Source organism: Bufo gargarizans, chromosome 9, assembly GCF_014858855.1.
Source record: "Bufo gargarizans isolate SCDJY-AF-19 chromosome 9, ASM1485885v1, whole genome shotgun sequence".
NCBI classification, from domain to species: Eukaryota; Metazoa; Chordata; class Amphibia; order Anura; family Bufonidae; genus Bufo; species Bufo gargarizans.
The window spans coordinates 147,389,615-147,461,301 of NC_058088.1; the positions used below are offsets into that span (position 1 = coordinate 147,389,615).

General features: G+C 43.5%; 1 protein-coding gene across 1 annotated transcript; it reads right to left on the reverse strand.

The window, feature by feature from the left end:
* Window positions 1–22,432: 22,432 nt before the first annotated feature.
* Window positions 22,433–60,254, reverse strand: LOC122919559 (cbp/p300-interacting transactivator 1-like). The gene is made up of 2 exons (XM_044268647.1): window positions 60,033–60,254; window positions 22,433–24,263 (listed from the first exon to the last, which is right to left on the reverse strand). Exons 1-2 carry the CDS (start codon window positions 60,118–60,120, stop codon window positions 23,815–23,817), a joined length of 537 nt encoding a protein of 178 aa, XP_044124582.1. The 5' UTR covers window positions 60,121–60,254; the 3' UTR covers window positions 22,433–23,814.
* Window positions 60,255–71,687: the final 11,433 nt, after the last annotated feature.

The following is a 71,687-nucleotide window of genomic DNA, read 5'->3' on the forward strand; positions in this document are numbered from 1 at the left end:
GGCCTGCGGTTTGCTGCGCTTTTTGCAGTTTCGGATCAGAAACTTTAGTGTCCCTCAAACATAGATTTTGCACCCCCTGCATGATTTTTTTGCCGGCGGGTGGTGCAGGGGGAGAGTTGTGGGCGGTGGGGTGGTGCGAGCAGTGCGGCAGGCGGGATCGCGATCCCCCGCCCGCCTCCCCTTGAAAATTTGTTGGTGGACAGTGGGTATACCAGGGTGCCAGCACATTGCTGACACCCTGGTATAAACGGCTGACATCAGTGATGTGATGCCAGCCGTTTAACCCTTTCCATACTGCTGTATGGAAAAAGTTAACAGTAAGAGGGAGCTCCCTCCCTCTCCCATCGGGGGGCTACAGTGCCTTTGCAGCCCCCCCGATGGAGAGGGAGAGAGCCCCCCTCAGCCCTGTGCTTACCCTTCCCCGTCTGCGAAGTTGTGGCAGACCGGGAAGGTTCCCATGGCAACAGGGCGCTCAGGCGTCCTGCTGTCCATGGTGCTGAACAGATCTATGCTAAAAGCATAGATCTGTTCAGTGTAAGTAAAATACAGTACAGAACCCAGTATATGGTGTACTGTATTGTATTATACAGACATCAGACCCACTGGATCTTCAAGAACCAAGTGGGTCTGGGTCAAAAAAAAAGTGAAAAAAATGTAAAAATCAAAAAACACATTTATCACTGATTAAAAATGAAAAAAATAAAATTCCCTACATATGTTTGGTATCACCGCGTCCGTAACGACCTGATCTATAAAACGGTCATGTTACTTTCCCCGCACGGTGAACGCCATAAAAATAAAAAAATTAAAACTATTAGGAAATTGAAATTTTGCCCACCTTAGTTCCCAAAAAAGGTATTAAAAGTAATCAAAAAAGTCGCATGTACGCCAAAATAGTACCAATCAAACCGTCATCTCATCCCGCAAAAATCATACCCTACCCAAGATAATCGCCCAAAAACTGAAAAAACTATGGCTCTCAGACTATGGAAACACTAAAACATGATTTTTTTTGTTTCAAAAATGAAATCGTGTAAAACTTAAATAAATAAAAAAAGTATACATATTAGGTATCGCTGCGACCGTATCGACCGGCTCTATAAAAATATCACATGACCTAACCCCTCAGATGACCACCGTAAAAAACTAAAAATAAAAACGGTGTAAAAAAAAGCAATTTTTTGTCATCTTATGTCACAATAAAGTGTAATAGCAAGCGATCAAAAAGTCATATGCACCCCAAAATAGTGCCAATCAAACCGTCATCTCATCCTGCAAAAAATGAGACCCTAATTAAGATAATCGCCCAAAAACTGAAAAAAAACTATGGCTCTTAGACTATGGAGACACAAACATTTTTTTTGTTTGAAAAATGAAATCATTGTGTAAAACTTACATAAATAAAAAAAATTGTATACATATTAGGTATCGCCGCGTCCGTGACAACCTGCTCTATAAAATTACCACATGATATAACCTGTCAGATGAATGTTGTAAATAACAAAAAAAGTGCCAAAAAATCTATTTCTTGTTACCTTGCCGCACAAAAAAGTGTAATATAGAGCAACCAAAAATCATATGTACCCTAAACTAGTACCAACAAAACTGCCACCCTATCCCGTAGTTTCTAAAATGGGGTCACTTTTTTGGAGTTTCTACTCTGGGGGTGCATCAGGGGGGGGTTCAAATGGGACATGGTGTCAAAAAAACCAGTCCAGCAAAATCTGCCTTCCAAAAAACCGTATGGCATTCCTTTCCTTCTGCGCCTTGCCTTGTGCCCGTACAGCGGTTTACGACCACATATGGGGTGTTTCTGTAAACTACAGAATCAGGGCCATAAATAATGAGTTTTGTTTGGCTGTTAACCCTTGTTTTGTAATTGGAAAAAAAATATTAAAATGGAAAATCTGCCAAAAAAGTGAAATTTTTAAATTGTATCTCTATTTTCCATTAAATCTTGTGCAACACCTAAAGGGTTAACAAAGTTTGTAAAATCAGTTTTGAATACCTTGAGGGGTGTAGTTTCTTAGATTGGGTCACTTTTATGGAGTTTCTACTCTAGGGGTGCATCAGGGGGGCTTCAAATGGGACATGGTGTCAAAAAACCAGTCCAGCAAAATCTGGCTTCCAAAAACCATATGGCGCACCTTTCACTCTTCGCCCCGCTGTGTGGCCGTACAGTAGTTTACGGCCACATATGGGGTGTTTCTGTAAACGGCAGAGTCAGGGCAATAAAGATACAGTCTTGTTTGGCTGTTAACCCTTGCTTTGTTGGTGGGAAAAAATGGGTTAAAATGGAAAATTAGGCAAAAAAATTAAATTCTCAAATTTCATCCCCATTTGCCAATAACTCTTGTGCAACACCTAAAGGGTTAACGAAGTTTGTAAAATCAGTTTTGAATTCCTTGAGGGGTGTAGTTTATAGAATGGGGTCATTTTTGGGCGGTTTCTATTATGTAAGCCTCACAAAGTGACTTCAGACCTGTAGTGGTCCCTAAAAATTGGGTTTTTGTAAATTTCAGAAAAATTTCAAGATTTGCTTCTAAACTTCTAAGCCTTGTAACATCCCCAAAAAATAAAATATCATTCCCAAAAGGCTACAAACATGAAGTAGACATATGGGGAATGTAAAGTCGTCACAATTTTTTGGGGTATTACTATGTATTACAGAAGTAGAGAAACTGAAACTTTAACTTTGAAATTTGCAAATTTTTCAAACTTTTTGGTAAATATGGTATTTTTTTATGTAAAAAAATAACTTTTTTGACCCAATTTTAGCAGTGCCATGAAGTACAATATGTGACGAAAAAACAAAGCGTTTTAAAGTTATCAGCACTTACTCAGTATCGCCGTACTCAGAAGAAGTAGGGCAATGTGTTTTGGGGTGTCTTTTTACATATACCCATGCTGGGTGAGATAAATATCTCTCTAAAAGACAACTTTTCCCATTTTGTTTTATGCAAAGTTGTCATTTTAGAGAGATTTTACATATACCCATGCTGGGTGAGAGAAATAAGACACCCCAAAACACATTGCCCTACTTCTTCTGAGTACGGAAATACCACATGTGTGACACTTTTTTGCAGCCTAGGTGCGCAAAGGGGCCCAAATTCCAATGAGAATCTTTTAGGAGGGCATTTTTAGGCATTTGGATTCTCACGCTTTAGGGCCCCTAAAATGCCAGGGCAGTGTAAATACACCACATGTGACCCCATTTAGGAAAGAAGACACCCCAAGGTATTCAGTGAGGGGCATGGCGAGTTCATAGAAGTTTTTTGTTTTTTTTTTGGCACAAGTTAGCGGAAATTGTTTTTTTTTTTTCCTCACAAAGCCTCCCTTTCCGCTAACTTGTGACAAAAAGTTAAATCTTTTATGGACTCAATATGCCCCTCAGCGAATACCTTGGGGTGTCTACTTTCCGAAATTGGGTCATTTGTGGGGTGTGTTTACTGTTCTGGCATTTTGGGCGGGGCTAAATTGTGAGCAACCCTGTAAAGCCTAAAGGTACTCGTTGGACTTTCGGCCCCTTTACGCACCTAGGCTGCAAAAAAGTGTCACACATGTGGTATCGCTGTACTCAGAAGAAGTAGGGCAATGTGTTTTGCGGTGTATTTTTACATATACCCATGCTGGGTGAGAGAAATATCTCTGTCAAGTGACAACTTTGTATAAAAAAAATGGTAAAAGTTGTCTTTTAGAGAAATATTTCTCTCACCCAGCATGGGTATATGTAAAAAGACACCCCAAAACACATTGCCCTACTTCTTCTGAGTACGACGATACCACATGTGTGACACTTTTCTGCAGCCAAGATGCTCGCTTCCTCAGCACTTCCTCAGTGCGCCTGCGCCGATGACGTCACCTCTAAACCCGAAAGAGAAGCCGTCATCGGCGTAGGCGCACTGAGGAAGCGAGCGCCCTTCTCTCAGGGTGCCTGCGCCGAATGAAGACACGTAAGGTGCAGGCGCAGGATTTGAATTGCAGACAGGGCCAGCCGGAGGAGGAGAGCGCTCGCTGGCCCTGTCAATCAACAGGAGGAGGGGGCGTTTTTTTTAAAGGAGGATGTGGCGGGACTGGCTCTGGGTGACACTGGGTATGATTAAGGGGGGCAGAGGACTGGGCAAAGATGACAGGTTATGATTAAGGGGTGCAGGAGACTGGCTATAGGTGACACTGGGTATGGTTGTACTTGTTTGCACTTGCACTTAAATTATCTGTAATAAAAAAAAAAAACTGTTTGTTACAAATATTGGCGCCTAAACACCTAAGGTCAGCCCTGGATGAAAATTGGGATGCTGTGAATGCAGCTGAAAGTGAAAATAAAAGCAGATTTTACACGAGATTATTCCTGACTCGATTTATAACAGTGATTACTCCTCTGTTGCTTAGACTTTAGCTGTCATTTTGTGGAATGTCAGCTTTCAAACAAGACCGGTTGCATGTTTCTAGCTGCTACCATTCAGGAGATAGCAGCATCTGCTGTCACCTGTACCATTACTACTCCCATCCCTCTGCTGTCACTTGTGTCACTACTACTCCCTTCCCTCTGCTGTCACCTGTACCACTACAACTTCTATCCCTCTGATGTCACCTGTGTCACTACTACTCACATTCCTCTGCTGTCAACTATGTCAATACTACTCCGAATCTCTAGCTCACCTTTACCACTACTACTCGCATCCCTCTGCTGTCAGCTGTGTCACTACTACTCGCATCCCTCTGCTGTCAGCTGTGTCACTACTACTCCCATCCCCTTGCTGTCACCTGTACCACTACTACTCCCATCCCTCTGCTGTCACCTGTACCACTACTACTCCCATCCCTCTGCCAATATTACTCCTATACCATTACCTGAGTCACTGCTGCTCCCATTCCATGAACTGTGTTACTACTACTCCCATGCTATCATGTTTCACTACTACTTTCACACCCTACTGTCACCTGAGTCACTACTACTCCCATCCCATCATGTTTCACTACTACTTCTACACCCTACTGTCACCTGAGTCACTACTACTCTTATCCCTCTACTGTCATCTGCACCAATACTACTCCCATCCCACCATCTGTCACTACTACTCCCATCCCTCTGCAGCCACTTGTGCCACACTACTCCCACCCCCCTGCAGTCACCTGTACCACTACTACTCCCATCCCTCTGCTGTCACCTGTGTCACTACTACTCCCATCCTGGGAGGGAGAAATGGAAGGAGGGACTAGAACAGTTCAGAAGGAAAGGTGTAGGGTAAAAAATATATATAAATCTCTTAATTGTCTGTATACTAATGCCAGAAGCCTGACTAATAAAACTGGTGAACTGGAATTAGTGATGTGTGAGGAGGACTATGACATAGTGGGAATATCTCAAACATGGCTGAATGATAGCTATGACTGGGCAGTTAATGTACAAGGTTACAGTCTGTTTAGAAAGGATCGTCAAAACCAGAGAGGGGGAGGGGTCTGCCTTTATGCAAAGCCCACAGACCGAGAAGATATAAGTGAGGGACATGAAGATGTGGAGTCACTGTGGGTAGAAATACATGGAGGCAAAAATAATAATAAATTACTAATAGGAGTTTATTATAAACCACTTAATATACCAGAGTCCACAGAAAATCTACTACTAAACTAGATAGACAAGGCGGCAAATCATAATGAGGTGCTTATTATGGGGGACTTCAACTACCCAGATATAGACTGGGAAACTGAAAGCTGTACATCTCATAAAGGAAACAGGTTCTTGGCATTAACAAAAGACAATTACCTTTCCCAACTGGTTCAGGACCCGACTAGAGGGACGTCCATACTGGACTTAGTATTAACCAATAGACCTGACAGAACAACAGACGTGCAGGTTGGGGGACACCTGGGAAATAGTGACCATAAAGTAATAACCTTCCAATTATCCTTCAAACGAGCGTTTCTACAGGGAGGAACAAAAATACCTAACTTCAAAAAAGCAAACTTTAGCCAACTAAGAGAGGCCATAAAATTGGATATTTTTTAAAGCCTCCTAAAATCTAATTGTGAGAGGTACATAACTTATGGGAATAAAAGGTTAAGGAACAAGAAGAAACCAATGTGGATAAATAGAACTGTAAAGGTAGCAATAAATTACAAAAAGAAAGCATTTAAATCACTAAAACAGGAGGGTGGCGAGAAAGCATTGAAAAAATAGAATATGTAAAAAACTAATAAAAGCCGCCAAACTAGAGACCGAGAGATTAATTGCCAAAGAGAGCAAAACTAACCCTAAAATGTTCTTCAATTATATAAATGGTAAAAAGTATAAATCTGTGTCTGCACACTACAGAGCAACAAGGAGAAAGCAAGGCTATAAAAAAAAAATTCTCCACTGTATTCACTGAGGCCCTGTCTGACCCAGAAAGAAGTACAACAGCGTCTTAAAATAGACAAATTGCCAGGGCCAGATGGCATACACCCCCGTATCCTAAGAGAATTAAGAAATGTCATAGCTAGACCTTTATTTCTGATATTTACAGACTCTATACTGACAGGTAGTGTTCCACAGGATTGGCGCATAGCAAATGTGGTGCCAATATTTAAAAAGGGTGCAAAAACAGACCCCGGAAACTATAGGCCGGTAAGTTTAACATCTGTTGTGGGTAAACTGTTTGAAGGTTTTCTAAGAGATGCTATCTTGGAGGATCTCAATGAAAACAAGCAAATAATGCCATATCAGCATGGCTTCGTGAGGGATCGGTCATGTCAAACTAATTTAATCAGTTTCTATGAAGAGTTAAGTTCTAGACTTGACAGCGGAGAATCAATGGATGTCGTCTATCTGGACTTCTCCAAAGCATTTGACACTGTACCGCATAAAAGGTTAGTATATAAAATGAGAATGCTCGGACTGGGAGAAAACGTCTGTATGTGGGTAAGTAACTGGCTCAATGATAGAAAACAGAGGGTGGTTATTAACGGTACACACTCAGATTGGGTCACTGTCACTAGCGGAGTACCTCAGGGGTCAGTATTGGGCCCTATTAAATATAATATATTTATTAATGATCTTGTAGACGGCTTGCACAGTAAAATATCATTTTTTGCAGATGACACTAAACTGTGTAAAGTAATTAACACTGAAGATGGATCTGGATAGATTAGAGGCTTGGGCAGAAAAGTGGCAGATGAGGTTTAACACTGACAAATGTAAGGTTATGCACATGGGAAGGAATAATGCAAATCACCCGTACATACTAAATGGTAAAACACTGGGTAACACTGACATGGAAAAGGACCTAGGAATTTTAATAAACAGCAAACTAAGCAGTAAAAACCATTGTCAGGCGGCTGCTGCCAAGACCAATAAGATAATGGGTTGCATCAAAAGGGGCATAGATGCCCGTGATGAGAACATAGTCCTACCACTTTACAAATCACTAGTCAGACCACACATGGAGTACTGTGTACAGTTCCGGGCTCCTGTGAATAAGGCAGACATAGCAGAGCTAGAGAGGGTTCAGAGGAGGGCAACTAAAGTAATAACTGGAATGGGGCAACTACAGTAGCCTGAAAGATTATCAAAATTAGGGTTATTCACTTTAGAAAAAAGACGACTGAGGGGAGACCTAATTACTATGTATAAATATATCAGGGGTCATTACAGAGATCTTTCCCATCATCTATTTATCCCCAGGACTGTGACGAGGGGACATCCTCTGCGTCTGGAGGAAAGAAGGTTTGTACACAAACATAGAAAAGGATTATTTACGGTAAGAGCAGTGAGACTATGGAACGCTCTGCCTGAGGAGGTGGTGATGGTGAGTACAATAAAAGAATTCAAGAGGGGCCTGGATGTATTTCTGGAGTGTAATAATATTACAGGCTATAGCTTCTAGAGAGGGGTTGTTGATCCAGGGAGTTATTCTGATTGCCTGATTGGAGTCGGGAAGGAATTTTTCCCCCCTTAAGTGGGGAAAATTGGCTTGTACCTCACAGTTTTATTTTGCCCTTCTCTGGATCAACTTGCAGGATAACAGGCCGAACTGGATGGACAAATGTCTTTTTTCGGCCTTATGTACTATGTTACTATCCCTCTGCTTTTACCTGTGCCACAACTACTCCCATCCCTTTGCTGTCACCTGTGTCACTACTACTCCCATCCCTCTACTGTCACCTGTGTCACTACTCCTCCCATCCCTCTGCTGCCAACTGTGTCACTACTACTCCCATTCCTCTGCTGTCAGCTGTGTCACTACTACTCCCATTCCTCTGCTGTCAGCTGTGTCACTACTACTCCCATTCTCTTGCTGTCACCTGTACCACTACTACTCCCACCCCTCTGATGTCACCTGTGTCACTACTACTTGCATCCCTCTGCTGTCCGCTGTGTCACTACTACTCCCATCCCCTTGCTGTCACCTGCACCACTACTACTCCCATCCCTCTGCTGTCACCTGCACCACTACTACTCCCATGCCTCTGCTGTCACCTGTGTCAGTACTACTCCCATTACTCTGCTGTCACCTGTACCACTACTACTCCCATTCCTGTGCTGTCACCTCTACCACTACTACTCCCCTCTCTCTGATGTCACCTGTGTCACTACTACTCCCATCATTCTGCTGTCACCTGTACCACTACTACTCCCATCCTCCTGCTGTCACCTGATAAGTCTGCCTGAAAATATGTGTTTTTAAGGCACGTTTGAATGTGGAGAAGTTAGGAATAAACCTAGTATTCCAGGGCAGAGTATTCCAGAGAGTAGGTGCAGTTTGAGAAAAGTTTTGAAGACTGGATTGAGAGGTACGTATTATGGAGGTTATTAATCTTAGGTTGCTAACAGAACGGAGAGCACGAGTTGGGTGGTAGATGGAGATGAAGGAGGAGATGTATGGAGGTGCAGTACTGTGGAGAGCTTTGTGGGTGTGGGTGAGAAGTTTGAACTGTATTCTGTGGTGGATGGGTAACCAGTCAAGTGACTGGCACCGACTAGTAGCATCAGTGTAGTGGTTGGATGGATAGATGAGCCTGGCTGCAGCATTTATACAAGGAACACATTAGCTTGAGGTGGGAGGTCCAAGCCTTGGAAAGTTACATTAAACAGGGGATCGTTCCCCGCGGGCTTCGTATATCCCTTAGTCCAGCTAATCGGATCAAGAATCCAGAACTGCTAAAGAAGTGGGAGACGGAGGCCACTAGCAGTTCTTTGCGATTCATGCAACTACTGTTAGAAGAAGAAAGGGGGCTACTAACGAGAGTAGAGAGCATCCTAGCTGATCAAATCGAGACCACTAAAAAGTTCCAGCTAGAACCAGATTTCAGTACCAAAGAAAAACAGTTGCAGAATACCATTGAAAGGTACCAGTACCATCTGAAGGAACGGAAGCACAGACAGTTCGCCAGGGACTCTCAGGATTTTAAGGAGAACAAAGCCTATTTGTTCCTTACTAATCCTGAGAGTTCCCAAAGAACGGACGTGTCCTCAACTGATACAGACGTCTCTGATAGCGAGAGGGACAGATATCCCAGGACTAGGGGACGCGGGCGTAACACTTTTAGATCTAGACGCCGGGGCGGTCGCTATAATACATACCAGCCAAACGATCAAGCACAATGCGCGCCCCTCAGTCAACAATCATCTGCCCCACAGTCATCATAATCTGCCTCTTTTTTTAGAACAAACCATACACTATCCACTACGGAGTCGCAACATCAACCCTCCGCCCATCTAGCGGAGCCTACAGATGACAAACTGGTCATTAATCTCTCATCACGTACACTAACAGAAGTAGAGATTACGGTACTGAGACGAGGCCTATCCTTCGTCCCCACCACCCAATTTGATCTCTTTCGCTGGACTAAGGATCTCCACCTGTTCGCCTGCAAGCTTAAGGGGCACAAACACTTTAGGCTCAAAGATAAGAAAGAGAGCCGCGAGCTGGGCGTGCCGGTGGAGATCCTTAGTGATGTACACTTCCTATTCAATCTGTATAGTATACCGGAATGTCCAGATGGTACAGGCCCCTTCACTGACCTAATAAATAGGAGCACTAAAATGCCTCCAGTGGGTGACATCTCATGTGTTGATGTCTTTCTCAAACAGACCTTTATCGAACTCTCCGAGATAATTCCCAACCACAAGAGATCCAATTGCAGCTGGAAGGAGAGACAAGCAATCAAAGAGCTGTCAAAGGATAGTAGCATCACGATCAAGCCCTCTGACAAAGGGGGCAATGTGGTCATCTTAGACACCTTAGCCTTTCAAGACATATGCCTCACGCTACTGGGTGATAAACAAGGCTATGAGGTACTACCTTTTGACCCAACCCCCAGACTCCAGCAGGAATTGAGGGAGATCTTGTCAAAGGCCAAAACAGAAAAACTCGTCAGCGGTGAGGAATTTGAATTCCTGTACCCAGCGCACCCCATAATGGAAACATTTTACTGCCTACCCAAGGTCCATAAGGGTACCCTGCCCCTTCGGGGCCGGCCGATTGTATCAGGGGTAGGCAGTTTACCGCAAAACTGCGGGATATATGTGGATCGCATATTGGGCCCGTTTGTGCAGTCCCTTCCATCGTACGTGAGAGACACAGGCGACCTTCTCTTAAAACTTGAGCACCTCAACCTAGAGCCCAGCTGGTTCTTGGCATCAATTGATGTTGAGGCCCTGTACTCGTCTATCCCCCGCGACAAGGGTTTAACAGCCACCGCACACTACCTGAGGGCCAGGGGAATACAGTTCTCATCGCACAACGAGCTGGTTCTCCGCCTTCTGCGTTTCGTACTTACCAGCAATTGCTTCTTCTTTGACGGTCGTATATACCACCAGCTCAGGAGCACCGCGATGGGCAGCTCCTGCGCACCATCGTACGCTAACCTGCTCCTGGGTGGTGGGAAGAGACCATTGTTTTTGGCGATGTGCCCGGTTGGGACAAGGAGTTTATCGTCCTCTGGGCCCGCTACATAGATGAAATTTTCATCCTGTGGAGCGGCTCAGAGGACGATTTCAGTAGGCTGGTGGAGGAACTGAATAACAACGTTATTAACCTCATATTCACTTCAGTCATCGTACGCAACAACCTCCCATTTCTGGATCTATGTATATCCAGGGATACAAAAGGGGGTTTGCAGACCACCATATATCGAAAGGAGACCTCAACTAATTCGCTGCTCCGATGGGACAGTTGTCACCCGGTCCCTTTGAAACGGGGGATTCCCGTTGGCCAGTACCTGCGGCTCAAACGCAACTGCTCGGACCAACGGGAATTCACACGTCAGGCCAAGGAGCTGAGAGAACGTTTCTTAGCATGGGGATATCCAGACAACACACTTAGACAGGCCTACCAGCGAGTACGACAGACATCACGTACCAGACTGCTACATCCGACCGCGGACCAGAAACCCAAGCCACAAAACATACTTAGGATCATAGGTACATTCGATACAGCGGCTACGCAAATTAAAGAAATTCTTAGACGGAACTGGGGCACGCTCCTGATGGACCCAGACTTGGCTGATGTGGTCAGCCCCCACCCATCAGTGACCTATAGGAGAGGGACCAACTTAAGAGACCGTTTCGTCCACGGCCACTACAATCCCCCTAAGAAAAATATGTGGCTGCACGGACCGGTCAGTGGGTGTTTCAAGTGCGGTCGTTGCACCTTTTGTAAATTTGTCACACAGTGCAAGTCCGTTATTCTTGACCCCACGGGCTTTACCCACCATATACGGAACTTCATCAATTGTCGCACCGCAGGGGTTATCTACCTGCGAGTGCGGTATGAGATATGTGGGTAAGACCCGTAGGGAATTGAGGGTACGCATAGGTGAACACATGGGCGACATCCGCAACAACAGGGACACTTCGGTGGCAAGACATGTTCACTCCGCACATGGGGGACGGGCATCAGCTGTAACCTTCTTGGGTCTAGAACAAATCAGGAAGCCACTTCGAGGGGGAGACTGGGACAAAAAGATCCTCCAGAGAGAATGCTGGTGGATTTTTAAATTAAAAACCACACAACCCCTAGGTCTCAACGACCAACTGCAATTCGGATGTTTCCTGTGACCCATGCGAACCATGCGAATCACAATTTACCTGTCACATTCACCAAAAATTAGGGTGTCCCTTCCCTCGCCATGCGCCAATGGTCCCTAATTAAACCCAGACGTAGTCACTACCCCCTATGATCATGCTGCAGGCTTCACCTTGTCTCCCCGCCTGTAGCTGGGTGTTATGGAGGATTTCCACCATCCCCATTGCTCTCCACTAACTGCCCTGTTCCCACTTCCCACCCCCTAATGTGTTATAAGGGACCCTCCATGACACCTAGTTATGTGCTGTACCCCACACTTTTATCTTGTGTTATCTGCTTCATTAATGGGTCACCCTAGGTTTGATTGCAAAAGGGAGCAGACACCTATATAGGTCTCCTCCCAAATTATAACCAACAGTGGCCATCAGCCGTTATCTCTCCAAATTTATGGTTAGCGGTTACCACGATTAGGTAACTCTCTTTCCTCTCCCGTGATTCAAACCTGCCCACTAAGCCCCTGCCAGGTCCCGTGCTGGAGGGGATGGCTCTTGTCCTGCCCAGCACAGGCAGGTGTGCAGTCGCAGGAGCAAGGAGTATTGACTTGTATACTGGCTCCTCCCACACCAGCCTCCTTACTTGGACAGCTGCTGCGGCGCTCCGCCACGACCACGCCCCCATGTTATGACGTACATGGGGTGTCGCTATGTGGGCAGGGCTGCGCGGCGCCACGGCTGCCCTCACTGGCAACGGTGCATGCGCAAGGGGGGATGCGGCCGGCCGCATCACGTGACATATACCAAATCACGTGAGCGGCGGCCTCACCTACCGCGCATGCGCCCGACCAACCTGCCCCTGCTTTTAAACTACACAGCACGTGTACAAGCGCTGTCAGACGCCGGCTGTTGGTTCGGCACGTGCATCTATCCTGCCGAACCCCACACAAGCCTTTAGACCTTCAGGCCAAACAGTAAGTAACCTGACTTGGCATGCCGATGCTTTGAGTGTAGCGTATGTATGTACCTGACTGTACCCCCATCGATGTCCTTTACTTTTTAGGTACCTGGGTCATTCTGGACTATCAAGTCCCGTTCAGTCTGTGCCTCTCAATACCCACAACCCCCCCCCCCCCCCCTGCATCTGCTATAACCATACAGATGGACTGAGAGTGGGGGTTCACATCCTACCTTACACCCCTGTCCCCTGATGATTTAAGGGGGTTCTTAATAGGTAGTGACCTTTATTCCCTTACTATTGGATATTCTCTTCAATGAAACGCATAGGGACTCCGATTATATCCCCACACAAGCCTTTGATCCAGAGCTTGTCTCCATTGTTACCCCCATATTAATAGCCTTACCCGGGTTTAAAGCCACATAGGGCCATCTCCCTGTTTTGACAGGGTCATCTAGGGTCTTCTATTCTAGGGCAAGGTTCCGGACGGGGCCACCCCTTGCGGGGATAGGACCCCGTGTTAGGAGGCACTTTAGGGCTTGCTAGGCCAAGTAGGGCAGTACCAGGGACAGACTTCTCCCTGTGGCCCTCCTGTACAAAGTGACCACCAACTGGAGGACGCATCCACACGTGAGAACACTTTCTCCGGGGTTCCGGACCTGTAGGTCCTTCCGTCCACCACCGGTAAGACCAACCCTTATATGTGCCGCATGGCATGTTTGTAGACCACGGCACACCTGCTACGGTCTCTTGTTTTGTTAAACGTCTATTGGTCACATAGTCTACCTCTGGTTACATTCGGAGACGTGAACGGGTATCTGACCATCAGGTGACCTGTTACTTCAGGTCCTCTGTTGTTTTGTGTTTTGGTTGTCTGGTAGGGGTTCTCCTCCCACCACTGGGACTTTTAATAACCCTAATAAAAGTTAGGTTTTAAAACGTTACTACCCCTTTCTTTTCACTGCAGCATTTAGGACAGACTGAAGGGGGAGAGTTTAGTGAGAGGGAGACAGATTAGTAATGCGTTGCAGTAGTCAAGACGAGAATGAATCAAGGCAACAACAAGAGTTTTCGCCGCTTCCACCATAAGAAAAGGGCGGATTCTGGCGATTTCTTGAGGTGCAGACGACAAGAGCGTGTAAGTGATTGAATATGGGCAACAAAGGAAAGATCGGAGTCAAATGTGGCCCCAAGACAGCAGGCATGTTGCACAGGAGTTATGATAGTTCTACAGACTGAAATTGAAATATCAAGTTTAGGTGAGTTAGTAGATGGGGGAAAGACTCGGGGGCGCCCGCCCTGGCACAAGGTGTTTGATCTTTGTATACACTACTTTTATCTAATTGAAACATTGTGAGTATAATAAACCCCTTTTGTATTTCACCCTGGGTGACTGTGCTTCACTATTGCTGCGACCTTTGGTTCTCCACAGAAGCACGTATAGGAGTGAAGGAGGCTTCGGGTGGCTTTTGATGTTTACCCTTGTCCATTAATTTGAATGGCTCTGACTTGATGAATTTTCTTCCGGGACTTTTTTAGGCAGCGCTTTCCAACCAAAAACGCAACTAGACTGTTTGTGAACACCTACCCACTTCACAATTTGGTACCTGCGACGCCAAACATTATATATAACGTGAAAAATATGGAAAATTCAGCCCGCACAACCCCTAGCAGGTGCAGATCCATTATATATAACGTACCTATGTAGCACCACAGATAATGCACTGATAACTGAGTACATATAATGTAATAGAGTAATCTGCAGGCCTATGTAACGCCACAGATAACAGTCTTAAGGAAATGTGTCACCAAAAATTCTATCTGCCAGTTAAAACTAGATAGTAGCACATTTTTTTTTATGTTTTTATTTTCTGATGGTAGATTTTTTTATTTGATTTCCTGAACATGATTATGTGGGCTGCCATCTTGTCTGAGCTGTTCTTAACAGCATTTATAAAGGATTACAAAATTGCTTTATGGCAGCCACATGGGCCATAGTCACAATAGACAGGAGGGGAGCACATTAACTTCTATGGGAGAGTTTTCTAGGCACGCTCTGTGACCTGTGCAGAGGTAATTGTGCAAGGGAAGAAAAGATAAGATTTGACAATCCCTTATTGTGTGGTGGATACTGTGTTATCTTTACACAGAGGTGATATCATTACAGGCAGGTTTAGAATGAGTTAACTGCAGTAAACTCACTAACAACCAGAAAGGACCTAACCTGGGTAAAGGTGTATACCTAACACCATTCAAATAGCCACTGGGGCTTATTACCTAACTTGACCCAGATTAACAAATTTTCAATAGCTAAAATATAACTTTTGTTATCTAATGTATAAAGCTGAGTGTATGTGTGTGTGTGTATGTCCGCTAAAGGAATCCGTACCATCGCATTTACAATCACGAAATTTTGAACACAGGTACATCAGGTGTCCGGGAAGGTTTTAGACCAGGTCTTAGCTCTCTAGGACGTACCGTTCCTGAGATATTCTAAAAAAAATGCATTTGCCAATAGAAGCTTGGTCACATGACCCTTATCAACCAATAGAAGCTTGCAGGCCGCTAGCCTCCACATACACAGTTTTACTCCAGGTTTCCATAACAACCCAGCCATTTATCTTCATTGCTGTAGGAGAGCTTTAAAGAAAATCTGTCACCCGGATAATTGCTATTGAAGAAAAGCCATGGCCTAATAGCACTTAGTACCTTATTTCAAGATGTGCCTTTGTTCCAGCAATAGATGTTTTTATCCTCTGAAAATCCAGTTTATTTGGTATGCAAATAAACTGGCCACTAAGGTGCCCAAAGGGGCATCACTCTTGCAGGAAGGAGCCCGGGGATTGAAAAAATAAAGGTAAAAATCCACTTCTGTCAGCTGCAGGGGTGGGAGGGAGGGTGACTTTCTCCCTGCAGCTTACACTCAGACAGCACAGTGCTGCTGTCTTAGAGTGAGCCGTTCAAAAGGACACGCCCCCGATCCAGTTAGGACACGCCCCTCCCGCTCCTCAGCGGACTGAGATTGAAAAAATGAAGTTAAAAATCAACTTCTAGGTCGCAGAAAGCCACGCCCTGATTTGGTTAGGCCAAGCCCCCCTCCACTCCACCGACAGGGATTGAAAAAATGAAGGCAAAAATCAACTTCTGGTGACTTTCTCCCTGCAGCTCACACTAAGACAGTACAGTGCTGCTGTCTTAAGAGTGAGCTGTTCAAAAGGACACACCCCTGATGCAGTAAAGGCCACTGTTAAGGGGAAGGGCCCCTGTGGAGGTCACTGTCAAGGGGGTAGTATACTGTGAAAGTCACTGTTAAAGCGGAAGGCTGCTGTAAAGATCAAAGTTAAGGGGCTGCTATGAAGGTCCAATTTTAAGGGACAGGGCACTGTGGGGGGGGGGGAGGTCAGTGTTAAGGGGTAGGGTGCTATAGAGGTCACTGTTTTGGGGGCGGGGTGCTGTAGATGTCACTGTTATAGTGGATAGTGTTGATATCTTTTAACTACACACACAAACATTAAATTAAATAGATAAAATATACCCGAGCGAAGCCGGGTCCTTCAGCTAGTTGTATATAAAACTGTGAGCACTAAAAAAAGTGTTTTAAAATAACTGTTCGCTGCGTACAGATTTCTTTTGCAATTGGTGCCCAGAGTGGAGATGTGCACTCTCTCCACCCTACAGCAGTGATACTGCCAGCCTTACACATCTAAAACCTAAACCTGCCTCCCGACATGTTTCGCCAGTGGCCTGGCTTCCTCAGGCGTTAACGGGCAGTCTCCATAGACATAAATATAAAATTTATGGGAATCAGAATATGGCAATAAAAATAAAATATATATTTTTTTCAAAACACAAGAAGAACTACAAATCTGTGCAGGGATGGGTTGAGAACTTGACAGAAGGTGGGGGCAACACAAGTAGGCAGGGTCAGCAATACTATAGCACAAAATACCGTCCCAGCAGAACCATATACTACACAGAAGAACAATATAGGGCCCCAAAAGCTGTTCCTCTGTTCTGGCCATCAATAGATGCATTTTTCTGTCATCCTCCTCCAGTTGTCTCTGATTAAGATATGGATCAGGGGGCTTAGGAGGTGAGATGCAGGCCAAAGACCAGGGCAAACTGAGAACTTAAAGTGGCCCTGGAAAAAAACTAAAAGTGGCCCCATGTTGTAGGCAGGTCCAAATTGACAGAAGGCAGGGCCCACACAAGTAGGCGTGGCATCAAATACCATATTTCAGCACAACATATTGCCCCAGCAGATCCAAATAAGTCATGCAACAAAATAAACTGCCCCAGCAGCCTCAAAAACCACAGTCCAGCACACGATAATGCCCGTGAAGCATAAAATACCTCCTCAGAAGCTGCCCCTCTGTGGTGAGTTCTGTTCTCCTACTCCGCTTACCTCAGGATGGCTATACGGTTGAATTCAGGAGGGCAACTGTGTCTGCAGGCCAGGTACATAACTACTTGACCCCAAGTTTAAATAACTTTGAGAGCAACAGATCATTACTCACCTGGCTGGTGGCTCTAAGGAGGGCTGAGGTGCCCTGTTGGGTATCAGCCCACTGGATTAGGAGGCCTTGCCTGAAATCGCTAAATCCCACCACTGATTGAAGTGAATGGTTGTCGTGCAGCTCTGGCATCTACCTCTGTGCCATAGCTACTGCAGAACAGCTGATCTGCTAGAGTGCAGGGTGTGGTAGCCCTGCCAATGAGATATTGATGGCCTATCATAGGGATAGGGCTTTATTATAAAAAGTACTGGCCTTTAAATGAGGTTTTCCCAGAAAAATAAATTACAAAAAATAGACCTCAAGGAGAAAAAATAAAACTAAGCCATACCCTAACTGATCCCCCAGCACTGCTGTTCCAATGTTGGTCTGGTCAATTGCACTCCAATTCGTGGTCCAATCTTAAAAGATAACTGTCACACTTAGACCCTAATTTCAATTTTCATATATGTAGTTACTAATAACATGATATTCCAGAATCAGTTACTATTAGCAGGGCTTTTTTTCTCAGAGAAAAGGTGGTGGAACTCACCCCCCCTCCCCTAGCCACGCCCCTACCCACCCCTAGGACCGCCCCCCTAAAACCGCCCCTTTAGAGAACAGGGATGCAAGTAAAATTTGGGGGGCTATAAAAGTCCAGCCCAGCAAAGAAACCCCCCAGATGGGGATGGCACTGTTAATGGGGGATCTGGGGATGGCATCCACAGATCCCCCATCCTATAACAGTGCCATCCACAGACCCCCCCACCCCATAACAGTGCCATCCACAGACCCCCCCACCCCATAATAGTGCCATCCACAGACCCCCCACTCCATAACAGTGCCATTCACAGATTCCCCCCTCCCCATAACTGTGCCATCCACAGACCCCCCACCCCATAACAGTGCCATCCACAGACCCCGCCACCTCATAACAGTGCCATCCACAGACCCCCCACCCCATAACAGTGCCATCCACAGACCCCCCCCACCCCATAACACTGCCATCAACAGACCCCCCACCCCATAACAGTGCCATCCACAGACCCCCCCACCTCATAACAGTGCCATCCACAGACCCCCCACCCCATAACAGTGCCATCCACAGACCCCCCCCACCCCATAACACTGCCATCAACAGACCCCCCACCCCATAACAGTGCCATCCACAGACTCCCCACCCCATAACAGTGCCATCCACAGACCCCCCACCCCATAACAGTGCCATCCACAGACCCCCCACCCCATAACAGTGCCATCCACAGACCCCCCACCTCATAACAGTGCCATCCACAGACCCCCCCACCTCATAACAGTGCCATCCACAGACCCCCCCCACCCCATAACAGTGCCATCCACAGACCCCCCACCCCATAACAGTGCCATCCACAGACCCCCCACCCCATAACAGTGCCATCCACAGACCCCCCACCCCATAACAGTGCCATCCACAGACCCCCCCACCTCATAACAGTGCCATCCACAGACCCCCACCCACCCCATAACAGTGCCATCCACAGACCCCCACCCACCCCATAACAGTGCCATCCACAGACCCCCACCCACCCCATAACAGTGCCATCCACAGACCCCCACCCACCCCATAACAGTGCCATCCACAGACCCCCACCCACCCCATAACAGTGCCATCCACAGACCCCACCCACCCCATAACAGTGCCATCCACAGACCCCCACCCACCCCATAACAGTGCCATCCACAGACCCCCCCCCCACCCCATAACAGTGCCATCCACAGACCCCCCCACCCCATAACAGTGTACAATTAATAAGGATTCTATTCATGAGGCCCCCTCTGCAGTAGAACATTCAATATAGCCACATCCTACTCACAGGGCTGTTATCTTAACGCTGGCCGGCCAGGCAGACGAGCGGCAGCGTCGTCACGACTGACGTCACATGCCTGCGCCGCCTCCTTCATTCAGAAAGTAGGCCGGGCACATGACGTCAGTCGTGACGCTGCCGCTCGTCTGCCCGGCCGGCCAGCATTAAGATAACAGCCCTGTGAGTAGGATGTGGCTATATTGAATGTTCTACTGCAGAGGGGGCCTCATGAATAGAATCCTTATTAATTGTACCCCATAACACTGCCATCAACAGACCCCCCCACCCCATAACAGTGCCATCCACAGACCCCCCCACCCCATAACAGTGCCATCCACAGACCCCCCACCCCATAACAGTGCCATCCACAGACCCCCCACCTCATAACAGTGCCATCCACAGACCCCCCACCCCATAACAGTGCCATCCACAGACCCCCCCCACCCCATAACAGTGCCATCCACAGACCCCCCCACCTCATAACAGTGCCATCCACAGACCCCCACCCACCCCATAACAGTGCCATCCACAGACCCCCCACCCCATAACAGTGTACAATTAATAAGGATTCTATTCATGAGGCCCCCTCTGCAGTAGAACATTCAATATAGCCACATCCTACTCACAGGGCTGTTATCTTAATGCTGGCCGGCCGGGCAGACGAGCGGCAGCGTCACGACTGACGTCACATGCCTGCGCCGCCTCCTTCATTCAGAAAGTAGGCCGGGCACATGACGTCAGTTGTGACGCTGCCGCTCGTCTGCCCGGCCGGCCAGCATTAAGATAACAGCCCTGTGAGTAGGATGTGGCTATATTGAATGTTCTACTGCAGAGGGGGCCTCATGAATAGAATCCTTATTAATTGTACACATTTTATAACTACTGGAGCTGGGGGCCGGAGCACAGTGAACGCACCGGCCCCCAGCTCCTCCTCCCAGTCCCTCCCCGCTGATACATCGCAGCCTGCGATGCTGGAGCATGGCAGGCTGCGATGTCAAAAGGTGGCGGAACGCCGTTCCGGTGAGTTCCGCCAGAAAAAAAGCCCTGACTATTAGACTGACTTACCCCATATTTAATAACTGCAATTTCTCTATTCAGTTAAGATGGCAGCCACTGCCCTCACCCTGAGGCTAATCCCGCCTGCCCTCACTAGCCAGTAACAATAGCCCCCCAAAAGTGTCAGTAACCAGAGCTCTCCCCCTAAAGGGTTAATCTCCTGCAGCACAAAGGGGTCCTCTTACCACATGTTGCTGTCACTTATTGTCACGCCTACAATTTTTCAACAGTGGATCTCAACTGCGGATTTATTAGGATCAATCAGATATGAATCTCAGGCGTCACTCACAACCTCAACGGTGAGTTTGAGATTCTACCATCACGTGATCGGGAGAAAACAACTCTGGTCGGCGCAGTACTATTGCTTCATAGACTGCGGACAGGGGTTTAGCATACAAGAATGTGGTAGCTGCCGCGGGGTTAACAGAGGCCACTCAACAGGGGACCTACACAGTTATCTCAGCCTGTATGAAAGTAAGGAGAGGTGCTCTCTCACAGAGAGGGTACTTGCGATTGGCAGCGGCTATGCGATGGTGAAGACTTCCTTGGAGACCGTAGTTTCAGGGCAGAGAGGATCCGTCTTCTTGATGTTAGTGAGGAGATGAGAAGGGTCCGGTTCCTAAGCGGATCCGTCTTCCAGCTGGCAGTGGGGTTACTGGCGTGGTTCCATTTGCGGTGCGGATCCGTCTCGCAGATGTCAGCAGGGTAGCTGGAGCGGGTCCGGTTGCGGTGCGGATCCGTCTCCCAGATGACAGTGCGGGAGACTTGCAAGCGTAGATCTCTTGGTGTCCCAAACACAGGTGGTGAGGCAGCAGGCGTACCGACTACAATCACAGCACGCCATGCCGCCTCACCAGCCCCTTTAAATAGCACCAGGAAGTGTCATAGGACCTTCAGATTGGCCCGGACGACTTCCGCGTTCCACCGTGGAACGCAGCCGCCGCGTCACAACCTGGAGCCCCCGCGCGTCTTCCGCGTTCCACGGTGGAACGCAAGGAGCGCGGCAGAGAAGGAAAGGCCGTCGCGTCGGCGGCATTACACTTATACACTGAGCAGATGGCAGATCTCCCTTCCCTGGTCTGCGCTGCTTCCACTCTGCATTCTCCAGCTCTCCAGGGAGAAGTGCACACAGCCCAGGCACTGTTATCAGCTGCTGGGGAGGACCTGGCTCTAATCATTTACTTACAATCCCTAGCTGTCAGTAATCTGACCTTGCACGCAAAAAATATGACAGTTATACTTTAATTTGCTGGAAACAGAAAATGCCTGCTCAGCAAATAACTGGCTAAGCTAGATCACCAATTGGTATATGGCTTATTTTCTTTTTTATTTCTAGCTCTTTTTGACATTTTTTAATTATCTCCCAGAAAATCAGTTTAACCACCTCACACTCCAAGCTGTAATAGTTGTAGCAGGAAGGTGGATAACACTATTAACTTGCCTATGCGCTGGGCACCCTGCTCAAATGGCCAGCCTCTTTCAGAACATCTCTTCCACCTGCTACGCGACCACGCCGGTGCTGAGGGGTTGCTATGGCAGCCTGAGGCCTAACATTTGCCCCCCGGCCTCCCATTTATGGAGGCCTATAGGCCCTGCCTTTTAACATGTCAATATGTCTATTTTACTTTAACTAACATGATACACTGCAATGCAGAAAAGATCACATGTTCAAGTTCAAAAAAGTGTATGGAAAAAATTCAGGACAAAATAGACTCTTAGTTGTTGTTTTTTTTGCTTACAAAGACTTATACGCACTTAACATTACATATATATATATATATATATATATATATATATATAAATATATATACACACACACACACACAGTGATGTATTATATATATATATATATATATATATATATATATATATATATACGCCAAAATGGTAATAATGAAAAATACAACCTGTCCCACAAAACATAATCCCTCAAACAGCACCATCTATGCAAAAATTAAAAATGCAGTGGCTATTAGAATGTGGGTTTTATTGTGCAAAAAGAAAACAAAAATATATTTAGTATTTTCCTAACCATACTGACCTACAGCATAAAGTTATCATGACACATACAACATGGTGAATGCCATAAACACAAAATCTATGTGCTTTTTTGGCTTTTTATGGTACATTTTTAAAAGAACATTTCAGGCACAACTAACGCTCTGTTCTGCCTAATACAAGAAATGAAAGGGTAGTGAACAATACCAGAATTCTCTCCTTAGTGATGTCATGTCCCACTCCTTAGGCCCTACACAAGTCCAAACCTCATCCTGGAGTGTTATTCTATGGACCTTCTTTTTAAATATACGTGTGCACATCGTGCTTTCAACTGGATCTCTGGCTAATTTGCTCAGTGATCTTATTATACTAAGTATTATTTGTACTATGCTCAGTGTTATTTGTACAGAAAGAAACAACTGTATTTTGAAGATCAGTTGTTGAATTATTTAATTTGCAGAAATAGCAGGTGGAACTCATGCACAACATGATATAGTTATTGCGTTACAGACCATCACCAAATATATAGGCAGCAATTTTCTAAAGCCATTACAATATCTAAAGTGCTTACATTCCCCACATTCTCCATGTATTGCATTGTACAATAAATGATTTACATATTGCATAAATGACTAATCTGAAAATATACTACAAAGTACCGTAGCAGAGTATATAAAACACAAGGAACACTGGCCCAAATGTGTCTGCATCTAAAATCTTTTAAAAAGTGCAAATTGGCACAATTTCTGTGCAATTAGGGTTTATACAATGGATTCCAACTTGCTTGACAGAGGGGTGAGTGGTTAGCAGAAAGGACATGAGATGCACCATTTTGAGCCAAAATTGAGCCACAATTCTGGCATAATATTCTGGCTTACAGTAAGCCAGTCTATAGCAATTATACAGCTAGACAAAGGTATCTAGCTCTAGCCTGAGGCCTTGTGATCTAGACAGCCTGTTTAAATTGACGCTATCAAAAGGGTTTCTAATTCTGAGCCACTGTATTTAAATTAGAATGTGATAGGAGAGGCAATATTGCAGGTAAAGGTAACTAGCCTCTAAAGTTCTGAGTTTGTTTAATTTGATATTAGTAAGTGCCATGACCATTGCATACACTAAAAATATTGGGGAAGATTTACTGGGACTGGTGTTTTATATGCCAGTCATCAGTCAAAAGCCTGATGGAGTAGGATGCACCACATATACTAAGAGGGGCACGTCTCTTAATAAATTTGTATCTTGGGCAGTCTGTATGTCATATGTGTTCTAGCTATAGGTTGGAGTAGATTTATCTATAATTACATTACTTTTTAGGTGTAAGATAAGATTAGTGCTGTAAGTAGTGCAAAAATAGCAACTTTTGTATGCCAGGAAACTGGCGTACAGCATTGATTAAAAAAAAAAAAAAAAAAAACATTACATGAGCATGAAATTCTATCAATATTCAAAGTGAAACAACTTTTCATTTCATTTTTCTAGTTTCATCAAGTATTCTGGAGCAAATTCAAATTCATTTTGCCCCAACCAGAGTTCTGGAAGCTCATTGGCTGTGTCTAAACCCATCTCCAAAACCAAAGACTTGAGGACCTCTTCATCTACACGATCCAAGTCAAATATTCCAACTCCATTTGCAAGGGATACATGACTGTTCAAAGCCCAGTGCTGTGTGTCAACAGGTCCTTGGTATTGGCTATTAAGCCTCTGAAGTTGCACACTGGCTCGAAAGTGCTGGGTTAATCCAAAGGTATTTTGCATAGGTGCTGTCACAGCAGACGATGTTAGGAGTCCTGCACTAGGCATGGAAGATGTCCCCATAACTGCAGTCTTGCTTCCACTTATGGCTGCTTTAGGGTAGTGACTTATTGCTACTGTTTCTTTGTCTTTCATTGCTGCTCCAGGATATCTAGCAACAGATTCTGAAAAAAAACAAAAGGTATTTTACATATATTGTAAAATAATAAAACATTGATAAGGTTACATGCATACATAATACCAGTAACCAGAAGTAATTCCTGCCCAAAAAAGAAAATTATTGCCATGGAAGCTAGAGCAAAAGCAGTAAACTAAGCAACACAAAAGGTATGTACATGTCTACAGATCTCATTGACTTCCACAAAACAAATATTTACAAAAGATCATATCTATAGATGGCATGGAGGCTATTCTGCACTGGGTAGTTTGCACTGGACAGATATCCACTGGCACCCTTTCACAACATCTGAGAACCAAACTGCACTCCTGTTTCCAGTGGTAGAACGTAGACAGTCACGTCACATTATTATGACCACTTTCTACTTACGTTGTCGGCTGGGCATAGATCATGAAGGAAGTCGCATGTTGTGAGCTGGCTTGCTAGGTGGATATATGATGTGCGATACGTTGTCTGCACACAAATCCCACATTGCTGCCATGGGTAAAAGGGTCAATTTATAAGAGTTGCAAAAAGGGATGATTATTGGCTTTGGGCCTAGAGTGGCAGTATTTTTGAAAGTGGCACCATTGGGAACAAGTGATGTGGAAGTTGCAGAGCACCATATGCCATTGATGTGAGAAGTAAACCTCAGCAACTAAGGTGTGCGAGGTGAGACCAACACGCTACAGTTGAGCAGCTCACCACCAAAATGAACTATGGGGATGTTAGATATTAAACCCTTCAAGACCAAGCCAGTTTTCACAATAAGGACCAAGCCACATTTTGCACATCTGACATGTTTCACTTTATGTGGTAATAACTCTGGAACGCTTTTACTTATATAAGCAATTCTGAGATTGTTTACTCGTGACATATTGTACTTCATGTTGGTGGTAAATTTGAGACAATACGTTTAACCTTTATTTATAAAAAAAATTAAAAAATTTACAGAAAATTTGGTAAAATTCACAATTTTTGAAATTTGAATGTCTCTGCAGATTGTGATACCTCATAAAATATTTGTTACTGTACATTTCCAAGATGTCTACTTCATGTTGGCATCATTTTGTAAATGTCATTTTAGTTTTTTAGGACGTTAGAAGGCTTAGAATTTTAGAAGTAATTCATAAAGATTTTTAAGAGAATTTCCAAAACCCACTTTTTAAGACCAGTTCAGTTATGAAGTCACTTTGTGGGACTTACATAGTTGAAACCATCCATAAATGACCCTATTTTAAAACCCACACCAAACAAGTTATTCAAAACTGATTTTATAAACTTTTTAGGTGTTCCACAAGAATGAAACGAAATAGAGGTGAAATTTCAAAATTTCCCTTTTTTTTTTTTTTGCAGATTTTCCATTTTAATCAATTTTTCCATGTAACACATCAAGGGTTAACAGCCAAAGGAAACTCAATAATTATTATCCTGATTATGCAGATTTTGGACCCCCTTATGTACCCCTAGAGTAAATTTTGTAAACTATGGGATATGGTTAAAGTTTGATTGGTGCTATTTTGGGGTACATATGATTTTTAATTGCTCGATATTACGCTTTTGTGAGGCAAAGTAACGAAAAAATGGCTGTTGTGGCACAGTTTATATTTTTTGTTTTAGAGTTCTCCTGACAGAATAGATCATGTGTTGCTTTTATAGAGCAGGTTGATACGGACGCAACCATACCAAATATGTGTATTTTGTTGTTGCTTCAGTTTTACATAATAAAGCATTTTTGAAAGCAAAAATAATGTTTTTGTGTCTTTATTTTCTGAAAGCTACATTTCTTTTATTTTTCTGCCGATCGTCTTGTGCAGGGGATCTTTTTTGCAGTAAGAGCTGACATTTTTATTGGAACCATTTTTGGGTACATATTTTTTGATCATTCATTATGACATTTTTGGGGCAAGGTGACCAAATAATGGCTATTTTGGCACAGTTTTTTTCACAGTGTTCAACTGAGGGGGTAGATCATGTGATATTTTTATAGAGCAGGTCATTACGGACGTAGCAATACCGAATATGTCTTTTAAATTTTTGTTTCAGCTTTATACAATAAAAGCTAATATGTGTAAAAAAAAATAAAAAGTTTTTTGTGTCACCATTTTCTGAAAGCTATATTTTCGATTGTCTTGTGTAGGGGCTAATTTTTTGCAGAAAGAGTTGACGTTTTTATAGGTAGCATTGGTATCACACATTTTGTGATGAAAGGTGAATTTTTTTAGCAGTTTTAATTTTTAAGTTAAGTCATATTGTTTTGGCAGAGTTTTTATAATTTCTTTCTAGGGAATTTCTTAGGGGTTATATCATGTGATATTTTTATAGAGCAGGTTGTTATGGATTCGGCGATACCCAAGTCTACTTTTTTAAATGTTTTTCAGTTTTACACAATAAAATCTTAAATTTTTTTTGAAATCATGTTTTAATAGCCATATTTTTTAATTTTTTGGGCGATTGTCTTATGTAGGGGCTCATTTTTTGCAGGAAGAGATGACGGCTTGATTGGTACTATTTTGGGTTGCATATGACTTTTTAATCACTTGGTATTACACTTTTTGTGATAAAAGGTGAAAAAAAGGGCATTTTTTGCAGTTAAATTTTTATATGGTGTTCATCTTAGGGGGTAAGTCATATAATATTTTTATAGAGCCGGTCATTACGGACATGGAGATACCTAATATGTCTACTTTTTTAAAATGTATTTCAGTTTTACACTATAAAAGAATTTTTGAAGGAAAAAAAAATCATGTTTTAGTGTCCCCATTTTCTGAAAGTCATAATGTTTTACCTTTTGGGCAATTGTCTTATGTAGGGGGTAATTTTTTTTGCCGGAAGAGATGATGGTTTGATTGGTACTATTTTGGGGTGTGTATGACTTTTTGATCGCTTGGAATTACACTTTTTGTGATGAAGGTGACAAAAAAATTGCATTTTTGGCACAGTTTTTTTTACGGCGTTTACCTGAGGTGGTAGATTATGTGACATTTTTATAGAGAACATCGTTACGAACGTGGCGATAGCTAATATGTCTGTATTTTATTTTAATTTTTTAAACACTTTTATGGTGAGGGGGCTTTTTTTTGTTGCTTGAAATTTTATTTTTTATTATAAAAAAAATGTTTTGTCACTTTTTTTTTACTTTTTATTTCTGTCCCACTATGGATCTTCACCTTTTTCAGGGTTTAATCTCTGTTTCAGTTCAGTACAATACATTGGCAAGAAGCCACAATGCATGAAGGGGTTAAAGCATCATCTCTGGAAAAGAACCAAGGATGGCATCAATTTTACCATTCTTCATTCATTCATCATTATAATATAACAACACTAGACATGTGTCAGTAGTATAACCTCTCCCGCTCTCGTCAAATTCAAAGTGACCTGTGACCACTACCCTTTCTGCCCATAACCCCACCCACTCTACCCATAACCCCACCCACAATACTGCCCCTTCAAATCCCCTTTTATTCTTTTAGAGATCCGATAAAGCGTCAGTAATTCAATTAAGTTTAATATGTTAAAAAATAAACTGATATTAAGCTTGTATTAAGATTATATTAAATTCTTATTAACCACTTCACATCCGGGCCATTTGTCCCCTTCCTGACCAGGCCTAATTTTGCAAATCTGATATATCTCACTTTATGTGGTAATAGCTTTGGAACGGTTTTACTTATCGAAGCCATTCAGAGACTGTTTTCTCATGACACATTGTACTTCACGATAGTCATACATTTAAGTCAATATATTTCACCTTTATTTATGAAAAAATCCCATTTCTCCGCTAATAAAACAGAAAGAGATTCCTTATAAAATATTTATTACGTAACGTTCCCAATATATCTTCTTTATGTTGGCATTATTTTGTAAATGTCATTAAAAAATTTTAGGACGTTAGAAGCAATTCTTAAAATTTTTAAGAAAATTGCCAAAACCCACTTTTTAAGGACCAGTTCAGGTCTGAAGTCACTTTGTGGGGCTTACATAGTGGATAACCCCCATAAATGACCCCATTGTAGAAACTACACCCCTTAAGTTACTTAAAAATGATTTTACTAACTTTGTTAACCCTTTAGGTGTTCAACTAAAATTAAAGGAAAATGGAGATCAAATTTTTACATTTCACTTTTTGGGCAGATTTTCCATTTTAATCCATTTTTTTCTTTACACATCGAGGGTTAACAGCCAAACAAAACTCAATATTTATTACCCTCATTCTGCGGTTTACAATAACACTCCACATGTGGTCGTAAACTGATGTAAGGGCACACGGCAGGGCGCAGAAGAAAAGGAGCACAATATGGTTTTTCGAAGGCAGATTTTGCTGAACTGGTTTTTAGATGCCAAGTCCCATTTGAAGCCCCCCTGATGCACCCTTACAGTAGAAACTCCCAAAAAGTGACCCCTTTTAGGAAACTAGGGCATAAGGTGCCAGTTTTATTGGTACTATTTTGAGGTACATATGATTTTTTTTAACAAACTTTATTAAACTTCAAATAACAATTATATGAAACATATCATTATTAACAACTTTACTCCCCCCCACCTTAATTACCCCCCCAACCCCCCCCCCACCTTAATTACCCCCCCCCCCCCCCCCGTGATGCGTCTCACTTCACTACCACTCCTCCGTCCCAAGACCGAGGGGTATTGGTGAAGGGTGGAAGAGCAGAGGAAGCTCTAAGAATTCCAGTCTTCCAGATTCTAATCCATTTTTTCTCAGTATTTCTCTGCTTATACAAAATATATTCATATCTCTTAGTAATATTTACCAGATTTAACCATGTATTCATAGTGGGACTGTTTCGCGAAAACCAAGAACGTGCTATCAAAAGTCTTGACAAAAATATTATCTTAAATAAAAGATTTTTTTAAATATTGCTGACAGCTCACCTTGGCCAGCTCACCCAATACCCAGCATTCAGCGTTAAATGGGATCCGCACCTTCAATTTTCCCTTAATATATTTATGAATAGCCCCCCAATATTGTTTCAAGTCTGCACAAGACCAGTACATATGCAAATAATCCGCTTCAGGAACATCAAGCCTAGGACAGTTGGAATCATTGCTAATCCCACTTCTATTAAGCCAAAGAGGTGTGACATAAAATCTATGTAAAATATTAAACTGTACCAAAACGTGATTAAAATGATGTGAAACCAAATTTAAATTCAGAGTTAGGCCTCTTTCACACGGGCGTCATGTTTTTTGCCCGGATAAGAGGCGGGTGCGTTGCGGGAAAATGCGCGATTTTTCTGCGCGAGTGCAAAACATTGTCATGCGTTTTGCACTTGCGTGAGAAAAATCGCGCATGTTTGGTACCCAGACCCGAACTTCTTCACAGAAGTTCGGGCTTGGGATTGATGTTCTGAAGATTGTATTATTTTCCCTTATAACATGGTTATAAGGGAAAATAATAGCATTCTGACTACAGAATGCTTTGTATAATAGTGCTGGAAGGGTTAAAAATAATAAAAAAGTTAACTCACCTTCTCCTCTTGTTCGCGCAGATGCCACTCTGTTCTTTAGCTGTGGACTGAATGACCTGAGGTGACGTCAGATCACATGCTCCAATCACATGGTCCATCACCATGGTGATGGAGCATGTGATCTGACGTCATCAAAGGTCCTTTAGCCCACAGATAAAGAACAGACCGGCCTCTACGCGAACAAGAGGAGAAGGTGAGTTAACTTTTTTATTATTTTTAACCCCTCCAGCACTATTATACAAAGCATTCTGTATTCAGAATGCTATTATTTTCCCTTATAACCATGTTATAAGGGAAAATAATACAGTGAATAGACTGTCACCTAGAACCCATGCGTGAAAATCGCACCGCATCCGCACTTGCTTGCGGATGCATGCGATTTTCACGCAACCCCATTCATTTCTATAGGGCCTGCGTTACGTGAAAAACGCACAAAGAGGAGCATGCATGAAAATCACCGCTCGTGTGCACAGTCTCATAGAAATGAATGGGTCAGGATTCAGTGCGGGTGCAATGCGTTCACCGCACGCATCGCACCCGCACGGAAAACTCGCCCGTGTGAAAGGGGCCTTACATTCTCCTGGTCATCCAGATGGATCATTGGACATTCATTTTGCCAAGCCCTCTGGCCAGAGGAGGAGGCACCGCCAAATCGTGCTATAAGTAAATTTTTATAAAGTTGGGAAATCTTCATCTTCTGATCCAGGTTCCCTACCCATTCATTAAATTGTATTGAAGTATGTATTTGAAGCCTAATTGGTTTCTTTATACTCTAAAGTGCCGATCTTAGCAATAAATACCGAAACCATAATCATTTCTGTGCTTTTTCTCTCTGTGATAATTCTGTAAATGAAACAATATCTCCATTACTTACTACCTGTGTCACATAAAATATAACTTTTTTTGCCAATATTGATCCTTAGCTAATTCATCCAAAGTTTGTAAGTGCTGATTATGCCACAAAGGAGTGCATCCCTGTGAACCTTTCACTCCACACCAAAGTCTAATAGAGTACCATGACTTCATAAAAAGATTCCTGGCAGATCTAAATTCAATATCATATGGAGAGCTATTCACTAAATCCCTACAAAGTGGTCTATCATTCCATTCACGGAAAGAACAAAATTGTGCAGCTAAAAAATAGCCACTGAAACAGGGGAGATTAACTCCACCCCTCTCCAAGGGCTTATACCAATGCTCTAACTTAAAGGGACACTGACAGGTCCAATAAGCATATTTAGGCCTCTTTCACACTTGCGTTGTCCGGATCCGGCGTGTACTCCATTTGCCGGAATTACACGCCGGATCCGGAAAAACGCGAGTGAACTGAAAGCATTTGAAGACGGATCCATCTTCAAAATGCGTTCAGTGTTACTATGGCAGCCAGGACGCTATTAAAGTCCTGGTTGCCATAGTAGTAGTGGGGAGCGGGGGAGCGGTATACTTACTGTCCGTGCGGCTCCCGGGGCGCTCCAGAGTGACGTCAGAGCGCACCATGCGCATGGATGACGTGCCATGCGATTACGTCATCCATGCGCGTGGGGCGTCCTGACGTCACTCTGAAGCGCCCCGGGAGCCGCACGGACAGTAAGTATACTGCTCCCCCGCTCCCCACTACACTTTACCATGGCTGCCGGGACTTTAGCGTCCCGGCAGCCATGGTAACCATTCAGAAAAAGCTAAACGTCGGATCCGGCAATGCGCCGAAATGACGTTGGATCCGGCAATGCGCCTTTCAATGGGCATTAATTCCGGATCCGGCCTTGCGGCAAGTGTTCAGGATTTTTGGCCGGAGCAAAAAGCGCAGCATGCTGCGGTATTTTCTCCGGCTAAAAAACGTTCCGTTCCGGAACTGAAGACATCCTAATGCATCCTGAACGGATTTCTCTCCATTCAGAATGCATTAGGATAAAACTGATCAGGATTTTTCCGGCATAGAGCCCCGACGACGGAACTCTATGCCGGAAGAAAAGAACGCAATGTGAAAGAGCCCTAAGCTATATATATGACTGCACAGGTCTTCTAATGTGTAATAAACCCCTGTCCACCTTATAAATACAGTAAACTCATGTTTTATAACCTGATAGAATCATCTTCTTTCTGCCCAAGGGGCGGTGTTTCAGTTCACTTGCGCCCAGCCAGCCGCGCCCCAACTGCCGTTTTTCCAGCACTGCCCAGCTCATCAATAATTACTTCGCTGGGAAGCTTCTGCTGTCCCCGACCTTCCGAGATAGAAAGCTACGGGCATCGGACTCCATTTCAGCTTCAGCACATGCGTCCGGCAGCCTCACTGGCCGGGATCGCATCGCGCCTGCGTCCCCTCTGCTTCTTTGAGGCCACTTCAGCCTGTGCGTTCTGCGCCTGCGCCGGGCACTCTTCTAAGCATCTGAAGCCGCCCAGCGAAGTGAATATTGATGAGCTGGGCGGCGCTTTAAAACGGCATTTGGGGCGTGGCTGGCTGGGTGCAAGTGGAGCTGAAACGCCGGCCCTTGGGCAGAAAGAAGACGATTCTATCAGGTTTTAAAACATTAGTTTACTGTATTTATAAGGTGGACAGGGGGGATACTTATATGATTTTATTACACATTAGAAGACCTGTGCAGTCATATATATAGCTAAATATGCTTATTGGGCCTGTCAGTGTCCCTTTAAGTCTTACCCGTTTCCTCCCCCAAAGTAAATCGTTAATAATCCTTTTGATTACTTTGAAGAACCTATCCGCAATCCAAACTGGAGAGTTCCTAAAGAGATAGAGTAACTGAGGGAGAATCACCATCTTAACTAGAGATATTCTATCGGCCTTTGATAAAGGTGGGCAAAGCCACATTGTAATTTTTTACCTTAACTTAAACTGTAATACCAAGATACTCAAAGGACTCAGCGATTTTCAGGGTGTTCAAAGGACTCTCATTGGGGAATGTAAATTTATCTAAGGGCATAGTTGTAGTATTTAATTTACATCCAGACCCGAGACTTCTCCAAAGGAGTTTATCGTTTGCATGCAGTGGCGTACCTTCCATATAGGCAGACCACGCAGCTAGCATGGGGGGCCCGGAGTGCATGGAAGGCCCCGCCTTCTACATCTGCAGACAGTTTATCGGGCATTGAGGAAGTACGCCCACTTGTCCTCCGTTCAGTCCTGGCCAGGCCCTGCTTGCCCCATCCGAACCTCCCCCCCCCATTCTGTACACAATAGAGCACACTCTGCTGATGTCCCGACCCTCCGTGTCAGGCTCAAGCAGACAGAACTTCACCGGCCACCCCCACATCCATGAAGCCACGCCCCCAACGCCAGTCGCGAAAAAATACTGCAGCAGGAAAGAATCTCAGGTAGGACACTAGCTGCCTGCCACCTCCCTCTATCCTGCTGTTACCTATTATCTCCCTCCTGGCCCCCACAGAACCTCTCTTGTATGCCCCTCTACTACTGTGCCCACAGAATAGGTGCATCCATCTGTGGCCTCCAGCCACTATCATCTCCTATGTTCCCTGAAGTCCCCAGAGACTCCTTGCCACCTTCTGTGATCCAAAGAACCTGTACCAGTTTCTGTGCCCCCTTCCCATAACAGAGCCCCTGCCACTTTTGGTATTCCTTGTCACCGCCACCCACTCACAAAGCCCATGGAACCCTCTGTCCTTCTCCAATCTCGTTCTGTCCACCCATCAGTAACTGAGCCCCTATCATCTATTGGACTTCATGTGCCCAATCCCTTAGCACAAAGCCCTTGTCAACTTCTGCCCCCTGATCTATCAGAGTCCATGCCACCTGCTTCTTTCCCCTTTCATATAAAAGAGCCCATGCCAGCTGCTGCTACCCTCCCTCTAATAACACATCTCCATCACCTTTTGTCTTTTATGTTCACTCTGTTCTGTCAGAATACTATTCCTTATCAGAATGCTATACCCTTGTCACTTCCAGTGACGTGGCCGCACCAGAAGTGACGAGAATCAGCCGGAGGAGGGGGTGTACAGCGAAACCAGCCGGGACACACTGCGTCTGCGCCTGGAGCCACGGCTGTGTAGGAGATGGTGCGCACGTGCGGCTATATACTCCGGTCCAAATCTACCTACCCCTGAGTGCGCCCGCGTGGTGTAATCCTGATGTGTGTGGCCGACGGGAGTATATAGCCGCACGTGCACACCCTCGCCTACCCAGCCGTGGCTCTGAGCGCAGGCCCAGTGTGTCCTGGCCGGTTTCGCGCATGTGCATTAAGTGGTACCTGATAAGGTATAGTATTCTGACAGAACACACTCCCCTCATAGAGCCTCTAGCAGCTTCTAATCTCCCACCCACTGCAGTGTCCCTGCCACCTCTAACAGTGCGTAGTGGCACTGACTCTGTGGCAATTATGGGACAAAAAATTGCTAATAGCTGCCCTGTCCCACTGTGTACAGAATATGGTGACGTTATCTGTGCACATTGAATAAGGGTCCATTCAGACGTCTGTTAATTGGGTCCGGATCCGTTTCGCAATTATGCGGAACGGGTGCAGACCCATTAATTTTCAATTGGGCTGGAAAAGATGCGGACAGCACACAGTGTGCTGTCCGCATCCGCATTTCCTGTCCACTGCCCTGAACTTCCAGTCCGCGGCTCCGGAAAAAAATTGAGCATGTCCTATTCTTGTCCGCAGCTGCGGATCTATTAAGTGCCGGTGATGTGCGGCGTCAGTGTTTTGCGGTCCGCAATTTGTAGACCGCAAAACACTATGGACGTCTAAATGGACCCTTTGCAGGATTATTTATATGTATAGCATATTATGTTATTATTTGAGCATAGTGTATGGGAGAGGCACTATATGGTGGAGTTACTGGTGTGTGCAAGGTTTAACAACATTATTGGTGTGTAACGTGTAATAGATCATATTTTGTTGTTAATGTTTACGCTTTTATTTCTTGTTATGACAGCGATATCAACTTATACTCAAGTCATTATTCATGATAAATGGCTATTTTTTCTCATGGTAAACTAAGCATCAGCAGCAAGGAGTTAAAGGGGTTATTCAAACCCTATAATGCCCCCCCAAAATGCCAGGGCACCTCATACAGGTAATACTTTGCCCGCTCCCGGCACCCGCGTCACTGATGCCTACATGACCACCACTGCATCCCCCTGTCACATGAATGAAAACATCGTGGGGGGCAGTCAATAGCAGGCCACAATAGGAACGAGCCTCCTTAGCATCATGGGTGACGCTAGGGAGGCTAATTTCCTTCATTTCCTTCATGGCCTGCTATTGGCTGCCCCCCCCCCCCCAAGCATAAGTATTACCTGTATGCAGTGGCCAAGCATTTTGGGGGGCATAATAGGGGTTGAATAATATTTTTTTTATTTTTCTTCCCTATCTTCCTTGAGACATAACTTTTTTATTTTTCCAGTCACATATCAATATGAGGGCTTATTTTTTGTGGGACAAGTTGTACTTTCTAATGCCACCATTAAGTATGGCATACAATGTAGTGGGAAGCGGGCAAAAAATTCCAAATGGGGTGGAATTGGAAAAAAAAAACAATTCCTCCACCATTTTACGGGTTTTGTTCCTACAGCGTTCCCTTTGCGGCGAAACGGACCTGTGCCTTTTATTCTCTGAGTCAGTAGGAATGCAATGGGGGTGTGGCAGGGGAGGAGCCAGGGTAGGTAGTGGGATGGGCCAGGGGTGGGTAGTGGGCGGAGTTAGGGCCCAATTCAGATTCTTGCTATGGGGCCCAATGATTCCTATGTACGCCCCTGTTTGCATGATAGTTAACAAGGTAGATTTTGTCTGTTGGACATAAAATAAAATATCATCTGCATATAAAGAAAAGCGATCTTCCGTTCCCAATACCCCGAACCCTAGGATCCCAGAATCTTGTCTGACCCTGGCAGTCAGGGGTTCAATATGAGCAAGTGGACATCCCTGGTGAGTGCCTCTAGTGATAGGGAAACTTCTTGTGAGATGACCATTTATATTGAGTCTTCCGGTGGGGGATCTATAAAGAAGTTTAACCATGTTAATAAACCTAGGGCCAAAGCCCATCCTATGAAGCACTCTCCATAGAAAGCCCCACTCAACTCTATCAAAAGCCTTAGATGCATCTATAGACAAAATAGATAGTGAAGGCCCTCCAGACGTCTGTATATTAGAAAAGAGACGATGTAGATTATAATGAGTCCCCTTATTAGGAATAAAGCTTTTTGGTCTGGATGTATAATTGATGTCATAACACTAGATAGCCTCATAGCTAGGATTTTAGAATAAAGTTTAACATCTGTATTAAGGAGAGAAATCAGTCTATAAGATCCCAGCTCATTAGGGTCTTTAACCTTCTTTAATATTACTGTTATCACGGCCTCTGTCATTGTTTCTGGGAGGACTCTCTCTTTTATTGAATCAGAGAGTGTTCTCCACAGATGGGGAAAAACAACCTCCTCATATTTACGATAGAGGATGCAATGAAGGCCTGCTCAGGTAACTCTTCCCCCGGATTGGATGGACTCCCATATGAGTTCTATCTCTTGGGGACACAAATCCATCTCCAAACGTTCTTTTTGCCTGTCTGTAAGAACCAGAAGGGAAATAGAGTCCAAGTATGAGTCAAACGCAGCCTCTGAGAGGACACTCTCTGATTTATATAGTTCACAAAAATACTTTATAAATACTTCTATTACTCCCTCCTGATCTTCCACAATAGTACCATCGGGCATGCAGATACTGCAGGTCTCTTTCTTTGAATCCTGGCTTGCTATTACCCTAGCCAACATCTTCCCAGGGTGACCTGCCTCTGAAAAATATTTTTGTCCTCTAAGGCCTCATGCACATGACCGTTGTGTGCATCCGGGGCCGTTGTTCTGTTTTCCGTTTTTTTCCGCGGACCCATTGACTTTCAATGGGTCTGTGGAAAAATCGGAAAATGCACCGTTTGGCATCCGCGTCCGTGATCCGTGTTTCCAGTCCGTGAAAAAATTAGGACCTGTCCTATTTTTTTCGCGGACAACGGTTCACGGACCCATTCAAGTCAATGGATGCACACAAGATTGTCGTCCGTGATCCGTGTCCGTGATCCATGTCCGTTTTTTCCTATCATTTCAAAGGCAAACTTGATTTTTTTTTTTCATTTTTTCATGTCCGTGAATCCTCCAAAAATCAAGGAAGACCCACGGAAGAAAAAACGGACACTGATCACGGAACAACGGAAACCGCTTTTGCGGACCACAAAAAAAATCGTCCGTGTGCATGAGGCCTTTATCCAGAAAAAAGTCAGAAAAGGCCTGACTTGTCCTCTGCATAACCTTTCTACCTTCCTCTGTTTTTATCTTAGCATATCTAACCATTGCCACAGCGGCTGCTTCCTCTAGTTCTTTCTCCTTCATAGCATAGCGTTTGCTCAAGTTTGCAATTGTACTAATAAAGATCCCTCTCATAAATGCTTTAAAGGCATCCCAGATATATTGAGATTTAGCTGAGGCATAATTCCTATCCCAAAAGGAAATAATGTCCTTTTCTATCTGATTATGATTATCAATTATTAATAGCCAATGGGGATTTAATCTAAAAGGGATTTCACTCTAGAATCATTCTCAACCATATATAGCTCTATTAAGAAGGGAACATGATCTGAAACGGATCTGGCCTCGTATTTCATCCATTTGATACAATTTAAATAACCTTTGTTTATCAATTCTAGACATAGAGCTTCCAGATTTACTGACACAGGAGAAAGCTCTTTTTTCATTAAATAGGTATTCCCAGACATCCACGAGGTCCACCTCTTGCCAAAAATGAGCCAAGGAGGACCCCTGGGCCAGGGAGCACCTATTCCCTCCAGTAGAGATCCTATCGACCTCTGGATTCATCACACAATTAAAATCCCCATTGACTATCACCAAGCAATCAGGCCACTGATCCACAAAGGCCATCAGACGATTCAGTACCTGCCTAGAAAACAGAGGGGGAATATAAATAAAAGCCAAGATACATAACTTCCCATCAAGCCTACCATAAAGAAAAACATTACTCCCCCGTTTGTCCATAGAGGATGCCAAACATAAAAAATTTATCTGTTTGTGAATCAGTACTGTAACTCCTCTGGAATGGAGTAGTATATGTGGAATTATAAACCTGTGTAGCCCACTTCCCCCCAAGTCAGGGGATCATCTGCTGTGAAAAATGAGTTTCAACCTAACAAACAGTAGCTGGCAGATGTCTGCGTATCAAACCTAATACCGCCTGTCTTTTTACCATCTCCCCAAGACCCTGAACATTCCATGTAAGTATTCTTATAGTCATTAATTTATCCTAAAGTGCCCAGGTACCACTCTCCTCAAGCCTCACTCCGTTCCCCACCTCAACGTAGGACGCATCGCAGCCCACCCTCCCCAGCGGCAGGGAGACAACCGGACGACAGACAGCCGGGGATCAAACCAGCCCAGTCAGGCCGGAAAACACATGGAGGGAAACGCCACAGCAAACAAAACGGGGGAACAGCGCCCTGGACACCGCGCATTCAGTCCCAAGGCAAGTAAGGGAACCTCTATCCCCGATGTAGCTCGGCGTCCGTAGAGCAGTGAAGGGGTCAGCGCTACTTCAAGACTGCGATCCAGCAAAGTATTCAGTGTGGTGCATAATTCCGAGATGCGCCGGCGTTGAGGGAGGAGGGAGAGCGTGACGTTACCACTCACGTCATCACGTCCTCACTTCCTTGTGCACGGGACTTGTGCTGGATGACATACATATGATTTTTAATTGCTCTATATTACATTTTACGTTTTGGCACTTTTTATTTTTTACAACATTCATCTGATAGGGTGGATCAGGTGTTATTTTTATAGAGCAGGTTGTTAAGGATGCAATGATATCAAATATGTCTACTTTGTTTGTTTCAGTTTTACATAATAAAGCATTTTAGAAAAAAATAAATTATGTTTTTGTGTCTCCATATTCATTTATATTTTTATGCCGATAGTCTTGTGCAGGGGCTTGTTTTTTTTCAGGAAGAGTTGACATTTTTATTGGTACCATTTTTTGGTACACATTCATTATAACACTTTATGGGACAAGGTGAACAAAAAATTGGTTGTTTTAGCACAGTTTTTATTTATTTATTTATTATTACAGCGTTCACCTGAGGGGTTAGGTCATGTGACATTTTTATAGAGCAAATCCGTAACGGACGTGGCGATACCTAATATGTATACTTTTTCCTATTTATTTAAGTTTTACACAATAATAGCATTTTTTTAACCAAAATTTCCCCACCCTCGCCCTCCCCCCACCCAAGCACCCCATTAACAGACCTCTTAACTAGGACCATCCCTCCCACACTCCCCCAGCCGGACTTCCATCAACCAAAAAAAACAACAAAAAAGCACAAAGTATAAAGGAAAAAAAAAAACATTTTAAACATTATTCCTATCTAACCAATCGGTGGCCATATCTGGAGTGTCAAAAAAAAGTACTGTTTCATTAAATACAACCCTTAACTTAGCTGGATACAAAAAAAGAGTACTTAATGTCCTTGCCCTGAAGACGTTTTTTAACATCTAAATAAGTCTCTTATCTTGAACTTCTTTAGAAAAATCAGGAAAAAAAGAAAGTTTACACCCATTATAGAAAATCGGGGGGTGCATTCCGTGCATGCCTCAGGATCATATCTCTATCACAAGCAGCTAACATCTTGATGATTATAGTCCTTGGCGCCCTCCCCGGAATCAATTTGCCACCAGGGATTCGATGAACCCTTTCGATTAGAAACAATGCTGAAAAATGGGACAAGGTGAACAAAAAATTGGTTGTTTTAGCACAGTTTTTATTTTTTATTTTTACAGCGTTCACCTGTTAGGTCATCTAAAAAAAAAAAAAAATCAGAGCAGATCCGTAACAGACGTGGCGATACCTAATATGTATACTTTTTCCTATTTATTTAAGTTTTACACAATAATAGCATTTTTTTAACCCAAAAAAATGTTTTAGTGCTCCATAGTCTGAGAGCCATATTTTTTTTTATATTTTTGACCGATTGTCTTAGTTAGGATCTCATTTATTGCGGGATGAGGTGACAGTTTTACTAGTACTATTTTGAGGGGAATACACCTTTTTCATCGCTTGGTGTTGCACTTTATGTGATGTTGCTTTTTTGGAACTTTTTTTTTTTTTTATTTTATTTTTTTTACGGTGTTCACCCGAGGGGTTAGGTCATGTGTTAATTTTATAGAGCTGGTTGTTACGGACGTGGCAATACCTAATATGTATAGTTCTATTTATTTATTTCAGTTTAACACAGTAATAGCATTTAAAAAAAAAAAAAATATGTTTTATGTGTCCATGTTCTGAGAGCTATATTTTTTTTTTGTTTTGTAGCGATTTTCTTATGTGGGTACTCATTTTTTGCAGGATGAGGTGACTGTTTAATTGGTACAATTTTTGGGGACATACACCTTTTTGATCACTTGGTGTTGCACTTTTTGTGATGTAAGGTGACAAAAATGGCTTTTTTGACACAGTTTATAATTTTTTTTAATGGTGTTAATCGGACTGGGTGGATCATGTGATACGTCTATTTTATTTTATTTTTTCTAATTTTTTTTTAAATCCCTTATTTGGGGATTTATTTATTTTTTACATGTGAAACCTTTATTTAATTTAAGACTATTTTTTGTTTTACACTTTGCATCCCCCATAAGGTCATACAAGACCTCTGGGGGACATTTAAATATATTTTTTCTTCTACTATTGATTTCTCCTTTAACTGGGGCTGACATAGTAACCCCAGTTACAGGGGAAATACACCCCCAAAGAAGCTGTACAGCACTATACAATGCTGCACAGCCTCAGTACAGAGGTCTGTAGAAGACCCGACAGCTCCTGCACTCTCCCGGCCCCCCGGCAGTCACATGACCGCCGGGAGGGGAAGTGCTTAGCGCTTTCTGATCTGTACACACAGCGCTCGGTGAGTGCTTTCCCAAAGCTATTAAATCCTATCAAGCTAATAAAAGCCTATGAAGGTGTTAATAAAAGCGTATGAATTGCACAAACCTCTTAGATTCTTCAAAAGATCTATCTTCTAATAAGCCAGCCTAATGCACGAGCAGCACCAATTTTTACAGCGCCTTTTCTTATTCCAACTTCTCTGCGCGCCAGGCCAATTCTAGAGCCTGTTATTGTGACGGGCATAATGTCTAGTTATTTATAAATATGTAATTGTAGGGACAAACAGCTGACATAAATATCCATCTGTCAGTTATTCATTTATATCTTAATTTCTAGGAAGAAATAAGAGGAACAATATACAGTTCTAAGAAAAAAAAGGAAACAGCCTTGTTATTTCATGAGGAATACAAGTATTCAGTAAAATAAAGGCACTTCATGAGAGATAAGACCTCTTTAACACAAATTAGCGGTGTATTTATTGTCAAAAGAAAAACGGCATGCATTTTTATTTGTTTTACATACCTTTGTTACAGAAAGTTTGGTTAACGTTGTAAATTGTACTTTGCCTGTATATAAAAATGTATTTGTATGTAATGCCTGATAGTGTTTTACATAACTTTGTTACAGACGTCTTGGTTAATGTTGTAACTTTTACTTTGAATGCATATAAAAATGTAATTGTATGTAGTGCCTAATAATGTTTTTATTTGTTTTACATAACTTTGTTGCGGAAGGTTTGGTTAATGTTGTAAATTTTACTTTGTATATAAAAATTTATTTGTATGTAACGTTTGATGTTTTTATTTGTTTTACATATCCAAAATATTGAGAAAAACAGTACTATACGACAAAAGCCATCAGTTCTTATGGAGGCGTTGAACCTTATTCAACCGATAGAAAGTGGAAAGATAGACAGCTAGATAGAAACATATATAGATAGGTAGATACAGTGGCTATAAAAAGTCTACACATCCCTGTTAAAATGTCAGGTTTCTGTGATGTCAGGTTTAATGTGACCTATAAACTGTACCACTCAATTGAAAAACAAAGTGAAATCTTTTAGGTGGAGGAAAAAAAAATAGCAGCACGTGTTTAGTGTTTGTTTTGGAGTCGTGCTGGATCCGCCTTCCATCAGGTGCACTGGGTGGGGTCATTAGTTTAAATAGCTCTCAATTCCAGTGCTCTGGGCGGGTTATAGAAATCAGTCTGGCCTAGGAAGCAAGCATGGAAGGTTTTCTGTCTCAAGACTGCCATCGGAGTTTCATAGACAGTACATTATTAAAGTGTTACAGGAGTCTACTTCATGACAGTGGAAAATATCAGAGTACAGCACCCCACATTGTATTGTTTCGCATCCGAAGCTCCAGGGTTAAGACCACTTTCACACTCACAATCAAACCCACCACAGCGCTGCAGCTCCCCCCCCCCCCAGCGAAGGAAAGATTTGTTGGCCGAACCACCCATATGCATCACCATCTATGTAAGAGTACGGAGGAGACTCGTCCTTTTAACATAAGACTGCACTCTTCTTTTCATAATAATAATAATAAGCCCACTGCTCACCACATTTCCCCTTTCCTGTAGGTAATATATTCACTCATTTTATAAAAAATAAATAAGCCTCCAAAAAGTACGTTGCTTAGTGGCGTCGCAGGTCCCAATGGTGAAGTGGGTACAGTTCACACAGGTGACGAAGCTCGACTGAGCGAAACTCGGGTCGGGTGATTGATCCATTGATCCACTGTATACTGCCTGTATATACTTGTACATTGTGAGTATAATAAAACCATTTTCTACTCCAATCTGTATGATGGTACTTCACTATTGGATGCAATTTTGGTGTTCCATAGAAGCTTGGAAAGGAGAGGAGAGGCTTTGACTGGCCTGTTTGCTTCCCCATGTCCGTGATTATCTTGCTGGCTTCGATTGTGGATCTCCTGTGACTTCTGAGGCAGCTGCGGTCCAATCAAAAGAATATATTCACTCATGCTATTTCAGGCGCTGGCCTCGCTTGTAGCCAGAGTCCCCAAATTTTCTCAAATTTCTCTGCGTTGCCTCTTGCCATAAACGTTCGTTTACACATCGGCAAAACCGCATCTATAATTTGGATCCACTTTTGTACCGCCGGAGGTTTCCAGTTCAGTAAAATGACCTTCCTGGTGTAGAACATCAACAGTCTATACAGTATCCTAGCATGCTTAGTTTGGATCAGATCATTCTCTAGTCCCAATAAGCTATTCATACTGCTGGTAACCCTGATTTCTCATTAAGAAATTTGTGAATTCCTGACCAAAACTGTGCTATCACTGGACAACTCCATATCATGTGAATCAAGGTTCCCCTTTCTGCGCACATGTAGAGCATTAAGGAGTATCCAATTTACGCATACGATGCAGCCTTACTGGAGTCAGGTATGTGCGATGCAGCCATTTAGCCTGTATTAATTGGTCCCTTGCACTGATTACCGAGTGCCTCCAAGTGTGCATTAGTTCTTTCTCGTGCCTATCCTCCAATTGCGGAATATCCACTTTCCACCTAGCCAAAGATTTAGATAAGGGGGATGAGGCCTGCGACATCAGTTCCGCATAGAAGGAAGATACTTGTTTACACAACTCTCTCAATCTAGCAACCTTTTCAATGGAACTATATTCTAGCTTAATGGGATCCTTACCAAATTGTTTAGTACATGCATGTCTAAGTTGGAAGTATCTAAACAAACTAGATTTGTGGATCTGAAATTCTTCCCTGAAGTCTCTAAATGTCTTGAAGTTTCCCTCTACGTATAGTTGGGTAGCGTACTTCACCCCATGTCGCGGCCAGAACGCAAACTCCTGCAGCTTATACAATTCCTGTAGTCCTTGATTATGCCACAACGGCGTCACCGGGGACAACTCCCCTCTGTCTTCCCCATTCTTGTTCACCCGTACAGTTTTCCTCCAAATAGTTAATACCGCCAACATATTGGAGGTAAGACATCTAACTGGGTATTTACCCTCCCTATATATGAAGTTTGTTAAAGCTTCATATGACCCCAATAATGCAGCCTCCAGAACAGTCGCTGGATTATTGGCGCCTGCTCTGATTCACCAACTGGCATATGTCAGCTGCACTGCTTGGTAGTACTTGTACATATCAGGGAGAGCCAAACCACCCCTGACATAAGACGCTTTCAGTGTATCTCTAGCAATTCTGGCCTGTGTATTGGGCCATAGGAAGGGAGTCAGTAATTTATCAATCCCCTCAAAATGGGATTTCTTTAAAAGCTCTGGCGCCGCCCTATACATATATAGTAATTTTGGTAACAAGGCCATTTTGAAGATATTTATCCCCCCCACCAGGGAAATAGGAAGGGCTACCCAAGCCTTTAATTTTTGCGTAATATATTCCATAGTCGGAAGCAGATTGAGAGAGGTGAACTGTTTAGGCTCTTTATGTACTATGACTCCCAAATATTTGAACTTATCAACCACTAAGAGTTTTGACCTTGCCGATACTCTCGTATTCTCGGTTTCATCCACCAAATACAACACCGATTTGGCCCAATTAATTTTAAGTCCTGAATACCACCCGTATTCATCTACCACTTCTAGGAGTGTATCTAGTGATTTCTCCGTATCTCCCAAATATACCAACATATCATCGGCGTAAAGTGATAATTTTTCTGTGATGCCCCCAGTATTCCAACCCTCTATCCCTGGGCTGCTATTTATCAAAATAGATATTGGTTCCATCACCACAGCGAAGAGTAACGGCGACAGTGGGCACCCTTGTCTGGTCCCTCTGCGTAAATGAAAGGGCCTGGATAAGGTCCCGTTCACACGCACTCTCGCCGAGGGGTCCGCATATAACAGATGCAGCCATTTCAAGAAGTTCTTTGGGAACCCAAACTTTGCTAATACTTTCCATAGAAATTGCCACTCAACAGAATCAAGTGCTTTTTCATTGTCTAAAGACACTATCGCCCTATCTCCCACATTGTCATGTTGAACCTGCAGGTTGATATAAAGTCTCCTGAGATTTATATTAGTTGACTTCCCAGGCATGAAACTGGACTGGTCTGGGCCCACCAAGGATAGAATAATCCCTGACAGACGCGATGCCAGGACCATCGCCAGTATCTTAGCGTCTAGATTTATGAGGGAAATAGGGCGATAGGAGCTACACTGTTCTGCTGGTCTCCCAGACTTATGGATTACTACTATGATAGCTTCAGAGAACTATGGAGGTAACTTTGAGACTTCCAGCGAGTAGGTAAATAATTCACTCAATCTCTCACTAAGCTTCTCCGCATATAACTTGTACCATTCTGCAGGAAACTCATCTGGACCCGGGGTTTTATGTGGTGTAATGGAGCTTATGGCAGCCTGAATTTCTAAGGGTGTAATTGGAGAGTCCAGCATTCCCTTATCTGTCCTAGATAGTTGTGGAAACTTCAGCCTACCCAGATAACCCTGTATCTCTTCCGGAGTATACGCAAGAGTAGAAAAATATAAATTGGTGTAATATCTAGCAAATTGAGCACAAATCTCCTCAGGTCTATAGACCTCGGTCCAAGTCCGTTTTTATCATTGCCACCACAGTCTGCGGATTCTCAGCCTTGGCCAAATATGCTAATGTCTTCCCATTCTTATCTTCATCAGAGAATACTATCTGCCTTTGAGCAAGAAGTCTTTTCTGCGTATACTGCATAAGATGTAGCTTATACTCCCTTTGAATGGCTATCCATTCCTCTTTACATTCCCTAGAGGGATCACTAATGAAAGCATCCTCCGCCTCTGCCAGTCTGCTTTCTATCCCAACCCGGGTGATTTGCAACTGCACCCTGTGCATCGCTATAGCTGCTATATAAGTTCCCCTTAGAACTGCCTTACAGGCCTCCCATTCTGTTATCGGGTCAGTGGATCCCTCATTAGACTTCCAGTATTCCTCTAGCTTAGTGTTACAGGACGACTCTACCGGGATCACCTGCAGCCATACCGAATTTTAAATCTCCATACCCTCTCTGGTTTTCCTATGGCTTGAGACAAAACAATCTGTAAAGGGGCATAATTGAGATACCCTGTGGTAGATATGTACCGTACCAACGGTAGAGCATCCTGACTCCCAAAAGCCAAATCAATGCGTGACATACTATCCCCCGAAGCCGCCTGACAGGAGAATTGCTTAAGGGACGGGTTCCTCCATCTCCAAATTTCTGTCAGATTGTGTGTCTGCGCCCAGTGAACTAGAGCTGCATTGTGTCTATGTGGAGGTTTCAATCTATCAAGTTGGCTATCTAATACTGCATTAAAATCCCCTAGTATTACAAATGGGGCCAGGGGCAGTAGCGCTACCTTCACCATGAGCTCGTCCAATAAGGTTCTGGCAAATGATGGAGGCACATACAGTCCCACCACTATTAGAGGTTCACCTCTGACAACTACATGCAGGATAATAAATCTACCATTCATATCTACCTGGACTTTGTTCAGCTGCCACAGTAAGGTTTTACTGATCAGGATTGAAACCCCTCTTGCATTGTTGGTATACGTCGCATGGTATGCCTGTCCCACCCATGGTTGCCGAAGAGACAGAATTTTTCGATGTTTAAGATGCGTTTCCTGCAAGATAAGAATGTCAGGAGCATGCACTTTGACATAGCTAAACACCAGTGATCATTGGATTTTACAGTTAAGTCCCCTCACATTCCAAGAGATAATTTTTATCATAGCCATACTCTCAGTTTGGTACTATATAATTCTTGACCAACATCTGCAGCGCTGCGGTGGCACACACAGATCCATTCACACCTTTCTGAACATCCCATAATTATTCCCTTTGTCCCACCCTGCCCACACACCCCAAACCTGTCTGGGCCTCAGATCCCGAACTAGTAATTAACAATGGCTAAGGGCGTGCTCCTAAGCCTCTAACACAACCCAACTAGCTATGTTCACCATAGAATCCCGGCAAACGTTCCTTCTCGATGCTCCTCCCCCCCCCCGGACCCCTTCAAAAGGACCCCTAAGTAGCGGCTACCACCACCTCTGGCTAAGTAGGTCTCTACTCAACCCCAACCTAACCGCTAAACTATTGAAAAACAATCCTTAACAGGAAAAATCATTTTGTAGAAAGGACAATGTTCAAGAGGTAAAATAGAGAAGACCCCCCTTTCTATGAGAAAAGCTCTCCCTCTAGTAACATACCACCTCCCGCTCTTTTATGTACTCCCTGATACTACAATACAGAATAAGTATCACCTCCTGCATCCTTACCCTCCCCTTGCTATTTCTTCCCCCTCTTTTCAGTCAAAATAGACAAGGAGAGAGAAAAAGGAACAATAAACTGAACCCAACAATTATATCGAACCGTTCTATTATATTATTTTTCAGCTGCTCCTCCAGTGATCTACAAGTATCCAGCCAATCCGAGGCCTCTTCCGGAGTCAGGAAAAAATTTATCCCTCCATCAACTTGGATCCGTAGCCTCGTAGGGTACAGTATGGCATATTTTATACCCAGTTCTCTGACCCGTGCTCTGACCTGGTTGAATTGCTTCCTCTTCTTCTGTACCTCAGTGGTGAAGTCAGGATAAAAGGAGATCCTTGTGTTTTCATAAGAGATAGTTCTTTTTTTCCTTGCTGCCGCCAGGATCTCGTCACGGTCTCTGTAATTTAGTACCTTCATAATGAACGGTCTTGGTGGTGCCCCTGGGGGCAGGGGTCGTGTCGGAATTCTGTGGGCCCTTTCTATCACAAAGCACTGGGATAGATGCAGTGGAGCCAAGTGTGTTTTAATCAGATTTTCTGCAAACGTCTCAGGCTCAACCCCTTCAACTCTTTCTGGCAGGCCCAATATACGGATATTGTTTTGCCTGTTTCTATTTTCCGCATCTTCCGCCCTCGCTTGCAGAGCTTTAACTTGCTGCAGCTGTGAAGAGGTTAAGTCATTATGGCCTCTAACGGTGTCCTCCACCTCTCCCACTCTGTGTTCCACTTCCGTTGTTTGTGTTCTCATCTTTTCTATATCGTGGCGCAGAAAATTAATGTCGCTTTGAAGATGATCAATTTTGCGCCGTTAAGGCAGCTTGACAGGACGCGATTGCTGACATAATTTTGTCTGTTTGTGCCTGTTCCGACACTGTATTGCCCAAGGCCCCTTCCCCTTCGGTTTGGCTCATGTTGTCCATGAAGATTTAGTTTGGGGTCTGAGGAGGCACTAATAGTTTTTTCCGCCCCAAATCGGCCGACTGGAAGCTTGGGGAACCCGGCTGATCCCCCTCTGCACAGAAGGGCGGCCTTCCAGGGGTCTGCAGATGAGTTGAGGGCCTAGTTAATCTCAGTTTGCATCACCTCACCAATATACAGTCCAGACTGTACGGGACACACTGTGGTGACCGTTCAAAGCTGATCTATGCACACTCAGATGGATGCGCCCAAGAAGGGCAAAAACACAAAAGCTGGGTATATTTAGGCTGAGTGCACGATTGCTGAGTTTATTTAGGCTGAATACACGGCTGCTAAATATATTTAGGCCGAGTACATTTGACGGAATACACATGTGCTGGATACAGGACTGCTGAGTACATTCAGAATGCAGGCAGACTTGCTGGATACATGCAGGCTGAGTACAAGCTGACTGGTTATATCAGAGCTGGGTTCATATGAGCTGAGTACATACAGTTCTATAGTTGTTATTACAGGGTGATCTGCTTTCCCCTCTTCAGCTTTAGAACGGCGTGAATGCAGCCACGTGGTTTCTCTGGAAAATGGCTGCTGGCGCTCACAGGGTACTGCCGCTCTGCCCTCCTTCTCCTATCTGTTGCAGATCCGCACCGGGGGATCCCCTATAGCCTGCTCGTAGTCTTCCCCAGCCGACTCACCACAAGTCAGTCTCTTCAGCAAGCCGATCGCCGCATGACAGTTTGTCCGCCGGCCGTGCGCTCCTCCTGCCTCCCTGCAATGGCCACTTCACATGTGAGCGTCTGCCTGCCGAATCAGCTCCTCTCCTGCCATGGTCGTCAGTGCAGAGCAGGAGATAATCCTCAGGAGGCTCTCCGGTGAGTGTAGCGGCAGTATTGAAGGACAAATTATAGGTTGGGGAATTCAGGATTAATCAGGATTGCGGGAGAGCTCTCTGTCGCACGTCTTTACTCCATGACGGTTAGGCCACGAACCCCTACTGAAATTTTCTTAGTCGCATCCCACAGCAAAAGCCATGGTCCACAGAGAGCTTCCAAAGCATCAGAGGGATCTCATTAATAAAAGGTATCAGTCAGGAGAAGGGTACAAAAGAATTCCCAAGGCATTAGATATACCATGGAACACAGTGAAGACAGTCATCATCAAGTGGAGAAAATATAGCACAACAGTGACATTACTAAGAACTTGACGTCCCCCCCAAATTTAAAGAAAAGACGAGAAGAAAACTAGTCTGGGAGGCTACCAAGAGGCCTACAGCAACATTAAAGGACTTGCAGGAATATCTGGCAAGTACTGACTGTGTGGTACATGTGACAACAATCTCCCGTATTCTTCATATGTCTGGGCTATGGGGTAGAGTGGCAAGACTAAAGTCTTTTCTTATGAAGAAAAACATCGAAGCCAGGCTACATTTTGCAAAAACACATCTGAAGTCTCCCAAAAGCATGAGGGAAAAGGTGTTATGGTCTGATGAAAGCAAGGTTGAACTTTTTGGCCATAATTCCAAAAGATATGTTTGGCGCAAAAACAACATTGTACATCACCAAAAGAACACCATACCCACAGTGAAGCATGGTGGTGGCAGCATCATGCTTTGGGGCTGTTTTTCTTCAGCTGGAACTGGGGCCTTAGTTAAGCTAGAGGGAATTATGAACAGTTCCAAATACCAGTCAATTTTGGTACAAATTCTTCAGGCTTCTGCCAGAAAGCTGAACATGAAGAGGAACTTCATCTTTCAGCATGACAACGACCCAAAGCATGCATCCAAATCAACAAAGGAATGGCTTTACCAGAAGAAGATTAAAGTTTTGGAATGGCCAAGCCAGAGTCCAGACCTGAATCTGATAGAAAATCTGTGGGGTGATCTGAAGAGGGCTGTGCACAGGAGTAGCCCTCGCAATCTGACAGATTTGGAGTGTTTTTGCACAGAAGAGTGGGCAAATCTTGCCATAGACTCATACCCAAAAAGACTGAGTGCTGTAATAAAATCAAAAGGTGCTTCAACAAAGTATTAGTTTAAGGTTGTGCACACTTATGCAACCATATTATTATCCGGAGGAGCCGAAGCGTGTATGTAGCAGCCTGTGTCTTTATGAATGACACAAGGCTGCTGCATAGTATTTCCTGTGGAGCCCTTGCCTTTAATAGGGCTCCATAGGAAAGTAGTGAAATCATAGACTTCAATGCAAGTGTATTAGAGTTTATGATAATAGCAATCAGATGATTACATGTTATAGTTCTCTCGGGGAACTATAAAAGTGTCGGGAAAAAAAAAGTTTAAAAAAATAAATAAATAAAAACATAAAAATTCAAATCACCAATTTTTTAAAATACACATTATGGGTGTTGCAATATAAAAATATATTCCCCATACGGCAAACAGCGAAACGGAAAAAAGTCCAAATGGCTGATTCTGCGTTTTTGATCGTTTCATTTTCTACAAAAAATGTAATAAAAAGTGATCAAAAAGTAATACTCACCCCAGAATGGTATCAATGAAAAGTTCAGATTGCACCACAGAAAATTAGCCCCCATACAGCTCCATACACATAATTACAAAAAGTTATAGGGATCAAAATATGGCAACAAAAAAAATACATACATCGAACGTCGTAAGTAAAAAAAAAACGTAAAACTGTGGTGGAATCGCTTTATTTTTTATAAAACAAAAAATAAAATAAAAAATCTGGTCCTGAAAGGATTAAAGAACTGGAGTTTAAGACACGGAGCAAGAAACGAAGGTTTAATAGATTTTCCTTGTGCATTGTTTGCTTGATTCTAGCAGGTTATCCAATTAAAGTCAGAGGTCTAAATCTAAATTCATATTTACTATTTTCTTTCTTTACTGTTCATCTCCATTTTAACATGTGCTCAATGGACAATGCTACTAAGCATGTGTCCTGTGCAATGTATGCGTGCTTTGAAGAGCCATTTGAGGGTGGTAACATTTGCAAAAGATTCAATTGGATAGATCTTGGATCTAAATGCACAGCTTGTAACGTGCAGGAGCATTGCAAACCTGGAGAGAGGCTTAGATTTCACTAGGCTTGCATTGACTGGGTCAGTGAAATGGAGGTGGTGGAAGAGGGCAAAATCTGGACTATGGGGTCAGTAGTTGGGTTAATGTTACAAGAAGGGGTAGAGGGAAAAGTGCCAGGGAGGTTAGTCCTGGAACGCCCTCGTAAATATGCCTGTTTGGCTGATATTAAGGATGAAAGCCCAGGGCCAGCAACACTGCAGTAGGACGTTTCTCCTAGCAACTGAGATGATAACTGCTGTAGGAAGAGGAGTGCAGCAAAGGTCAGGCAGATGCTGGTGGTAGGGGACTCTATTATTAGACGGACAGACAGGGTCACCTGTCGTCAAGATCGTGAATGTCTAACACTGTGTTGTCTTCCGGGTGCTCGGGTTTAGGATATTGCGGATTGAATAGACAGATTGCTGTGTGAGGCTGGGGAAGACCCGGCGGTCATGGGCCATATTGGTACCAATGACAAAGTCAGGGGGAGATGGAAGCTCCTTAAAAAGGATTTTAGCAAACTAGGAGAGAAGCTCCAAGGTAGTGTTTTCAGAAATATTACCAGTGCGTCACTAGAGAGACAACGGGAGCTTAGGGAGTTAAATAAGTGGCTCAGAAGCTGGTGAAGGAAGAAACGGTTTGGGTTCATGGAGAACTAGGCCGACTTCTTTGTCGGAAACAGGCTCTACAGTAGGGACCGGCTGCACCTTAATGGGAAGGGTGCAACTGCCTTGGGGGAAAAAATGGTTAGATGGCTGGAGTATCTTTTAAATTAGGAGGGATGGGGGTCATATAAATAAGAGGGTAGATAGTGTAGATAGAGAGTAGGATATAGGAGGGGACAGTTGAGACTGAATGTGAGAATATAAATAGTAATTTAAAACGTATGTTCACAAATGCCAGAAGTCTAGGAAGCAAAATGGGGGAGCTGGAGGCTATGGTACTAGGTACTAGAGGAACACATAGATGTAGTTGGTGTGGCTGAGACATGGTTGGACTCTTCGCATGACTGGGCTGTTAATATCGAGGGTTTTACACTATTTAGGAAAGACAGGGCCAATAGAAAAGGCGGTGGTGTGTACCTATATGTGAGAAGAGATCTGAAGGCGAGTGTGAAAGAGGCAATTGTGGGTGCGGATGGTGAGGATGTTGAAACCTTATGGGTGGAATTAACAAGAGAGATAAACACTGAAAAAATTATACTTGGTGTAATCTATAGACCCCCTAACATCACAGAGGAGATAGAAACACAACTGTATAACCAAATAGAGTGGGCTGTACATGCTGGTACAGTGGTCATAATGGGAGATTTTTAACTTCCCAGATATTGATTGGGGTCATAGTTCTGACTCAACTGCAAACAGGAGAAGATTCCTCAATTTGCTACAGGACCACTTTATGGACCAATTTGTAGATCACACTGGGGGCCATGCTCTGTTGGATCTGGTAATTTCTAATGATGCAGAGCTTGTTGGAAATGTTATTGTTGAAACACTAGGTAATAGTGATCACAATATAGTCATATTCCTCCTGAACTATAAAAAGCAAACTCTGGCAGGGAGAGCAACACATTAAAAGGGGTTGGCTAGCTTCAGCAAATAGCATTTATTATTTAAGAAAGTTAATATACATTATACACTGTTCGTTTCCATGGTTATGACCACCCTGTAATCCAGAAGTGGTGGCCATGCTTGCACGCTATAGGAAAAAGCAGTGGCCTACGCCAACTCCCACGGACCCAGCCACCAGAAAGGCTGGCGCTTTTTCCTATAATGTGCTAGCATGACCACCACTGATGGATTTGCAGGGTGGTCTTAAACATGAAAATAAGCATTGTATAATGTGATGACAAACTTGGACAGTGTAATTAAAAGCAGAGATGTCACCTTGCCAACAAAAGTTCGTATGGTCGAAACCATGGTTTTTCCTGTAGTAATGTATGGTTGTGAGAGCTGGACCATAAGGAAGGATGAGCGTAGAAGAATAGATGCCTTCGAACTGTGTTGCTGGAGAAGACTTCTGAGAGTTCCATGGACGGCAAGAAGATCCAATCAATCAATCCTTGAAGAAATTAACCCTGATTGTTCATTGAAAGGAGCACTACTGAACCTAAAATACTTTGGACACATAATGAGAAGGCAGGAGTCATTGGAGAAGACCCTGATGCTGGGAAAGATCGAAGACAAAAGGAGAAGGGGACAGCAGAGAATGAGATGGCTGGAGAGTATCATGGAAGCAACAAACATGAGCTTAGGCAAGCTTCGAGAGATAGTGAAAGATAGAGGGGCCTGGCATGCGGTGGTCCATGGGGTTGCAAAGAGTCGAGCACGACTGAATTGCGACTGAACAACAACAATGTGATGGAAGAATGAATCCAGCCAGCAAAGGAAGCAATATGCATAATAACAATACATTAGTAAATGGCTTGTATTAACGTCCTCTACATAATAAATGGTATTTGCTGAAGCGAGACAACCCCTTTAATTTTACAAAGGCCAATTTCCCTGGGTTAAGGGGGGTATTTCAGGTCATAGACTGGGAGCAGATAATGTCACATAATAATACAGAGGATAAATGGGAGAGCTTTAAATCCACATTGAGTAATTACACTACAAAATGTATTCCTGTAGGTAACAAGTATAAATGGCTAAATACCCCCCCCCCCCCCCATGGCTTACAGCTACTGTAAAAAGGCCAACAAATGGAAAAAAGGACTTTAAAAAAAATTAAAATCTGAGGAGTCAGCTAGAAAAGCTAGATTCTAAGAGGTTGAGGGGTAACTTATTAGGCCAGAGTAAACCAGCACAGGATTATAGTAAAACTCATTGACCTCCAGAAATATATAAGGAATCTCACACTACTCAGACATTTTTTCCATGGAGAGCAATAATAAACAGAGATGAAAGTCGTAGCGAAGTACTCCCACTGGCACCCAACATTCAGGCCTGAAGAATCGATCCAAGTTTTTGCCGAACCCATAGTAAAGGGTTACCTGCAGACTTTCGGTGAATTTTACCACCTTATTTTACTTTCGATTGCTTTCAATTTTACCACCTTGAAAAACTAGCAGAAAGTCAGAAAAGTCAAGACAAATCTCACATGCAATGAGCAGCAGGCTTACGTGAGAATACTAATATTGTTCTTCGCCCAGCCAACAAAGGAGGCGGGATTGTAGATTTTGTAGACTACCAAAAGGAGTCCTTCAATATTCTCCAACATCCTAAATATTACAATTGTTTTGTATCCCTTCCCTGCCTCTAGCAACCTTGCACATTATACAGACACATTTCTCCAGAAACATGTAATCAACTTACCTATTTATCCGAGGGACTCCAGACAGCTTTCTAATGACCTATCCAGAATTCCACAGAAAGGTTTCCTGCTTGCCATCTTGGATGTCTCTTCACTATATTCTAATATAGGACAAGAGCTGGAAGTGGCATGTGTGAAGAAATACTTGGAAGGGGATGAAGATATTTCAATTACACATAAGGAGTTTCTGATTAAAAGATTAGAGTTTATATTAAAGAACTATTATTTCACTAATGGAGAGTATAACTTCTATCAGTGCCACTGCACTACCATGGGCAGTATGGCGGCACTGGCTTAAGCCAATTTGTTTATGGGTCAATTTTCAGAAACTTATATTGAGCAAAACTGCATATTTAAAGAGAAAATGATCCTATATAAGAGGTATATTGACAAATTTTTCTTCGTCTGGGGAGGTGATTTGGAGTCCATAATCCCTCTCCCTAATATCATGTTAGAAGGGCACCCTCTATAAAAAATATCTTGGCCCCAAGAACTAGCACAAGAGGAAAAAGAACCATCACGTGAAGAATTTAGGGGCAGTTACCGTTGAGGTGCTGTAAGATGTTTCTGCTGTACCATTATTGCACACCAGACCACTGAATTTAGATCTAAACACCAGAGAAAGGTTCACAATTAAGTACACTCTCACCTGCAAAACAGATTTTGTCACATACCTCATAGAATGTGGCTATGGCTCTCAGTATATGGGCTGTACAACATAGGAATTGCATTTACGGCTCAACAAGCAGCGGTCCAATGTAAAGAAAAAATCCCTCCAACATAGCCTAAGCAAACATTGCATTGTAAAGCCTCATTCACACGTCCATGCTCAAATCCGTGGGCAGGTGGGTCAGTGATGCATCCGTAAAGCTGCCCGTGAAAGATCCGACACTGACACTGAACAGCTGAAAAATAATTTTCAAAGCATCTCTTCCTAATGATCCGTGAAACACGGATGCAACACGGATGGCATCCGTGTTTTTCACGGACCCATTGACTATAATGGGGGTGATGGGTCCATGAACACGGACAAAATAGAGCATGCATCTGTGCTAAAAACACGGACCGAGCTAAAACACTGATGTCTAAATATACACATTAAAATCAATGGGGACGTGTGCTGTCCGTGGAGAACACGTACAGCACACGTCCCTGGAACACTGACGTGTGAATGAGCCTTAAGGCACGCAGGGAAATGTCACCTCTCCAAAATCACGTCAATTGATGATATTCCACAAAGTGAAACAGCCGGCACTCCTTTCCTATTTGTATGCGGTGCACGTGTCCAGGGTCGGCGTCCCACAATCACATGGAAGAAAAAGACCGGCACTCGCAGGATTAGATGAAAAAAGCTTCTATTTTTATTGCCACATGGGGGACAACAAGTGACACGTTTCGACTCTACAAATCGAGTCTTTGTCAAACAGTTTATAGATTATATTCCAGTCCGTACTCACCACAGATTTGAAGTATTGAAGAAGAGGGAAATCTATTGGATTTACAAATTTCATACTATCAACCTCGATGAGCTACCGTAAATAAAATTACAGAAACCATTGTTGAAGATTACCATTATAGTTTTACTTAGGTAACATCCATTTAGCACAATACTTACTCACTTATAACAACTAATCTTATTTTATTATACAAACCGGATTCCAAAAAAGTTGGGACACTAAACAAATTGTGAATAAAAACTGAATGCAATGATGTGGAGATGGCAAATGTCAATATTTTATTTGTAATAGAACGTAGATGACAGATCAAACGTTTAATCCGAGTAAATGTATCATTTTAAAGGAAAAATACGTTGATTCAAATTTTCACGGTGTCAACAAATCCCCAAAAAGTTGGGACAAGTAGCAATAAGAGGCTGGAAAAAGTAAATTTGAGCATAACGAAGATCTGGAAGACCAATTAACACTAATTAGGTCAATTGGCAACATGATTGGGTATAAAAAGAGCTTTTCAGAGTGGCAGTGTCTCTCAGAAGCCAAGATGGGTAGAGGATCACCAATTCCCACAATGTTGCGCAGAAAGATAGTGGAGCAATATCAGAAAGGTGTTACCCAGCGAAAAATTGCAAAGACTTTGCATCTATCATCATCAACTGTGCCTAACATCATCCGAAGATTCAGAGAATCTGGAACAATCTCTGTGTGTAAGGGTCAAGGCTGTAAAACCGTACTGGATGCCCGTGATCTCCGGGCCCTTAAACGACACTGCACCACAAACAGGAATGCTACTGTAAAGGAAATCACAGAATGGGCTCAGGAATACTTCCAGAAACCATTGTCAGTGAACACAATCCACCGTGCCATCCGCCGTTGCCAGCTGAAACTCTACAGTGCAAAGAAGAAGCCATTTCTAAGCAAGATCTACAAGCTCAGGCGTTTTCACTGGGCCAGGGATCATTTAAAATGGAGTGTGGCAAAATGGAAGACTGTTCTGTGGTCAGACGAGTCACGATTCGAAGTTCTTTTTGGAAATCTGGGACGCCATGTCATCCGGACCAAAGAGGACAAGGACAACCCAAGTTGTTATCAACTCTCAGTTCAGAAGCCTGCATCTCTGATGGTATGGGGTTGCATGAGTGTGTGTGGCATGGGCAGCTTGCATGTCTGGAAAGTCACCATCAATGCAGAAAAATATATTCAGGTTCTAGAACAACATATGCTCCCATCCAGACGTCATCTCTTTCAGGGAAGACCCTGATTTTTCCAACAAGATAATGCCAGACCACATTCTGCATCAATCACAACATCATGGCTGCATAGGAGAAGGATCCGGGTACTGAAATGGCCAGTCTGCAGTCCAGATCTTTCACCTATAGAGAACATTTGGCGCATCATAAAGAGGAAGGTGCAACAAAGAAGGCCCAAGACGATTGAACAGTTAGAGGCCTGTATTAGACAAGAATGGGAGAGCATTCCTATTTCTAAACTTGAGAAACTGGTCTCCTCGGTCCCCAGACGTCTGTTGAGTGTTGTAAGAAGAAGGGGAGATGCCACACAGTGGTGAAAATGGCCTTGTCCCAACTTTTTGGGGATTTGTTGACACCATGAAATTCTGACATATTAATCCCTTAAAATTGTACATTTTCTCAGTTTAAACTTTTGTTCCGTGATTTATGTTCTATTCTGAATAAAATATTAGAAGTTGGCACCTCCACATCATTGCATTCAGTTTTTATTCACGATTTGTATAGTGTCCCAACTTTTTTGGAATCCGGTTTGTACCAGTCAGGGTGTACTAATCATTTTAATCAATACTAAATCGGGAATCCATTTATTTATTACATTTTATCCTATTTAATCTATTGCTATTTACACCAGGTTTTAATCTCAATTTTATATTTTTATAGTTTCACAAAATTTCCTAATCAAACTATTTTGGTAATTACCCAATTATATAATTTTTTATTATTATTATCTAGTACATCTTTTGGATTATAGTCTATTTCTTTGAGCATGTAATTGTAACCCATGCCCCACAACCAGGGTCTTTGTCAATGAACATATTCAGCTGTCAAACAGCCTCCGTTTTAGGCACGAATTTGCATTGGTTTCATCTGTTCCATCCGTTTCCTACACTGTCTATACTGTCACTGTATATAATTTCATTGTGTAATACTGTTGAGGGGGCCCTGACAAAATCTTTTAGTCCTCCTTCTCCTGGATGAGCCCCTTCTGGGTCAGGGCCCCAAAGCAGCCGCTTCCCCTATAGCTACGCCCCTGCCTGAAACATGTTATTTGCCAATAAAGGCAACTTAACTTACCTCCTTGTCCCACAGAACCTCCATGAACACAAGTAGCACTGATTCTCTGTTACCTTTTCCTCAGATTTTTTAGGAGTAGTATAGTTATATATATAGTAGTTATAACAGAATGTTAAAAAGAGGACAGAAAGATGCCAGAAGAGAAAGGTTAAATATTGTAGTACATTTAGTACAAAGATTGTTGAACCACTTGATAAAACTATAAATTTTCTAGAGGTAGAAGACTAGATGAAGTATATTGCCATCTTTGTGTGTGGCAGAGGAAAAGAGTTGTAAGAGTCCAAGATTGGAGGTTATAGAAAGAGAGCAAGAGGCAGAAGAGGAGATCGTTTTAATAGGGATGTTAAAATCACCCATAATAAGGTGTATCCTCCCCCAGGCTCACCCCACAATAGCCACTCACAGGGGAAATATGGTGTGCACTTCAAAAGAGGAGCATGTGAATTAGGATACAGGGGAGTGACCTGAAATGTTCTTCTAGAGAAAGTAGTATGCCAACTCCTCCACCATGTCTGTCGTCAGGTCAGGTGGTATGGGAAAAATATAGCTCACAAGATCAACATCAGATTAACTGGCAAAAAATTACACAAATTCACCTATCTTTAGAATAGATCAGAACTGCATTATAGTTTTCAGTCAGTGAATGGAAACTGCTTGGGCTGCAATGAGATTGTAAGCCTCTCCTGACAAGCTCCATTGGGGAATATATTTCAGGCTCCAGAGCAGTCAGAATATACCAAACATTGGTAGAAAACATATAAATCTCTTTGTGTCACTTTTTACCAATACAAATAACTGTGTTGGTGAAAGGGTTCCATAACTGGCATAACTGAATGAAAACAAGCGTGCTCAATATGAACTTTATTTTTATATATATATATATATATATATATATGTTACTAAATCTTAGGCCTCAACTATATGAAAATCAGTACCAATTTGCACTTTGTATTTGTGTACAGTGCACTTGTAAGGGTATAAGTTCTATATGCTAGAGGCTTGTATATGGATTCAATGTGCTAATTGTCTTTAAAAGGGGAAAACGGGCAGGATGCAATGGAGGTTTTCTTTCACACAGTTGCATATACAATACACTGAAACAATCACACACAGCTCACCTGTTGGCATACTGTGGAGTCTATGAACATGTAGAGAGGAAATGAGAGTATCCAGTGCAAATAAAAGCTTTATTCTACCCATAAAAAAAATCCAGTACAGGTATTTAGCACACATCTTACGCTTTTTGGCCAAACAATTCGCCCTTACTCATAGCTAAAGGTGTGAATGTGACCTAACAGTTTAAACGCAAACTAATGAGAGGAAGCAGGAAAAATCCCACAGCGGGGCTCACCAGGTGACAAAAACTGCGCGCATCACAAACTGGCTATTAAGTGTGAATATACATTGTGTGTAAACAACAGTTAATAAACAAACATCAGAAATACACACAAGAATAAATATATGTGAGGGAGACGATCCTCATCAGGAGCTCCCTCTAAGGCCACACGACGCAATCGGATCAGTAACGCATGAGGGCATCATATTTGCATCATGTGGGCATAGAATGAGCTGCATTCTCCTACACATGTATTTATTCAGTGTAAACGTATACTTTTTTATTTAATGGTTTATGGCGATTTAATCTGTTTGGATAAAGATGGTGTTAGGTCATATTCACACCTTTAGCCCCAAGTAAGTGCAAACTGTTTGCCCATGCCGCCATGTAATGAGTGTGCCATGTACTTGTACTGGATGTTTAATCTTTACACATGCTGGAATTTCCTCTCTACAAGTGGCATACGGCGGCGTCTGCAGAAGTACAACAACACATAGGATAGTATTACAGCACTAGAACGCTACAGTGTGGTCCTCATCTGCAGATGTAAGAGCTGCAATTAGTCTATATATGTAGCACTTGGATAAGAGATATATTCCTGGGTACATATAGTATACATGACAGACTATGACAAAGTGTTAGTGTCCCCTGGGCACTCGGGCACCTAAAACTGGAGCGTTTTATTACCATCGTAAGGATTAAGATTGCTTCGTGTCCCCAAAGGACATAAGCAGGTAGCGTGGGTTAATGTAACTTACCTTGCTGTACTGAAGCGGATGAAAGCTTGATCCCCAAGAAGAATATAAGGATAAGCATGTGAAGGTGTTTATGTGATTCAGAAAGCATTTCCTTTCATTGTCACAGTAAGCATCTGCCAAAGTATCAGATGGATATTCTCAATCCTGTAGAGGTGAGTGAAGTCAATAGAAGAGCAAGGCTGCCCTACCTTACTAACCGTACCGGCAGGAGCGACCGCCGCGTGTAATGTTTGTGGCTGGGGAAGGACGGAGAAAGACTAATTGGTTACTGCTACTTTGTTTAGAGAAAAATGCAGCTGGGGTGTAGCTGCCCCCGTTGTCCCAATTCTCCAGGGTCCCAGAACAAAGGGGATATTGTCTGAGGTTAATTAAAAATAGAGAGCTTTTGTAGGTTATTTCTCTAGGTCAGCAAGAAATGAAGTAGCTTTTACTTATTTTTCTGCCAACAGCAATATTATCCTGGCGCTGAGAACAGAGTTTATATTCAGGATAAGAGAACAGACAGCCGAAGCGCTGGCCTCAGAGACGCATTAGCACTCCTTTATCTCGGGTCCCTGTTTTGTCTCATAGTTTATTCTTCAAAGGATGGGACTGGACTGAAGCAAAGGGTAGAAGGAATCGATATACCATATTATTATTATTAAAGCACCATTCATTCCATGGCGCTGTACATATGAAAAGGCGTATACATAAAAAAGTACAAGAAGCATGAACAAGGCAAGCTACAGGGTCCCTGCCCGCGAGGGCTTACAATCTGCAAGGCATAAGAACGTTTTTAGCAAATACTCCTGCAGGAAAATATGCTCTTTTTAGGGTAAAAAATATGTACAATGGAACTTGGGGGGAATTTATCAAAGACTGGGGATTTTAGTCAATCTTCAATATCCGCTGCTGTACTATTCCGATTACCATAAATATAACTTATGTTTTAGACTAAGTCATTATAAATAATTACCTAATATAATGTAAATTTCACATATTTAATGCTCAGAAGTTTTCTTCCTCTGCTACCCACTGTGTTTCCTCATAAGCTACCATGGCATCGACCTGTAGTTCTGAGCCTTTGTTAGGTCGATCATGCTCAGTGTGCTGCTATCAATTCTCTAGCTAAATGTCTTGCGTCAGTGTGCTGCTGATACTGAGTAGAGGGGGCGTGACCGGACTGTGTGTCAGGCAGCCAATCAGTCAACATCAACACTCACAGCAGGAAAGCTAGGGATTGTGGGGATTGTAGTTTTGTGAGGACCAGGCGCCATGATACTCTGTGTGTTGCAGGCTCACACAGGAGCTAGTCAAATGGGTTGCAAAGTAAATCGAAACTCTGGTTATATGTATAGGTTGTGGTTGGAACACAACTTGCAGCCTTAATGCAGTTTTTCAAAAATTAAGTTATTTTACCGGAATACCCCTTTAAGGATGTGATAAATTTATGAAGAAGCATATGCCTCATCATAAATTAGGTGCATTTTTGGGAGCCTGTGTATCTAAACTGATATCTACACCAGTCCATAGCTGGCATTCATTTCAGTCATCATTTACACCTTATTTTTGGAAAGGGCGAGGGCAGTGTAGAAAAGCTAGTTGTGCCTAGATTTAGGACAGAAACTGAAAACTGGCATAGGCAGATACATTCTCCTACTGGATTCCAGAATGTGAAACCTACTGGATACTATTAGTGCGTCCACTATTTCAATGAAAGGAAAACTTACCCATTGAAGCATAGATAGAATGGTATAAAATATGGATATGTTATTTTACTGAATCCATGTTTTTGGCTGTATTTTGTCCATCCAGTTTGGCCTGTTATCCTGCAAGTTGATCCAGAGGAAGGCAAAAAAACAACCCTGTGAGGTAGAAGCCAATTTTCCTCACTTTAGGGGAAAAAATTCCTTCCCGACTCCAATCAGAATAACTTCCTGGATCAACGACCCCTTTCTAGTAGCTATAGCCTGTAATATTATTACACTGCAGAAATAGATCCAGGCCCCTCTTGAATTATTTTTCTTGTACTCACCATCACCACCTCCTCAGGCAGAGAGTTCCATAGTCTCACTGCTCTTACCGTAAAGAATCCTCTTCTATGTTTGTGTACAAACCTTCTTTCCTACAGACACAGAGGATGTCAGCTCGTCACAGTCCTGTTATAAATAGATGATGAGATAGATCTCTGTACTGACCCCTGATCTATTTATACATAGTTATAAGATCTTTCCTCAGTCGTCTTTTTTCTGAAGTTAATAACCCTAATTTTGATCTTTCTGGGTACTGTAGTTGCCCCATTCCAGTTATTACTTTAGTTGTCCTCCTCTGAACCCTCTCCAGCTCTGCTATGTCTGCCTTGTTCACAGGAGCCCAGAACTGTACACAGTACTCCATGTGTGGTCTGACTAGTGATTTGTAAAGTGGCAGGACTATGTACTCATCACAGGCATCTATGCCCCTTTTGATGCAACCCATTATCTTATTGGCCTTGGCAGCAGCGGCCTGACACTGGTTTCTACAGTTTAGTTTTCAGTTCACTAAAATTCCTAGGTCCTTTTCCAAAGGCAACCATAGCATTTAAAGATCTGAAAACTCTTCAGTGTAAGTAATGTTCACCATTTCATCTGAAAACAATACACAACTGGTGTCCTTTTACAGTAACCCAACTGTAAAGCGAGAGGTAGATTAGCCATTATGGTCTGTAGACCCCTACTAATTATGTGAACAGGGAGCCTATAAAAATAAGAGGCGGGACAGGCATGCACCCGGCCGCCCCAATCATTTCTATGGGAGTTCCAAAAATGAGCAATCGCTGTAATCGTACTCGTCTGTCTCCAGAACTCCCATAGAAATGAATGGAGCAGCTGTGCGCATGCCTGACCAGCTGTTGAATTTGGGCGCTCCACAGGGTCCCTGTTCTTGTGATCTCCTACCAGTGGTACCTCCACCGACCTAATATCTATCCCCATCCTGTGAGGAGTAAAAACCCCTTTGCATATGTAAGAAACAGTCATGTAATGTCTCTAAGTTTCATTATCCTGGTAAACTGTGTTAAAATTGAATGTATAATGCTATTTCAGTAATACAGATAAATGTAAAATGCCTGCAGTATTCGTTTGGTCAGTAGATGGCAGCATAGGACCAATTTGCATTGAAGTTTACCATAGAGAAAGTGTATTAATGTGATACTGGCTCTTTAAGGCAGCAGTTAAGTGTTGAAGTGACACGCCCCTTATGATGTCAGCCTGCCTCAGTGTGAGCAGAAAGAAAGAGGAAGAAAGACTGGAACTATAACGACTGCCATATTGGCAAGATAGAAAACAAGTTCTGTGCTGTGTAAGACGTGTGTGGAGATACTAAAGGACTTTCCTGTGCAGCCAAGCTGTGTTAACTTCAGTCTAGAGACGGATGGAGTAAAAAGAAACCGTGCATTTAGTGAAGCCAAGTTAAAAAGGACTGTGCAGCAACTAACCTGTGGAGCCGACATTGGGCTGAGTGGATTGCCCCAAACAGTAAAGAGACTCACAGTGCTGTCGAGGTACCGGACAGTAACTGTAAAATTCTGGCTTATATTTAACTGGTTTTCCGGCCTGCTGAGGAGGACTTCTTTGTTGCGGATCCTGCGCTGGTTAAAGGAAAAGGACGACATCGGGCCCCACCGTGCACTTCCACAAACTGTAAGAGATCCACTTGGACCACTGGGATAAGGGGGGTGCACACCCGCTTGAAAGTTAGGGACAGTTTCTGGGACCGTTATTTCTTAGTGTCCACACTGCGAATACGGACACAGTAAAGGTGAAAATTGTTGCAGTATTCGACTTGTATTGTTTATACTGTTTTGAATATTTTGCTTGTCTTTACTTCTGTAACTTTACTGTTAACCTGCCTTTATTAATTTATAGTAAATGCAATTTTCTTAATCTTGACTTCTGCGTACGCACTCTTTTCTGGTTGCGGAGTCAAACCACCTGCCTTGCTCTCGGTTCACAAATTGGCGTAGTCGGCAGGATCCGCCTACCAGAATGGACGGCGACGCACCCGTTAGGAGGGATGGTGCTGGAGGAAGAATGCCAGCAGGGGCTGTAATGAGTCAGTTAGCAAAGTTTGATGGCAATAATATGTCTGTGAGTGTGTGGGCAGAGCAGATACGAATGGTACAGCGCATGTACCAGACCGCACCAGAAGTACTAGTAGAGCTAGCCATATTGACGTTACAAGGAGATGCTAAGACTACAGTGATATTGCGGCCATTTGAACAAAGACAGACATTTGAGCAAGTTGTCCAGATTCTAGAAACTATTTATGGAGAAACCGCATTGCTGGGGTCCCTGCAGGCACGGTTCTTTCAGAGGGTACAAAAGGAGAATGAAAGTCTCCCTCAGTATGCAAATGCCCTACAAGAACTGCTCCGCGATATTCAAGGGAAGGAAAGAGGGGGCTCACCAGCCTTCTGTAACCCTGATCGGACACTCTGTGACCAGTTTGTTCTGGGGATCCGTGATGGCAGTTTGACTATGCAGGACTTTATACGACGGGAGACTGATGCTAAATTTCATGACGTACAGGTAGAGGCCATCTCACGTGCCAATAGTATGGTTCAGAAGCCTCAGACCGCAGTTGGAGTTACATTGTCGCAGGGGGCTAGCTCTGGCCCAGAAACAGTGGAAAAAGGGACAGTTAAAGAGATACTTACAGTAATGCAGAAATTGCAAGAGCAAATAGAACACCTACAAACCAATTGTAATGAGAATTCTATGAGAATTGCAGGCCTCCAGAAAACTAGAGCCGAAGGGGTGGGCCGTTCACACCAAGAAGGTCAGAATCACCCACAACCCTACTGGAGGGATGAGGATAGGACGTACCAAAGGGGTCCCAAAAATGTAGTACAACTCTCAGGAGCGAACGATGGGGCTTACCGAAGGGGCCCAAACCGATGGTCAGAGCGACGGGAAATACGCTGCTGGGAGTGTGGACGCGTGGGCCACATTGCTGCTAGATGTCCAGAGCAGTGACAAGCTTATGAGAGACCGCCGTTAAACTGAAATCCCCTGCTGCAGTAGGGCGGGCAGTAGGGGAAACTGAGAAGGAGACTATGAGAGGAGAATGCCCTGAAGAGGATCTGATCGCTGCAAGTCCCATCATACAGATGGAATTGGAAGGTATTCCGGTTACCGGGATGATTGACACAGGTTCCCAAGTAACGACCCTGAGTAGAGACTGTTACGAACAGTATTTTCAGCGACATGTGAAATATGATCCCCATACATTCATACGAGTGGTCGCAGCTAATCAGTTACCAGTACCGGTGGTGGGAGTGGCCTGGATGAATGTCAGATTATGTGGCCAAGATCTAGGCAAGAAAGGCATTGTGGTAGTACTGGAGTCACATGAAGTAAAGGTCCCTGTCATCTTGGGGATGAATGTGTTAAAAGAATTGAATCAGATTCTCTTTGAAAAGAAAGGTCACGGTTATTGGAGAGAAACCACTAGCCATCGGCCTACTCAAACGGCCTTCCAGCGGCTGGTCCGAACATTTGGCTTACAGAAAAGTTCAGATGCACAGTGTCCTCTTGCTCGAATTTCGGTCCCTCTGCATACAAAAGTTACGTTGCCACCCAGACGGGAGATGATGGTGTCCATGCCTGTAGGCGCCTGTAGGCACCTGTAGGAAACTAGAGGGCATAGCTGTGTTGATAGAACCACTGCCGACAGCCGGAAGAAGTGTTGATCCGCTAGTAGCCCGTTCCTTGGCAGTAGTCCGCAATGGGAGAGTACCACTCCGAAGTGTGAACACTCAGGATCAGAGTGTAGACCTAGCTCCAGGAAGGCTGCTGGCTAACCTCTATGTGACTCCGGAGGAAGTGAGGAAAGCGACCCCGATGCAGTTGAGGCCGGCTGAACGAGGTGAATGGGTCGTAACCGTGTCTATGGGGGAAGGCTAGAACCCCACCCCTAAATGGAATGGCGGTGCAATTCGAGAACAGATGAAGATAGAGACTTCTTTGTGTTCTCTGGAACAGAACCGGAAGGTAGATGAACTGTTATGGGAAAACCGCACAACCTTCGCACGTCATGCTGAAGATTTTGGATGTACAACAGGGATCTACCATGAGATTCCCACAGGAGACACCCCTCCAATCAGAGAGCGCTACCGACAAATTCCTCCACAGATGTATCAGGAGGTGAAAGAACTGTTGACCCAGATGCTGCAGAGTGGGATCATTCAAGAAAGCCAAAGTCCCTGGGCAGCTCCAGTGGTACTAGTAAGGAAGAAAGATGGGTCCATTCGGTTTTGCGTAGACTATCGAAAGTTGAATACCTGCACCGTACGAGATTCCTACCCCTTACCTCGGATTGAGGAGTCCCTTTCGGCACTAGGAAGACCCCAGTACTTCTCCTCGCTAGACCTGGCTAGTGGGTATTGGCAGGTTCCAATGGCCGAGAAAGATAAGGAAAAGACAGCCTTTATCTTGCCCATGGGACTATACAAATTTAACCGGATGCCCTTTGGGTTGACAAATGCACCTGGAACGTTTCAACGATTGATGGAGAAATGTCTTGGTGACTTGAGTTCACTCTCATCTACTTGGATGACATTATAGTGTACTCTGCAACCTTTGAGGACCATCTTCACCAGTTGGGACAAGTATTTCAACGATTGCGGGAACATGGGCTCAAACTGAAACCCAGTAAATGTCGGTTGTTCCAATCTGAAATTGATTACTTGGGTCATTGTGTATCAGGAGAAGGGGTGAGGCAGTCAAGGGACAAGATAGCGGCTGTTCAAGACTGGCCGACACCGACTACCCTGCGAGAGGTGAGGGCGTTCCTGGGAGTAGCCGGCTACTATCGACGGTTTATTAAGGACATTGCTAGAGTAGCAGTGCCACTTAATGCTCTCCTACGAGGCACCGCCGGGGGTCCGAAGAACCGGTCCGTGAAATGGGGCCCTGAACAGGAACACGCCTTCCAGGCATTGAAGGATGCTCTTACAACGGCCCCAATCTTGGCGTATGCTGATTACCACTTGCCCTTCCAGCTATATACCGATGCAAGCCTGTATGGTCTCGGAGCGGTGCTCTCTCAGTTCCAGGAGGCCAAGAGCGTGTCATAGCGTATGCCAGCCGATCCTTGCGAGATTCTGAGAGAAACCCTGACAATTATAGTTAATTTAAGTTAGAACTGTTGGCACTGGTATGGGCCATGACTGAGAAATTCTCTGAGTATTTGACCGGAGCTGAAGTCTTAGTACTGACTGACAATAACCCATTGGCTCACCTGGAAAATGCCAAGCTCGGGGCTTTGGAGCAGAGGTGGATAGCACGAATGTCTAAGTTCAATTACCGCATTAAGTATTGGTCCAAGACAGAGAACCAAAATGCCGATGGACTTTCTAGGGTAACTACCCAGGCCCCCAGCGGAGACGTGGATCATGAGTTAGAGCATGTGGAGGTGCCTGACTTCAGAAGTTTTTCACAAGCCTTGGTCACTGCTATGCAGTGTGCAGTGGAAGGGACCGAAACGGCTCCTTTCTTTGGCCCCTCACGACAGGAATGGGTGCAAATACAGCAGGCCCATGAGGGGCTGGCGAAAATGATCAAGTGTGTTGAGAAAGGCAAGAAGCCCTGTAAAGAGGAAAGAGAACGACTGACACGTGAAATGCTATCAGTCCTAAGTCAGTGGGAAAAGTTAGAGATGAAAAATGGAGTGCTATGCCGAAAGGTATATCTACCTTCTGAAATCAACATTTGTTACCAAATCGTAGTGCCTAGTGAACTGGCTCAATCATTGGATCTTGAGGCTCTCATAATAAGAATGGACATTTTGGTCATGAGAAGACCTTTCGTTGGCTACAGCGACTGATTTACTGTCCAGCTCTCCATCAAATGGTCGAAGAAGTATGTCATAGATGTCGAACTTGTGAGATCCATAAGGCAATAGAACAAAGAGCTCCCCTGCAAACCATAGTGACCCAGGAACCTTTGGAGATCGTCATGATAGACTACCTAATGGTGGGCCCATCCAACTGTGGGCACCAGTACTGCCTCGTAATGGTGGACCACTTCACCAAATTTGCGGTGGTGACCGCCACCAAGGACCAGACCGCTGAGTCGGCAGCTCGAGCCCTATACCAAGATTTCATCCGAGTGTACGGGTGTCCACAACGCATCCACTCTGACCAAGGGGCTTGCTTTGAGGGACATGTAATGAAAGAAGTTCAACGTATCTACGGGAAAAAGAAGTCGCACACGACTCCATACCATCCCCAAGGAAACGGAGCCTGCGAACGATTCAATAGAACTCTGCTACAGATGGTGCAGACTTTGGAGGACAAAAAGTTACAGTGGCCTCAGTTCTTGTCTGAGATGGTGTGGGCCTATATCAATCAGGTCCATTCTACAACAGGGTATTCTCCTTATACTCTCCTCTTTGGACGGTCTGGGCGAAGTGTCAGAGAGTTACAGTTAAATGATGTGGATGGGTTCCCTCCAAGAGATTCAGCCTCCTGGGTGCGAGCACACCGGCAGAGACTTGAGACAGTTCATCGATTGGTGCGGCAGCGTCTGCAAGAAAATTCTCATCCTGATAAGACCCCAGTGCAAAGGGCACCATTGCAGCCAGGTGACCTGGTGCTGTTACGTGTCAAGAAGCCTCAAGGAAAATTGGAAAGCAGGTGAGAGGCTGTGCCGTATCGTGTAGTTGCCCGCAAGTATGCAAATGAGCCTGTGTACGAAGTCCAGAAGGAAGGAACTGATTGTGTCCGAGTACTTCACAGAAATATGTTGCGCCTGTGTCAATCTGAAGAAGCAAATTGTGATGGAACTGATAATGTCAACGAGCTCCCACAGTCCGAGACTGGTGGTGTGGAATGGGCTTACGATGATGAAGATGATTGTTGGCCAATCCCCACTCCTGAGGATGTTCCACCTGTGACTATTGTGCCCCCACTGGTGCGGAGTCTGCTGGTCCTTCTCAGCCTATGGCTACAGTACCCCAGAGTATACCAGTGGTTCTCAGACGCACCACTAGACCAAATGCTGGCACTCCCCCTGTTCAGTATGCGCAGGATGAGTTTATTTGGCCTGCCATACAACGGTATATTACCACTCTACGTATAAGAGTACAGCCCTCTGGATATTCAGTCATTGGCAGGGACTGCCAATCTTAAAGTGGGGGGGAATATGTAAGAAATAGTCATGTAATGTCTCCAAGTTTCATTATCCTGGTAAACTGTGTTAAAATTGAATGTATAATGCTATTTCAGTAATACAGATAAATGTAAAATGCCTGCAGTATTCGTTTGGTCAGTAGATGGCAGCATAGGACCAATTTGCATTGAAGTTTACCATAGAGAAAGTGTATTAATGTGATACTGGCTCTTTAAGGCAGCAGTTAAGTGTTGAAGTGACACGCCCCTTATGATGTCAGCCTGCCTCAGTGTGAGCAGAAAGAAAGAGGAAGAAAGACTGGAACTATAACGGCTGCCATATTGGCAAGATAGAAAACAAGTTCTGTGCTGTGTAAGACGTGTGTGGAGATACTAAAAAACTTTCCTGTGCAGCCAAGCTGTGTGCACTTCAGTCTAGAGACGGATGGAGTAAAAAGAAACCGTGCATTTAGTGAAGCCAAGTTAAAAAGGACTATGTGCAGCAACTAACCTGTGGAGCAGACATTGGGCTGAGTGGATTGCCCCAAACAGTAAAGAGACTCACAGTGCTGTCGAGGTACCGGACAGTAACTGCAAAATTCTGGATTATATTTAACTGGTTTTCCGGCCTGCTGAGGAGGACTTTGTTGCGGATCCTGTGCTGGTTAAAGGAAAAGGACGACATCGGGCCCCACCGTGCACTTCCACAAACTGTAAGAGGTCCACTTGGACCACTGGGATAAGGTGGGTGCGCACCCGCTTGAAAGTTAGGGTCAGTTAGGGACAGTTTCTGGGACTGTTATTTCTTAGTGTCCGCACTGCGAATACGGACACAGTAAAGGTGAAAATTGTTGCAGTATTCGACTTGTATTGTTTATACTGTTTTGAATATTTTGCTTGTCTTTACCTCTGTAACTTCACTGTTAACCTGCTATTATTAATTTATAGTAAATGCAATTTTCTTAATCTTCACTTCTGCGTGCGCACTCTTTTCTGGTTGCGGAGTCAAACCACCTGCCTTGCTCTCGGTTCACACATAACCGGAATTCCCCTTTAAGTTTATATTTACAAATAAGGGGTCACTCAGCAATGCCTGCCACTGACATGCATAATATCCTTATTAGTGATGAGCGTAGCAAGCTTCAGATGCTACATCTGGTCACTTTGTTCAAAACGTCGGATTAATGCTGTACAGAGATCCGTCTCCGTACAGTATTAAAATGTATGGGCTCCGATGAGCCAAAGTCAAGTATTCGCGAAGTTGCGTAAGACTTTGTTGAATAACTCTGGTGGTTGAATTTAAAAGTTGAAAACCACTTTAAAATTTGGAACCAAACTCGGCTTAGGTTCTGACTGGTACCTCGGATTAGAAGCCAAGTTCAGGTCCAAGTTTTAAAGTGTTTTTCTACTTTAAAGATCAATTACCAAAGTTATTCAGGAGTTTTGAACGAAGCAACTTTGGATGTAGCATGCAAAGCTCACTTCACTCATCACTAATCCTCATATTTAGAATGTTTTTTCACTGTATGCTGCTGCTGACTAGCACCAGACATAGCATGGAGCAGTGTGTTTAAAACAACTGAGAAAAGGCTCATTTCTCATAATAGCATTTATTTCCATATACACAAAGGCGCTGGGAGCACTGCACATTCAATTCCAAATGAAAACATGATCAAAATAACGAAAAAGGAATAATTAGCTGTTAAAAAAAATAGCAGTGTTTGCATTTTCAGTTACAAACTGGATTATTTCCACTATAAAATGCTATACAGTGTGATTTGAACCATCGCCATCATGGGTATATGCATATATTTATGATACTTATATGTTCTCACTTTGACCTTATTGTTTACTCATGCAGCTGCATTGTATTTAGTCTTATGAGCACTACTTCTACAGTGCATTGCAAAAGTATTCACCCTCCTTGACTTTTTTGTATTTTGGTACATTACAGCATTAAGTTCAATGTTTTGTTAATCTGAATTTTATGTGATCGATCAGAACACAATAGTCTAAGTTGAAGTGAAATGAAAAAAATATATAGAATAAAACTATTGTTTAGAAATGGAAAACAGAAAATTGGAATGTGCGTATGTAATCACCCCCTTTATTAGGAAGCCCATAAAAAGCTCTGGTGCAACCAATTACCTTCAGAAGTCACATAATTAGTGAAATAATGTCCACCTATGTGCAATCTAAGTGTCACATGATCTGTTATTACATATACACACCCTTTTTGGAAGGCCCCAGAGGCTGCAACACCTAAGCAAGAGGAATTACTAACCAAACACTGCCATGAAGACCAAGGAACTCTCCAAACAAGTAAGGGACAATGTTGTTGAGAAGTACAAGTCAGGGTTATGTTATAAAAAAAGATATCCAAATCTTTGATGATCCCCAGGAGCACCATCAAATCTATCATAACCAAATGGAAAGAACATGGCACAACAGCAAACCTGCCAAGAGACGGACGCCCACCAAAACTCACGGACCGGGCAAGGAGGGCATTAATCAGAGAGGCAGCA

What these genes read in the sequence shown, in the direction of transcription:
- LOC122919559 (XM_044268647.1), bottom strand. Translation starts at nt 60,120, where the DNA reads ATGCTTTCTGAATCACATAAACACCTTCACATGCTTATCCTTATATTC. An exon ending in ATCCGCTTCAGTACAGCAAG is followed by an intron (nt 24,264 to 60,032) that starts GTAAGTTACATT and finishes GTTTTTTTTCAG; the next exon opens with AATCTGTTGCTAGATATCCT.